This window comes from Kogia breviceps, chromosome 6 (genome assembly GCF_026419965.1).
Source record: "Kogia breviceps isolate mKogBre1 chromosome 6, mKogBre1 haplotype 1, whole genome shotgun sequence".
NCBI classification, from domain to species: Eukaryota; Metazoa; Chordata; class Mammalia; order Artiodactyla; family Physeteridae; genus Kogia; species Kogia breviceps.
The window spans coordinates 60,666,158-60,738,246 of record NC_081315.1 but is presented as its reverse complement, the minus strand read 5'-3'; the positions used below and the strand labels follow the sequence as shown (position 1 = coordinate 60,738,246).

General features: G+C 37.1%; 1 long non-coding RNA gene across 1 annotated transcript; it reads right to left on the bottom strand.

Moving 5' to 3' along the window:
• Positions 1 to 20,698: 20,698 nt before the first annotated feature.
• LOC136794363 (uncharacterized) lies at positions 20,699 to 67,650 on the bottom strand. The gene is made up of 5 exons (XR_010841036.1): positions 67,464 to 67,650; positions 59,829 to 60,024; positions 50,966 to 51,043; positions 47,360 to 47,496; positions 20,699 to 22,609 (listed from the first exon to the last, which is right to left on the bottom strand). It is a non-coding gene; the product is annotated as an uncharacterized lncRNA (long non-coding RNA).
• Positions 67,651 to 72,089: the final 4,439 nt, after the last annotated feature.

The following is a 72,089-nucleotide window of genomic DNA, read 5'->3' as shown; positions in this document are numbered from 1 at the left end:
GCAGAGATGGTTTGCAGGGGAGTCTCTTCATGTAATTTGCTTGTTCTTTCTGAACCTGCTCAAGCCTGAACCCCAATAAAACTTTGTTTCCTTTCATGCACAGGATTGTTGCTGTGTCCACTGGACTTTATGGCTTGGCTGATTTTATAATACCCAGCTCACGATGGGCAGCTCTGGCCCCATAGTCATCTGGTATCTCAGGTAAGGCTTCAGGTCTGAATACTCATATTTTGAACTTATGGGAGACAAGCAAGCTAGATTACCATCTAGAAATTTATCACATTCGTGAAGGAAACATGTAGCTCTGCTTTCAATCTCTGTGGTTTATTGATGACTCTAGCAATTCCATGGAGAATTAGGGTGTTAGAACACTAGGGTACAAATCAAAGCTGAAAGCTAATATATGATGGAACAAAAAAGAACATACATGATATAAGGTAGGAATCCTTACAAGGTATCTTCAGTTTGATCTTTTGGAAAGCAATATCTGAAAGTTACAGTTGAAGTTTCTTTGTTTATAGTGTTTTCTTCTCAGAATATAGTTTCATAGAACCCTTAGATTACTACAGATCTTAGCATCTTAACATCCAGAGATCTTCACATCTTCTAGTTAGTGCCTTTGTCTATAATTAAACGTCTATGTTTAAAAAATCAATCCTCTGGAAGATATACCAATCTTTTAATAATCTGTTTTAATACTTGATACCTGTAGGTGAATACTTCTAATATCTATATCTGACCAATAGATGTAGGTATTAGGAGAATTTAGGTATAAATTATATATAAAGATATATAATAAGTAAAGTATATAAATACATACATATATACCTCCAATATATTATATACTCCTGGTACATAAATAGGAAAACTTGAGAGAAAATTAACCTAAATTTCATGGCCTATGCATATGTCAAATCTGCAGGATTATATGGTGATTTTAAGAGCAATTGTTTGAACTTTGCCCCATCAAGATTTGGAGTCTAAAGTTCCCTCCCTTTGAGCCTGGACCAGCTTTAGTGACTCTCTTATAATTAACAGAGTTTAGTAGATGTGAGCTCTCTAACTTCAAGGCCAATCAGAAAAGACCATGAAGCTGGCTACCTGTCTCTCTTGGAAAGGTCACTCTGAGAGAAGTCAGAAACCATGTAGTAAGTCTGATTATACTGATACCACAATGCTGGAGAAGACAGAAGTAGACACTCCGATCAACAGCTAAGCCTCCAGCCTATAATCAACTCCAAGTGTCAGAATTTGAGAGCCGTCTTTGACAGTCTACCCATTCAGACTTTCGTCTGACTGTGTCCCAACCAACATCTGAGTGCAGCCGTATCAGAGACCCTTAGGGCGAATGGACCAGCCAAGCATTCCTCAAATTCAAATCTGTAACATGAGAAGCAAAGTGAAATGTTTGTTTCTATAGTTTTGGGGTTACTTGTTAGACAGCAATAATAACCGATCAGTATGTGCCAAGTGCTCTGCTCTGCGCTCAATCAACTCCTTTAAATCTTGACACTAATGCAGAGTTAAGTGTTATTTCATTTTAGAGATGAGGTGTTGAAAGTGGTCATCGAGAAGACGTGACTGCCGGTTGACCCCGGAGCTGCACCTGGGCAATCAGAGGTTCCCCACCCCTGCCCCTGTCCTCAGAATGTATGTTCTACCCATCATTCCCACAGTGGGAACCAATTTCAAGGATGGACCCTTGAGAGAGCAATGTGTTGTTAAGACCATCTGGACAGTATATGTGACTGAACCCTATTAATACCTCTATATGTTTTTAAGATTCTGGCAGGCGGGTGTGGAAATTCATTCTTCTTGTGGCCGTGCAGGACAAGTCTTCATGTAAGTTCCCTTGCTTCTTAAACCTACCACCTACCAATATAGAGTGGTCTGCCTCTTTCTTCAGTCTCTCCTTGCCCTCCATGCATGGGAGCCAGTTTCAAATTTCATCTGGGAAACTCCAGAGATCACAAACCAAGATAATGAAAGTGAGTTTCAAAGAGGTTAACACTCTCCTAATGGCATGCAGCTAAGAAGAGGCAGAGTTGAAACTCAAACCCAAGCCTTGTTGACTAACTGTAAGCTGAAAAATAGGATCTAAAGAATCTTACATTTGTGGAGTAAGGTCCACTCCTTAAGCAGGCAACATATCTGATATTGATTGAATTAGAAGTACCCATATTTAAATAAAATAATTAAAACACTTTCTAGAGTTCAGCATGTGCAGGCTGGAAATGAAAACTTTGGATGAGAGGGCCCTAGTGAAAAACAAATTTAACTATTACCATATGAACACTGTTGCCTGAATAGTGATGATGCCAAATGGCTGAGCAAAAGGTATTGGAAATAATCTGTAACAATTTTTGTAAAGATATTTTGGCATAAAAATGAAGAGCAATTTTATTTTGAAATACTGAGAAGCGTGAGTGAAAATATAATTAGTACCTGTAAAAAGTGAATAATTCCAGCGCTTTCCTTTAAATGACCTTTGATTAAATTCTAGTTCTTCCATATGCCATTACCCACTTAACCTAACATAAAAAAGGAGAAATCAGTTGTTGTGGGGTTTGTTTTGCCTTTTATCTCCTTTATACATCTACTGTCAAAACAGAAATATCAAACTTAAACTACCGTATCATATGCCAAGACTGATTGAGGGACTATAATTATTCTTGTTCACACACTAAATGTATTTTTTATTTGTTCCGATTATGTATGTGGTTTGTAGTGTATTTATACCAAATAAAAGCTCTTTTCCATTTCTATATTCTACTTCACTTATGTAGTTTTTTTACATATTAACTCTGAATACTGGCAAAGAAACTTTTTATCAGTAATTACTCCTTTACCTCTCTGATTGCTCTTTTATATCCTTCCGAGGCTTTTTACGTTATCCCTGTATGATAGTTAACATTTGGGGAATAGGTTGGATGTTTAGGGTACATTTATTAGGATTTGGTTTGTTTGCTCCATGGTTCTTGAGTATGCATACGTGTAAGAATCACCTGGGGAGTGCATGATTAAAACTGTAGATTCCTGGGCCATATTGCCAGAGATTCTGATCTGAAGGGTGCAGGGTGGGGCTTAGAGATGTATATTTGTAAGGAGGATTCTAGGACTTTCTCTTGCAGATGGTCTGAGTATCATATTTGGATAAACGCTGTCCTAACTATAATGCCAGTAATTTCAGTAACTGCTATCTGATTGCAGGATGCCATTTACTATAAGTTGCAGCATGTAGACCTCATCCATATAAAGGTATAAATTTCTTAAAAATAAAAATCTTTAAAAAAAACCTTTCATACTTTAACAACATTCCTCAAAATAAATAAACGCTGAAAGTGAAACCAAATATATTTATTATAGCTATTTGAATTATTAATTAAAATACAATTTTAGCAAAATTTACAGTATGCAATAACCTTAGCACAGAATGTATGCTTTATAATACTGATCATAATTATATATTATTTTATATTTTATTACATAAAATAGATTATAGATAATATATATATTCTGTCATAATTATCTAGAAAACATGCTATAATTATACATTAATTAAAATAATCATTGTTTAATGATTATTGTTTTATTGTTTAATTCATGACAGTTTGCAAATAATAAAAGGTAGTCAAGGTTTAAGCAGTTACATAGTGCTCACAAGCTGATTGCTTATTTATTCACGAGTTTGTTATTGTCTTGAAATATCAGAGGTTGCTATAAAACCTATGAATGCTCTTAATGACTTATTTGCTCTTAGACTTGCTTTTTTACCTGTATACTCTTGTCTTTCAGTTTATTTACCTCCAGTGTTTCTACATAAAATTTCTCCTCATAATCTACAAAATTTGTCATATCTTATCTTAAAATGATCATCTAGTGAAATTAAAAATAGAAAGGGCAAAGCCAGTAAAATTTCCCTCACCGCAATTCATTTTTGCATTAATTCGGCAACAAACCTATTAAGTAATCTCTATTACCAGATAGTCCTTCAGTACTCAGAATATAAAATAACACAAAGCAACTGCTCACTGAGATGTTTAATATAAAAGGTCTCTGTAGTTCAAAATCTGTTCTCCTGAAGTAATCATTTCTATTCTATATCTCTTGTTTGCTATTAGTTAGTGTAATATATTAAGAGAAGGAGCTTTGAAGTCTGCATTTGTAAGGACTCAATTCAAATCTTCTCTCATCAATGAACTGTGATGTGGAATAAGAATAATTTCTTTATCTATAAAATAAGGACAATAATATTTAATTCACAGAGGTTTTATTTTCAAAGTTTTCAAAAATAAAATAAGGCAATGTGGAAGGATCTACCTCCAGTATGACAGTGTGGAGAGCTCCGTGAACCTGCTTCCCAGCAAAACCAATAAAAAATGTTAAAAAACAACAACAACAACAACAAAAAAAAAACCCAGCCATTTAAAGCCTCTGGAAATGGACCTAAGGGCATACAGTAAATGAAAAAGTATTCATTCAAGAAAATCTACTAAAACTTGGCAAGAGCAGCAAGAGTCAATGATATTTGAACCAAGATCCACTCCCTTCTTTTCTCTCAAATCTTAGCGAGATAGAAACTCCACTCCAGACTTATGTAACCAAGAACGCAAGACTCCCTCTCATTCTAGCTCCACGTCAGAGGACTATTTTCCTAGGAGGGGCAGGACAACAGCATTTCCCATCCTGCTCCTGGTTGTCTCTTGCTGAACCTAAGTTCTGAGCAAGTGTGACTGACAGGTGGCAGCTCCTTTCTTCTACTCAGCCTACTCATGGGACAGAGACTCTACCTCAGGTACAGCACCACTGAGAATACAGAAGCCTGTCCTTTTCCTTGCATGTAAGGTGGAGGTTCCATGCTGAGAGAGGCAAGCTGAGAAAACCTGAGGCTACAGTTTGCACTCAGCACTCAGCTCCAAAGCTGTATGTCTTACCATTGTCCTCACACCTAGCACCAGAACCCTGGCTAATATATTTTACCTGAAAGGAGAATCAGGCTGTATGTTAGAAAGCTCTGAATCTTTTCCCAAAAGAACTGACTTCATATGCAACAGAGTGTGGAAAAATTTGAACCTTGGGGAGTTCTCAAAATGAGCAAGGGTTGTGGGAACAAACATTTGATAAGAGATTGGTAGTTTCATTGGGAATATAGGCAAAAGTGTTGGCTAGCTGTTTTCCAGGGAGAGCCAGGGAAAGAGACAGTTGGGAAGAGCACTCCTTGGATCAGAGCAAATCTCAAACACTGATCTTAGGAGCTGCCCCTTCAAAGAAGCCTAAATTTCACTGGATTAGTCTGTTAAACAATCCATGCCCAGGACATTGTTGAAAACAATAAAGCAATTAGCTGGAAATTATTGCAGTTTGACAGATAGGTGTAGGCAGGGAAAGAGACAGTCAAAGAATGTCCTGCCAGGTGACTGTCATCTGAGGGTGATGTGGGCTATCCAAGGCTGTGTGTTTTGATGAACAGCATCAGAGGCTTCACGGAGTTGTGGGTGGTGGTAAGATGGGTGATATACTTCATAAAAATAGTACAGTCAATAACAATAACAAGCCCTGGAGGGGAGGGAACAGTACTAGAGTTGCTTCAATGTATTATCTATAATGTCATTTCCAACAAAAAAAAATTATGCAAAGCATCAAGAACATAGGATCCTTACATTGGGAAAAAAGCAGACGGTGAGTGACCAGATGTCAGATTTAATAGATAAATACTTCAAAGTACCATTATAAATATGTTTAAGAAACTAAAAGGAAACTATGATTAAAGACATAGTGAAAGGTATAATGACAATGTTGCAACAAGTGGAGAGTATCAATAAGGAGCTATAAATGATAAAAGGAACTAAGTGGAAATTCTGGAGTTGAAAGTTTCAATAACTGAAAGGAAAAATTCATTGGAGGGGCTCAACAGTAGACTTGAACAAGCAGAAAAAATAATTAGCAAACTTTAAAATAGATTTGATAGAGATTGTGCAATCTGAAGAGCAGAGAGAAAAAAAGAATGAAGAAAAATAAACAGACACTCAGAGAAATATGAGACAGTATAAGTACACCAACACACACACACAATGTGAATACCAGGAAAGGAGACAGAGACAAGAGCAAAAAAATGTGTTTGAAGAAATAATAGTTGAAAACTTGCCAAATACATTGGAAGACATTACACATCAAGGAAGCTCAACAAACTCATAGGATAAATGCAAAGAAATCCACAAATAGACAAGTCATAGTAAAAATGGTGAAAGCCAAAGGCATGGAGAAAATCTTGAAAGCAGGAAGAGGAAAATGACTCATTGCTTATAGGGAATCCCAAGAAAATAAACAGTAAATTCTCATCAGAAATAATGGAGGTCAGACAGCAGTGGGATAACATTTCCAATGTGCTCAAAGTCAAAACTGTCAACCAAGAATCCTACATGCAGCAAAGCTATTGTCCAAAAATGAAAGTAGAAAAAAGACATTAAAAGATAAACCAAAAGTGAAAGAATGTATTATTCACAGACCCATCTTTGAGAAATATTTCAGGAAGTTTTTCAGGCTAAAAGCAAATTATCTCATTTTTTCAAATCCACACAAGAAAACAAAGAACACTATAAAGGAAATTATGTAATTGTGAAAGAGAAGATAAATGTATATTTCTTATCTTTTCTTCTCTTAACTAATTTTAAAACAATTATATGAAACAAAACAATATGCATATAATGGATTGCTGAGCCTATGACTCATAGAAAAGTAATATATTTGCCATTAACAACACAAAGGAGGTGGGTGGGAACACAGCTTAGCTGGGCTAAGGAACTGAACCCAGATGCTAACTTGAATCCACAGAAACAATCAATACATCCAGAAATGGTAAATGATGAATATTCTTGGCCTTTCCCATAATCCCTCTTTGCTGAATGTGATACTTTACATGCTCTGTTTCTTACACTCTCCTGAAATCTCAGGTAGTTCCTGCACTGGTGTGCTTTTGTGATGCAAGAGGGAAAGAAAAGAGAGAAAAGGTCAAGAGGCAGGAGCCAAGGACCAACAAGGGAACCCTCTGCTGCATTTCTCAGAGGAGCTGAAAGCGGGGAGTTAAGAGAAGTTGTTTGTGAGCAAAGAGGACTTAAAGAAGGATAGTTGTGGAATCCCATCAGGATATTCAATCAATTTGCATAAAAAAAAGAAAACCTATTTTGAAATTAACTTTTATTTGCTCATCTGCTCTTTTGACAGAAAGCTCTCAGAACTACACTAGGTCTTAGGAAAATAGTACCCACTACATTCTCTACTAGTTTCTGCTTCAAGTGTTTCATTAGTGATTATTTTCATCTTATATCTTAGACATTTTGCCACTTGGCTTGAGTTATAGTTTGTATTTTTTACATCAATAATGTTAATTAATAATAATTTCATTATTTTATAAATAATATTAATTATTAAAATTTCCTAGACAAATAAGAGGCAGTTTGGGTAGTATAGTCATTTTCACAATGTTGATTCTTCCAATCCAAGAACATACTATATCTCTCCATCTGTTTGTATCATCTTTAATTTCTTTCATCAGTGTCTTATAGTTTTCTGGAAACAGGTTTTTTGTCTTCTTAGGTAGGTTTATAACTAGGTATTTTACTCTTTTTGTTGCAACAGTAAATGGGAGTGTTTCCTTAATTTCTCTTTCAGGTTTTTCATCATTAGTGTATAGAAATGCAAGAGATTTCTGTGCATTAATTTTGTATCTTGCTACCTTACCAAATTCATTGATTAGCTCTAGTAGTTTTCTGGTAGCATCTTTAGGATTCTCTGCGTATAGTATCATGTCATCTGCAAACAGTGACAGTTTTCCTTCTTTTCCAATTTGGATTCCTTTTATTTCTTTTTTGTTTCTGATTGCTGTGGCTAAAACTTCCAAAACTACATTGAATAATAGTGGTGAGAGTGCTATACTACCCAAAGCAATCTACAGATTCAATGCAATCCCTATCAAACTGCCAATGGCATTTTTCACACAACTAGAACAAAAAATTTCATAATTTGTATGGAAACACAACAGACCCCAAATAGCCAAAGCAACCTTGAGAAAGAAAAATGGAGCTGGAGGAATCAGGCTCCCTGACTTCAGACTATCCTACAAAGCTACAGCCATCAAGACAGTATGGTACTGGCACAAAAAAAGACATATAGATCAATGGAACAGGATAGAAAGCCCAGAGATAAACCCATGCACATATGGTCACCTTATCTTTGACAAAGGAAGCAAGAATATACAATGGAGAAAAGACAGCCTCTTCAATAAGTGGTGCTGGGAAAACTGGACAGCTATATGTAAAAGAATGAAATTGGAACACTTCCTAATACCATACACAAAAATAAACTCAAAATGGATTAAAGACCTAAATGTAAGGCCAGACACTATAACTCTTAGAGGAAAACATAGGAAGAACACTCTTTGACATAAATCACTGCAAGACCCTTTTTGACCCACCTCCTAGAGAAATGGAAATAAAAGCAAAAATAAACAAATGGGTCCTAAGGAAACTTAAAACCTTTTGCACAGCAAAGGAAAACATAAACAAGATGAAAAGACAACTTTCAGAATGGGAGAAAATATTTGCAAACAAAGCAACGGACAAAGGATTAATCTCCAAAATATACAAGCAGCTCATGCAGCTCAATATCAAAAAAACAAACAACCCAATCCAAAAATAGACAGAAGATCTAAATAGACATTTCTCCAAAGCAGACATATAGATTGCCAACAAACACATGAGAGCATGCTCAACATCACTAATCATTAGAGAAATGCAAATCAAAACTACAATGAGGTATCACCTCACACCAGTCAGAATAGCCATCTTCAAAAATTTTACCAACAACAAATGCTGCAGAGGGTGTGGAGAAAAGGGAAACTTCTTGCACTCTTGGTGGGAATGTAAGTTGATACAGCCACTATGGAGAACAGTATGAAGATTCCTTAAAAAATTAAAAATAGAACTACCATACGACCCAGCAATCCCACTACTGGGCATATACCCTGAAAAAACCATAATTCAAAAAGAGACATGTACCACAATGTTCATTGCAGCACTATTTCCAATAGCCAGGACATGGAAGCAACCTAAGAGTCTATCGACAGATGAATGGAAAGAAGATGTGGCACATATATGCAATGGAAAATTTCTCAGCCATAAAAAGAAACAAAATTGAGTTATTTGTAGTGAGTTGGATGGACCTAGAGTCTGTCATATAGAGTGAAGTAAGTCAGAAAGAGAAAAACAAATACTGTATGCTAACACATATGTATGGAATCTAAAAAAGAAAATGGTTCTTATGAACCTAAGGGCAGGACAGGAATTAAGACACAGACTTAGAGAATGGACTCGAGGACACAGGGTGGGGGAAGTGTAAGCTGGAACGAAGTGAGAGAGTAGCATTGACATATATACACTACCCAGTGTAAAATAGATAGCTAGTGGGAAGCAGCTGCATGGCAAGGGGAGATCAGCTCGGTGCTTTGTGACTACTTAGAGGGGTGGGATAGGGAGGGTGGGCAGGAGATGCAAGAGGGAGGGGATATGGGGATACATGTATACATATAGCTGATTCACTTTGTTATACAGCAGAAACTAACACAACATTGTAAAGCAATTATACACCAATAAAGATGTTTAAAAAAGAGACAATGACAAACTTGATTCAGGATTTAAGAAAAAGTCAAAGTTGATAAATTTAACTTGGAGGCCAGAATAATAGTGATGTCATTAATAAAGAAGGAGATATTGGGAAAAGAAGCATATTTACAGAGGGAAACTATCAGTTTTGATCACATAATCTTAAAGATGATGTCCATTATAAAAGTGATGCAGTTAATTCTTCTGATGTGAGAGAATCATTTATAAATAATTAATAAAGAGAATTGCAGTGTGGGGATGGTCAGGGTATGTTCATAGAAATTTGGAGTTTTGTAGTATCATGCTTTGAAGGCAATGACAGTATAAAATGGAATTGTTCTGATCCAACATGATAATTCATAGACATTTAAAAAATTTTATAGCCACTGAAGTCTGAGAACTGTGTTATATATCTTATATTCTCAGAGATTGTTCGTGGAACAGAGTAGGCACTCATACTGTCTGATGATGATTAGATTATTAGAATTATGCAGATCTCTGAAGAGGCAAAGGTACATTTCAGGGTCATTTGAACGCTGAATCTGCTTTCTTCCTCTGGGTGCTACGTAGCCTTGCAGATGCTGGATTTGATACAAAAACAAGGAAAAGTCTAATTTATGTCAGCATTCACTTAATTGGAAATGTATTGATTTTTAGAAAAAACCCTCTATAGCTGCCACTGCTAGCACTCTACCCACATCTCCTCGGCTCTCTACCATTTCACATACACAAGGTTGCAGTCACCTTTTATTTCTAACAGCCAGCACCTGTGTCTCTTGGTAGATGGATGCTCTCAGACCTTCAGATTCCCCTTTCTTAACTGCACAGAGATCTCCAATGCCTGGGCGCAACTCCTCTTGCCTCACCACCATGGGCAATGTGTAACCAATGTCTGGTCAGAGAAGAACTAATAACTCAGTCCTGTTGCCATCTGATCTAGGATCATGTTGAGAAATGACCCACACTGTCTCCAGAGCTCCCTTGTGGAGCTGAGCCAAAGTCTTTCCTGGGACTTAGCTTGCTATGGTTTCCTTGCGTGGCCTCCTTTCCTTCCTGATTCCTCTTTCCTACTCCCCGAAACAATTTTTCCTGGGAACACTTCCTAATAAAACACTTTACATAAGTCCTCATTTCGGAGTCTAAAACCAACTTAACTGAGGTGTATTCGTTTTCTATTTGCCACTGTAATAAATGACCACAAATTTGGTGGCTTATGATAACACGAATTTATTATCCTATAGTTCTATAGGTTAGAGGTCCAACAGGAGTTAAAGCCAAGTCACTGTTAAAACTAATGACTGTACTAAAACCAAAGTGTTGCAGGGCTGCATTCGTTTTTCAAGGTTTAAGGGGGGAATGTGCTTCCTTGCCTTTTCCAGGTTCGAAAGGCCACCTATATTCTTTGGCTGATGACCCCCTCTCTCCATCTTTAAAGGCAGCAAAGGCTAATCAATTTCTTCTCACATCACTCCAACTTCCTCTTCTGCTTTAAAGGACACTTGGGATTATGCTGAGCTCACTTGGATGTTCTACAATAATCTCATGTTAACTTCAGCTGATTAGCTAACTTAATTACATTTGTGATCTTAATTCCCATTTTTCCAGGAAACTTAGCACAGTCTCAGGTTCTGGATGTGGGGGGCTTCATTATTCCACCTATAGCAGTTGTTAAACCCCGAGTATAAAAAAGGCTTGTGGTGAGAAAAATCAGACTGTTTTCTCAGATCAGGAATTATTCTACTCTGTTCAAAGTGTTATCAGTTTCTGCCTTTTTTGGGGAACTGGAGGCCCAGGCAGGAAAAGTCACATCAAGATAAATTACATCTGTTTCTAACTTGTCTGGTCCATCTTGCTTCTGTTAATTATTTGTGTCCTTGGAAAATTAAGTTTGGAGTTTAATCTGTGTGTATCTGGGGAGGATAGGGGAGTCTATTCTTGCTAATCTGCAACTAACACAAAAGACTGTAAATTCAGCAATGATGATTGTAATGTAGTGTTTTTTTTCAGCTTGGACATAAAGAATAAAAAGTGTGAGCAATACTTCTTTGCAAGCAAATTCTCTTTCTATCTCAGTGTTCTAAAATAGATTGAGTAGCAACTGCTGGAGGATATTGTAATAAGAATTCAAAGTTTGACACTTCAAACTAATATAATATTGTATGTTAATTATAACAATGAAAAAGAATTCAAAGTATGATGGGGGTTACATGAGATTGTGTCTAAGATATCTTCTATCGTATGTTTTATTATTGTAATGATAGCAACACAATGAGGTTAATAATGATTTGGGAGCTGTCTTTACATTAGAGTATAACTCAAGCTGCCATCAGCAAAGCAGAAAGGAGACCATATCTGTAGCCAAAATTGCCCACATTCTGACCAATGAAGTAATGGAAAACAAACTGGGAAAGGACAGAATTCTGAATCATGTTACCAAGGAAGTTTTTAGGTTTCCAGGGAAGTTTGGAAAACTCTCCTTGGGATACTCTTTTAAGGGACACCGAGCCATGAATTAGGTGCTCATGTGAAAGAGGACTTTGAAGCCTAAAGAAGATGTTTAAATATGCTTATGCTATTTTATTTGAAGCCAAGAAAGGAGACACTAGGATCGTTTGTCATGTATTAACTGTTGCTGAGAAACTAAGAAAGGTATTTCCAAAGTAAGATGCCAGCTAACTCTGGAAACCCTTGGGGCTGCTTGCCAAGACTGCAAACCCCATTTGTCACAGAGCCTGTGTAGAACAGAGCTTCTTCTAAATTTATTGTTTCCATTCTTTTTTGTCATAGAATTATAAACAATGTGAGGTTAGACACATGAAATTGCTATGTATGTTGCTTCTTTTAGCTCTGTCAGAAGCAGCTTTGTTTAATATCAACTGCACTGCTAAAATCTATGAGGACTCAAATCCACTGGATCCTAAAGTTTTAAAAGAGTTAGGTATGGTTATCTTGTTCCTTTCTCTATACTCTAAATTGCCCCAATGAATGAATGAAAGAAGAGAATGAATGAATTGTTGACTAAAAATCAATGTAGAGGTGCTTCTTCAATGTTTTGTGAAATGTGATGTTGAGCAGATATGGTAAATAGAACCATATGAAATTGTCTATATATTATTTTTACTGATCTACACAAGTGGTGATTTCTTATGCTATCTGAGTAGATGACTAGTTAGCAGTTCAATTGTCTTTCCTCTCCCCCAAAGTATCATATTCAGAATAAATCAGTTTATTAGGCTCCTATTAACATCCAGATATTCAGATAAATGTTTTTCCATGTTATCTTATTTAACCCTTAAAACAACCCAAGTAGGCAGAATTCTAAAATGGCCTCTGAGATTCCTACCCCCAGTGTACATTTTTGTACATTATCCCTGGGACTGTGAATCTTATAGATTTTACTTACATAATTAGATTATGTTAAGTAGCACCACTGACTTTAAGAAAGAGAGATTATCTGGGTGAGCCAGACCTAATCACATGAACCCCTTAAATAGCATGAGTCTAGAGATCAGACACAGAGGATTTGAAGCAAGAGAGGGATTTGATGTGAGGGAGATTCTTCTGTTGCTGGCTTTGCAGATGAAGGGAACATGTGGCAGGGAATGTGGCAGTTTCTAGGCATTAAGTGTGGTCCTACACCTACAGTAATAGGAAAACAAAAGACTCAGATCAACAACAGCAAGGACATAAATTCTGCCAACAGCCCATGTGCTTTGAAGAGGAGCCTGAACTACAGATGAACCATAGATATAGCTGAACCATAGATATAGGTGACACCTGGGTTTTACCGGGTGAGACCCTGAACAGAGAACCCAGTCATGTGTGAGCTATAGAAAGGAAGAGATTTTAACTTTATGTTGTATTTAAGTTCCTATGTTTGCAGTAAGTAACTGGTTACACAACAGTAGAAAATGCATACAAATTCTTTAAGCCCTTTCATTTCATTTTATAAGAGGAATGGAGACTTAGTAGTAATGCCTAATTTTCTCAGGAACAAACAGAAAATATTTTAACACAAAGATTTTTGACTATGTGGTTAATATTTGTTTTTCTAATGTGCCCTTTGTAAAGAAAAGAGGTTTGGAAGAAGTAGTGAGAAGTAAAGTTCTGTCAAGTCAATTGTAAATTCTCTGTAGATGAGAGGTCACAAAAAAGTCATAGGGGGGCTTCCCTGGTGGCTCAGTGGTTAAGAATCCACCTGCCAATGCAGGTGACACAGGTTCAAGCCCTGGTCCGGGAAGATCCCACATGCCACAGAGCAACTAAGTCCATGCGCCACAATTACTGAGCCTGTGCTCTAGAGCCCACGAGCCACAACTACTGAGCCCATGTGCCACAACTTCTGAAGCCCTCACACCTAAAGCCCGTGCACCTCAACAAGAGAAGCCACCACAATGGGAAGCACACGCACCGCAGCGAAGAGTAGCCCCTGCTCTCTGCAAGTAGAGAAAGCCTGCACAAAGACCCAATGCAGCCAAATAAATAAATAAATAAATTTATTTTTTTTTAAAAAGTCATAGGGAAGGTCCCTTACTTGTGACTCCACTAGACCTTTTACATTTCTGTGTGTTTTAATCAGGAACACAAAGAGCCTCTGTGAACTCAATTTGAGTATGATAGTGTTTGGCAAGAATCACATGGTGTCAGATGAGCTTAAATATCTTTCTAAAGTGAGAGATGAATTTGTGGTTTGTGGCAACTTCCCAGAGTTCATGTGATTTCTCCTTATTTTTTTTTTCTTGCTGAGAAAACAGCACACCAAACCCAACATGTGATGAATTATTTTTCTTATAAATCACATTATACTATTTCATCACATGTTGCTGTGATTCCTGTGGATCTCCAGGACTAAGAAAAGCAGCATATAGCAAGATCACCAAGAAAACTCCATATCTTATTACATTAAACATTTTGTGTGTGTGTGTGTGTGTGTGTGTGTGTGTGTGTGAGAGAGAGAGAGAGAGAGAGAGAGAGAGAGAGAGAGAGAGAGAGAGATAGAGGGTGTGGGTGTGTGTGAGTGTGTGATATTCTGACTTCTAAAACTATGGCATGTGATGGTCATATTTTATATAAATCATGTAACTAAGAAAAATCCTAAAAAGATTATTTTTCAAGTTACTCATAATCCAATACATAGAAATTTGCTGGTTTTTAAAAATTAGCTTTATTCTAGACATAGAATATTTACTTGCAGATAAAAGGATAGATAGAACAAAAATTAATATACTATAATAACATTTTGAAATAAATTAAATAGAATTTTACTTGGAAGAAAAGAAATTAAAGCTATGCTGAACTTCAGATAATTAACTTCCTTACCCCATGACATGTTAGTACTAGAAGAACCCTCTGAAGCAGAAGTGGGAAAACTTTTTCTGTAGAGAGCCAGATAGTAAGTATTTTAGTCTGTGGGCCACACATGTTCTCTCTCACGTATCCTTGTGTGTGTTTAGGGGAAGGGATGTGTATTTTAAAACACTTTACAAATTTAAAAACCATTCTTAGATCTAGGGCTGAACAAAAACAGGCCATAAGCCAGAACTGTCCCAAGTAAGAATAAAATATTATGAAAAATATTAAAAGATTAACTTTTAGGCAAATTCTTTTATTAAAGCATAATATGCTAAGAAAATACACAAATCATGAGCACATAGTTCAAAACATTTTCATGAGGTGAACTCACTTGAGGAATAAAATGAACTGGAGTAAAGAAAGGGTACAATTTTAGCAGCTCTGAAGCTGCCCTTCTGCCTGTGGCAGCCATGGAGGTGTTGCAGCCATCTATCTTCAAGAAAAGACTTGCTTCAGCTGCCTGGAGTGCAAAGAGTTGACTGCCCTGAGCTGCAGCTTTTTCAGCATCTGTGGCCCCTGAGGCTCAGTTCTTCTGGGGCAACCCCAGCCAATAGCTGAACGTAGTGGGGTTATTAGAGCCTGACCATTCCTGGCCAATGTAGAACTCTTCTTTTTGGCAGTCTTTTTGTGGAGCTTCCCAATGGGTTGGCTGAGACTTTCTCAAATCTGCGTTATGCTCTGACGCTTATCTCAATCCTGTGTTCTCGCACAGGTGTCAGAGCCGCACAGGGTATAGAGACTTTCACTTCTCAACCACGCTTCCACCTACTTATATTTTTCAAGTGTTACCTCTCAGAAACCTATTGACATCCTAATCCGTCTCAGCATCTGCTTCCTGGAGGGCTCAGACTGACACCTGTCCCCTTCCATCCTCTCCTCCATCATATCAAGCATAACCACTACCCTCTCTTCTAACTCCCTAGGTAGTTTCTTGGATTAAACTGAGTGTCAATTGAATCATACACTATGTAGTAGTTTGTAACTGGCTTATTTTGTTCAATATTTTGTTTGTGAGATTCATCTTTCTTATTCTTATAGTTGTAGATTGTTCATTCTTTTTCTGTAGTTTTCTATTGTATGAATATACCAATACTTAGTTATCCATCCTATGATAGATGGACATCAGGTTGTTTCGAGTTTGAGGTTATTATATAGAGTTGCCATAAACGTTCTTATGTGTCTTTTGGTGAACATTTGATTCATACCTTTTGCTTGGGTTTATACCTGGGGGTGCAATTGCTAGGTATAACCGTATGCATGTGCTCAATTTTAGTCAATTTTGTCAAACACATTTCCAAAGTTCTATTATGAATTTACACTCCCATCAGCAATGTATGATAGCTCCAGTTGTTCCATTAAATTTTTTTTTTTTTATTTTTGGCCATTCTGGTGGGTGTAAAGATATATTACATTATAGTTATAATTTGAGCGTTACTGAAAAATGAATGCAGTTATATGTTTAGCCGCCATTTGGATGTTCTCTTTTGTAAAGTGTCTACAGGCATTTTGTACACGTTTCCTTCTATTGTATTCTTTGTATGCATTTTTCATATTGATTTTTTGATGTTCTGGAGAAGAACAAAGCTGTTCTTTATATATATTCTGGATAGTAATCATTTGTTGAATATATATAGTTCAAATATATTCTACTCTTTTTTACTCTTCTAATGGTGTCTTTTCATGAAAAGAAGTTCTTAATTATAATGTAGTCTAATTTATTATTTTTTCTTTATGGTTAATGTTTTTTGTGTTTATTTGCCTACGGTAGGAGATAATGTCATGAAGATATTTTCCAAAGTCATGAAGATATTCTCCTATGATTTCTTCTAAAAAGCTTTATTAATGTTTACCTTTTGACTATATTTTTTGTGTATTAGGAGAGGTAGTGATCATGATCCAATTTTTAATATGAACAATTCAATTTCCCTAGCACCATTTATTGAAAAAGCATCTTTTTAGTGATGCATTAAATAGACATCTAGGGCTTCCCTGGTGGCGCAGTGGTTGAGAGTCCGCCTGCCGATGCAGGATACACGGGTTCGTGCCCTGGTCCGGGAGGATCCCGCGTGCCGCGGAGCAGCTGGGCCCGTGAGCCATGGCCGCTGGGCCTGCGCGTCCGGAGCCTGTGCTCCGCAGCGGGAGAGGCCACGGCAGTGAGAGGCCCGCATACCGCAAAAAAAAAAAAAAAAAAAAAAAAAAAAAAAAAAAAAAATAGACATCTAGATCATTAAAGAAATGATGCTTTCTTTACCCTCAATTTTGTTTTATTGGTCTATTTCTACTTCCTTGCCTTATTACCATATTTTCCCAATTATTACAGATTTATAATATATCTTGATATCTAACATTGTAACTTCCAGCTTTGTTCTTCTCCAAGAATGCCTTGGCTATTCTTGGGCCTTTACATTTCCATATAAATTTTATCATCAACTTGTCAATTTTCACTCAGTTCTATAAATTAAATCTATGGATCAACTGAATGACAATTGATATTTTTACACTACTAAATTTTCCAAACTGTGAACATGGTATAGACTTGTGTATATTAAATCTTCTTTAATTATTTTTACTATTATTGTGATTTCTTTTTTGGTGTGGAGGTCTTGTACATATTTTACTATATCTATTTCTAGATAATTATTAGTTAAAATAATTTTTCTGTAGATTTTTTCAGACTTTCTATATAGCCAAGCAAATTGACTCTGAATAATTACAGTTTTATTTCTTCCATTCCAATATTTGTAACTTGTATTTTTTTTTTTGTCCTTTTTATCAACACTTAGGTCTACCAGTGCAATGTCTAGCAGTACTAAAGTGATGATAACAGGCATCCATATCTCCTTCTCAACCTTAGGAGAAAATCTTTCAGTAATTTATTATTAGGTAGATTTTTTGTAGATAATCTTTCAAAGATTAAGAGAATTTTTTATTATTATATAAATGTTGAATTTTTGCATCTATTGAGATTTACCATAATTTTCTCCTTTTGTTCATTTATTTTCTAATATTAAACCAAATTTATATTCTGGAGTAAGCTCCTTTTCCTATATTGTTGTATTGAGTTTTCTAATAACGTTTAGAATTTCTGCATCTATTATTATGAAAAAGAATGGTCTGTGATTTTTTTATTTTGGTATCCTTGACAATTTTTGTATAAAGATGATCTTGGACTCATACATGAGTTCCTTTTCTATAATTTCTGAAATAATTTTGGTAAATTATTTTCCTTAAAATTGTGGGAAAATTCACTGGAGAAACCATCTGGATCTGGTGCTTTCTTTGTGATTTCAATTTCTTTGATAGATTTAGGATCATTAAACATTGGTGTCAACATTGGTAATTTGTTTTTCTAAGGAATTTATTTTAACTACAAAGTCAATTTTTTTTGGTGTAAAGTTGTTTCATTATAGTTTATCCCTAATTTTTTTTTTTATATCTAGAATCTGACTCTTGTTTATTCTTTCATCACTATTATTGGTAATTTGTGTTCTTTCCCTTTTGGGGGAGGACATCTTTCTAGGAGTTTATCAATTTAATTAATTTTTTCTAAGAACTGACTCATGGTTTTGTTGATATTTCTCTACTGTAGTTATTTTCTCTATTTCATTGATTTCTGCCTTTCTGATTTTATTTTATTTTTCCTTACTTCTACCTCATTTGGGTTTGATTTGCTACTCTTCTTCTAGCTTCTTAAGGTGAAATAGTAGGTCATTGACGTAGACTTTTCTTCTTTCCTAATACAAGCATTTAGAGTTATAAATTTTCATGACTTTAGCCATTTCCTAGAAATTCTGATATTTTCTAATTTGAATCTTTTCTAATTATCTATATTCTTATTTCTTTTTTGACATGTGAGTTATTTAGGAGTATGTTGTTTATAGGTATTTGCAGCTTTTCTAGGAATATTAGTTTTAGCCATTTCTAATTTAATTCTGTGGTGTTAAGAAAACTTACTCTGAAATATTTGTTTTCTTGATATTTATTGAGAATTTTTTTCTTGGCTCAGCATATGTTTTATTCTGATGAACATCCTTTGTATACTGGAAAAGACCATATTTGTGCCACTTGTTAGGTTAAATATTTATTAACATCAAGTAAAGTAAGATGGTTGATAGTATTATTCAAATATTCTCTAACTTGCTTGATTTTTTTGACTACTTGGTCTATCAATTACAGACAGAATGGTATTAGAGCTTCCAGCTATGAAGCTGTGTTTTTCTATTTCTCCCTTTAGTTCTGTTTTTCCTCCATGTAGTTTGAAGTTTTGTTATTAGGTGCATGTACATTGTGATTTTTATGTCTTCTCAATGGTTTGTTTCTTCTACTATGACATGTTCCCTTTATCTCTGGTAATACTCTTCAAAATCTATTTTTTAATGTTACATTATTTTTTAATGTTAGTATAGTCTAGACAATAGCATGTGATATAGCATAATTTTCTTGTGCTTATGGTTTTCATGGTATATGTTTTCATATTTATTCCAGTTTCTCTCTTAAAATGCATCATTTATAGAAAGCATATACTAGTTGAATCTTACTTTTTTATAGTGTGACAATCTCTGATTTTTTTCTTTTTTTATTAAATGAAAGATTCTTTAAATTCTATATGCTTTACAAATTTCAAAAATTTTTACACATATGATTTCATATAATCTCATAATAACACTTTACCCCCTACCCCTATATTCCCCCTCCCCCTGACAATCTCTGATTTTAAATGGAATCTTTGATCATTTTATATAGAGTTCAATTACTTCATTTCATTGGATTTATATCTACCATTTTGCTATATGATTACTCTGAATGTCATTTTATGTGATTTACTCTATTCTAACTGAAAAGTTTTTAATCACATAGGTTGTGATTTTTGTTGTTGTTCCTTTCAATGTGGCTTTCTTCTCTAAATGTATCTGTTTTTCTTTTACAATTTGTTTTTTTTAAAGCTTGCTGGTCTAATCTCATCTCTTGATTTTGTGTAAATTCATCTTTGAAAGTTTTGTAGTATTTGTTGGGTTTTTTTTCATATACAATGATGTCTATGAATAACTATTTTTATGATTTTCTTTTCTGTTTCCTTAGATAATTACTTTTGTGGTATGTGTCTTTCATTTGCATTCACCCAATGTTCCAGTCCTTTATTTATCCCCTTCCCCACCTAAGAGTTTCATGCTGATTTCATTCGTTATCATTATTATTATTTTTTATTGAAGTATAGTTAATTTACAATATTATATTAGTTTCAGGTGTACAGTACAGTGATTCAATATTTTTATAGATTATACTCCATTTAAAGTTATTATAAAATACTGGCTATAGTCCCTGTGCTGTCAAATATATCTTTGTAGCCATTTATTTTATGCATAGTATTTCCCACTTTTTAATCCCCTATGTTTATGGTTCCCTTCCCTCCTTCCCTTTCCCCACTTGTAATCACTAGTTTGTTCTCTATTTGGTGAGTCTGTTTCTGTTTTGTTATATTCATTCATTTGTTTTATTTTTTAGATTGCACATATAAGTAATAATATAGAGTATTTGTCTTTCTCTGACTTATTTCACTAAGCATAATACCCTACAGGTCCATCCATGTTGCTGCAAATGGCAAAATTTCATTATTTTTAATGGCTGAGCAGTATTTCATTGTATATATATATTGGGTTGGCCAAAAAGTTTGAGTAAAAATAAAAGACACATTTTTCATTTTCACCAAGAACTTTATTGAACAACATATTCACCCTTTTGTTCCACTACCTTATGCCATTTTTCAGGCAACTTCATAATTCCATCTTCCCCAAATTTTTTATCTTTTTGAGCAAAGAACTGTTCCAGGTGCCTTTTACAGTCTTCCAGGGAATTGAAATTTTTTCCACGAAAAGAATTTTGTAAAGACAGAAATAAATGGAAATCTGAAGCTGTGATGTCTGGTGAATACAGAAGATGAATCAGAACTTCCCAGCCAAGCTCTGACAGTTTTTGCCTGGTCATCAAAGAAACATAGTGTCTTGCATTATCCTGATGGAAGATTATGCGTTTTCTGTCAACTAATTCTGGATGCCTTTTGTCAAGTGCTGCTTTCAGTCAGTCTAATTGGGAGCAGTACTTGTTGGAATTAATTGTTTGGTTTTCTGGAAGGAGCTCACAATAGAGGACTCCCTTCCAATCCCACCATATATACATCACCTTCTTTGGATGAAGACCAGGCTTTGGTGTGGTTGGTAGTGGTTCATTTTGCTTGCCCCATGATCTCTTCCATTCCATGTTATTGTACAGAATCCACTTTTCATAACCCATCACAACTTTTTAAAAAACTGAACATTTTCATTATGTTTAACTAGAGAATCGAATGAGGAAATATGGTCAAGAAGGTTTTTTTCGCTTAACTTATGTGGAACCCAAACATCAAAGCGATTCACATAACCAAGCTGGTGCAAATGATTTTCAACACTTGATTTGGATATTTTGAGTATGTTGGCTATCTCCCACAAGGTGTAATGTTTATTGTTCTCAATTAATGTCTCGATTTGTTCACTATCAACTTCAACTGGTCTACCTGACCATGGAGCATCGTCCAGTGAGAAATCTCCAGCATGAAACTGCAAATTACTTTTGATGAGTTTGATCAGTCACAGCACCTTCTCCATATACTGCACAAATCTTGTTTCATGTTTCAGTTGCATTTTTACCTTTCTTAAAATAATAAAGCATAATATGCTAAAAATGTTACTTTTTTTCTTCCACCTTCAACATTAAAATGGCTACACAAAAATTCACCTATTTTAATGTCTTTTCTTAAAGGCACACTGATATGACAGCTGTCACAATCTAACAAAATTGTTTTGAATGAAGTTAAAGACAACTAAGTGCTGCTAGAGCCATCTTATGGAAAAAAATGAACCTTTTGTTCAACCTAATATATTCACCATGTATTCTTTACCCATTCATCTGTTGGTGGACTCAGGTTGCTTCCATATCTAGGCTGTTGTAAATAATGTTGCTATGAACATCAGGGTGCAGTTTTCTTTTTGAATTATTGTTTTCATTTTCTTCAGGAGTGGAATTGCTGGATCACATAGTAGTTCCAATTATAGTTTTATGAGGACCCTCCATACTGTTTTCCATAGTGTCTGCACCAATTTACATTCTTACCAATGGTGTACTAGAGTTCCCTTTTTTCCACATTCTTGTCAACATTTGTTATTTGTAGACTTTTTGATGATAGGCATTCTGACTGGTGTGAGGTGATATCTCACTGTGGATTTGATTTGCATTTCTCTGATGATTATCAATGATGAGCAACTTTTCTTGTGCCTGTTGGTCATCTGTATGTCTTCTTTGGAAGAATGTTCAGTCTGTGCATTTTAAAAACCAGGTTGTTTGTTTTTTTGATATTGAGCTGTATGAGACATTTATATATTTTGAATATTAACCCCTATCACTCATATCATTTGCAAATATTTGCAAATATCATTTGCAAATATTTGCAAATATCCTTTGCAAATATTTTTTCCCCTTCAGTAGGTTGTCTTTTCATTTTGATGATGGTTTCCTTTGCTGTGCAGAATACTCTGATATAAATCATAGCAATATTTTCTTGGATCTGTCTCCTAGGCAAAGGAAACATAAGCAAAAATGAACAAATGGGACTTAATTAAACTTAACTTTTAGCTTTTGTTATTATTATTTTGAATGAAGCTAATTATCTGTTAAAGAATCATGTGGGGAGGAATGGAGGGAGTGAAATAAGCCAGTCAGCTTCTTCATAGGATTATGGTTGCAAATATACTCAATAGATTTGTCATTTCCTTGCTCTAGGGACAACTTTCTTGTTGCTGTTATTGTTGTTATTGTTTAAGAGGCTTATTGAGGAAGTCTTTGGGTCACAGCTCTCTGTGTTGCTACCAGACAACCACTTTATACTTTTTCTCCTTGATCCTATTTTACCCTCTAGTGGCTCCCTGGGCTACCATGATGTTCTTACAAATACCTGATCAACACATTTTCTCCTCTTGCTACAACTCCCTTCACATTCCCTGGTCACACACAACGTCTCTAACAGGGTCTTATCCATTTTCTCATGTGATACACACATGCCCCTAGTTCTTGTCTCTCTCAACAAGAGATATTTGTATAGGTCACTTGAGATAATGCTTCTTAATTTAGGAAAAGTATTTTAAAAATTGGTCAAATTCATCTTTCTTCTGCATTTTGGTCCAGATTCTGAAGGATTTTGCAAGTGTGCTTTGAGTTTCAGATTTTCTGTATTTTAACTATTTATTATTTTTCATGAATTTTAAGAAAAAAAAAAAGAAATTAAAAAAAAAGCTTTATTCTGCTATATTTAACTAAGAGTCCAGCCAGTACTTTTTGAAGTTTTCAGTTTATATTGCACCTTTCAGATAAAAGTAGTAAAGATAAAGTGATGTCAAAGATTTGTGATGCTTCCTTTGAGCATCACAGGTGTTTTAGGATTTCTTGAATCCTGCAGTACAAATTTTACTGCATCTTGAATAAAACCCTCAGCTCAAGCGGTATTTACTAAGGGAGATAGTGTAGTACAGAGGTTAATATTGTTTTGAAGTTACACAGGCCTGGGTCAAAGTGTTAGATCTAACACAGACCTGTTGTACAGTTATGAGAAAATGCTTAATTTCCCTTACTCCTAATTTCTCTTTCTGTATGTTGGTGATGAAAATACCCACCTCACAGAGATGTGGTAGGAATTAAATGAGATAACTCAGAAAGAACAATTGCTACATAATTGTTGCTAAATAAACAGTGGAATTATGATTATTATTCTACATAAAGATGTCTGATTGAATCAAATTGTGAAATTGTTATAAAGTTTTATTGCAGAATTCCAACTTTCATAATCCTTGGGTAGAGAGATATATGTAACTCTCCACATACAAGTAAAATCATTTTGCTGGAGAAACAGAAAACTGGTAAACAATGATTCCTATGTCCTAGGACATTCGTATATGAGGGTGGAGCTTACTGGAAGAAAAGTTTTTCTCCTGGAAGTGTATGCCAGCTGGTGGTATGTTATCTTTGTCTTGTCTACACCCTGACCTTTCAGCTTTATAACTTCCAAATGTTTATATAATGAGAACTGCCCTTTTAAAATTGACCCAGTGATTAAAACTGAAAATGAGAGCCGAAACTGTTCTCTAATAAATAGGCTGGATCTGAGCATACATCTGTCCAGCAAAAATCTTCTAAGCAAGCAGGCACACATTTCTTGGCTTGTATCTAAAAAGTGAAGGTGACATTTATACCGTTCAATAATTTTTCTCTCCGTTTATTCAATGGTGAGATCTAAGTTGGCAAATGCTACAGTCCCATTTATTCTACTCCTAGGCTATCTTTCAAGTATTCAGCTTTTAGATGGATGCATCCAAAGTGTTGTTGGCACATACATTTCTTACAAATTTTAACTTATAAGAAAACACTCCTTCAGGAAGAGAACTGTAGTCAAAGCAGAACCCACTCTACTCTCTTGGCAGTTCATCTTGCCAATAGATCTCTCAGTTCCATCAAAATTTCCCAGATCCTATAACAGTTTTTTTAATGACTTTCCAATCATACATATAGCTTTCTTCATACCTGAATGGAGAAGTGTTGCAATTATTCAAAACCATCTTTCTCAGTGACTAACAGGTAAAAAAAATTCCCCAAAGCATAATAGAATACCCATAGTAACTTCAGCTTTATACTTTTCAAAGAGCATAAAGACTCATAGGAAAGATTAAATAACAATACAATATTTTTATTCAAATCTAATTGAAATCGTCACAGATGTGAACTGGACACAGGGATTTTAATTTCTTCTCTTTCTTACCTTGCTTTCCTCTACCTAAATTCTAGTTACAGTGGCCTTCTTATTTTTTTGAGCACACTAAGTTAGATCCTTTTGACTAGTTTTTAGGACCTTTATCACTAGCTGATTCCTATCCTTGGAATACTCATTCTCTGTATTTTAATATGACTCTCAATTCAAAAGTCACCCCTTCAAGAGGCCTTTCCTGACCATCACTGTTTAACCCAATGCCCTGTTTTATTTTCTTTAGAGCACTTAACATTATATAAAGTTATTTTATTTGTTTTTTTCCCTACAAAAACATTCTCCCTCCACTAGAATGTAAACTACATGACAGCAGGTACTTGTGTTTTTCACTATTTCCCTGTGTGTAGAAAAGGCTTGTAATACAGTAGGTGCTCAATAAGTAGTTATTGAATAGATGAATGAATGAATACTATTTGCCAAGCAGATTTCAGCTTTCTTCTAAGCTTCACTGAAATTTGATTCCAACACCTTTTGTTTTAAGCTAGGACCTCAAGCTAATCACATTAAGCCGTCATGACCACTCTTATTTCATCTGCTCTCTGCTTTTCAGGGAAATAGAAGGTGGTTTCTTTCATTTCTAAAGCCTGAATCTCCTACTTGTCCTTCCACTAAGTCCTGTATCTGAACTTGAGGGATGCATCTAAATTTTACTCATTTGTTAGGAAAAGACAATTGAAATCACTGGGTCAAATAAATGTGACTCGCTGTTCACTTTCAAGTTGTTCTGTCTCCCTCCTGTGGGAAACAAAATGTTCGTGACATCTGAATATCCCTATTTAGAATATTTAATCATTTAAATATTCAAGTAATAATAATAAGTTTTTCTATCGTTCAGTAATCTATAACCATCCTGAGAGGATAGGGAAGTCTCATCACTTTGTAAATGTACTTTACTATTGGAGCACGGCACCATTCTGTGTGCTTTAAGAAATATTAATTGAGGGCTTCCCTAGTGGCGCATTGGTTGAGAGTCCGCCTGCCGATGCAGGGGACACGGGTTCGTGCCGCGGAGCGGCTGGGCCCGTGAGCCATGGCCACTGAGCCTGCGCGTCTGGAGCCTGTGCTCCGCAACGGGAGAGGCCACAGCAGTGAGAGGCACGCGTACAGGAAAAAAAAAAAAAAAAAAAAAGAAATATTAATTGATAAAAGTTGAGGCATGTAAGGAATCTCAAAATTATCCAGTCCAACTACTCTTCCAGTTTCTGGATTCTCTGCATAAGATTTCTTCCAAGTGATTGTCTTGTGAGTCTGTTTCTAAACACCTCTCTTATCAGGATTGACATAATGACTTGAGACAGTAAATCCTATCTTTGGACAATTTTGATGGTTTAAAGAAAATTGTCCCCTTATGCTAAATATTTTTCTGAGGTGTCCTTCAATTGGTTCCATTTATACTCCATGGTACACACTGAACAACTTTATTTCCAGTTATGAAAATAATTTTTCATTTGATATTCCTATTGTGAAATAGCAAGGACTTACTCAAATAATATAAAAGTATATAAAATTAAAAGTATCTCTTCCTCACTCCATCTCCTAGCCCTAGTCTCCAGAAGTAGCCACTATCAAAATTTTCTTGGGGAGTCTTTGAGAAAATTCTCATCTAAAAAAATATATACCTACTTATACAGATATAAATTATATGTATTTTTAAGTACAGATTGGAATGTAACATACACACTATGCTGCCTTATTTTTTATTATACAGTGGATTCATATTTCCCTATGAAAATGTACAGACCCACTTCCTTCCTTTTATTAGGTTCAGAGTATTCCATTGGAAAAATCCTGATTGATATAAGTTTACATGCATTTATGAGACTACGTGTAGGATAAATTTTCCAAAAATGGTTTGTTAGGTTAATTTTTCTTCTATTTCTGAGCAAGAATTTTGCTCTTTTTAAAGATAATTAATTACTACTTTGTTCTAAAGTGACATAACACGATTACTTTTTTTCAAGTTTCATAGCAAGTCTTCTCTTTGATAGGAAAAAGCATGAAATAAGTATATTGTGCCTGAGATTCAACCTTCTTTAATTTTTAGAAAAATGAGATGGAATTTTTAACATTGCTTTTGGTTAGTACCTTTAAACCTCATATATATATATATATATACACATTGGAAATAATAGCATGTTTTTACAGTAAAATTGTGAGAGATTAGTTGTTAAGGAAGTGACTGTTTTCTTTATTGGACTTCAAAGGTAAATGTCTAGAAATGTATCCACTTATTCATCTATAATAAAACCATTTTATTTTGAAATGACTTTAAACTTACAGAAAAGTTGCAAATATATAGAACAGAGAGTTCACACATACCCTTCACTCAGATTCCCATAAAGTTCATAATTCTCAAAACCATAATACAATGGTCAAACCAGGAAATTAACATTAGTAAGCTCCTATTAGCTGAACTAAAGACTTATTCAAATTTCAGTTTCCCCCCTATATCCCTTTTCAGTTCCACAATCCAGTTAGGATCCCACATTACATATAGTTGCTGTGTCCTTCATCATCTCCAAGCTGTGACAGTTCCCGAGTCTTTCCACATCTTTTGATATTTGATAATTTTCATACTCATGGTCAGTTATTTTGTAACATCTGATGTTTTCTCATGATTAGAATGAAGTTATGCATTTTGGCAAGAAAACTACAGAGGTAATGTGTCCTTTTCACTGCATTATATCAAGGGGAAAATGATTTTTATATGCATTATAGCTAGTAGTGTAAACCTCAATCACAAAGCTAACATGGTGTCTGTTAGGTTTTTCCAGTGTAAATTTACTATTTTCCTTTGGCAATTGATAAATATCTTGGGAGAGTTATTTGAGGCTCTGCAAATATTCTGTTTCTCCTCAAACTTTCATCCACTGGTGGATCTTGCTGGTAACCATTGTAACTAGGGTGTTTACCTAATGATAATTCTATATTTCCCTCAGTCTTTCTACATTTATTAATTGGAACTCTTCTGTAAGAAAGAGCTGCTACTTCCTTTATTTATTTACTCAATTACTTATTTATACTGATATAGACTCACATACATTTATTTTATTCTATAGGTTATAGTTAAATACTATCTATCTTTTGCTCATATTGCTCCAAATTTGGCTATTGGGAGTGTAACAAAATACCACAGAGTGGGTGGTGGTACATATCTCACAATTCTGGAGGCTGGAAATCCATCAAAGTGTAGGCAGGTTTGATTTCTCCAAGACCTCTCTCCTAGGCTGGCAGATGTTTGTCTTCTCACTATGTGTCTTTGTCTGTGAGGCACATCCTTTGTGTCTCTCTTTTTATAAGGACACCAGTCCTAGGGCCCCACTCTTATAATCTCACTTAATTTTAATTACCTCCTTAAAGATCCTATCTCCACATGTAGTCGATTGGGAATTAGAACTTCAAGGTGTGAATTCAATAGTAACTGCATTTATTTATCTTCAAGCGTTTAGCAGTCAAAGCTGGCTGCTGCCCCTTAGCCTCTCCTACTCTGGCAATCTGCTTCTGTTCAGGCTGCCTTGTTTCCTTGATTCCTCATTCTACCTTTTCTGTCCAATTCTCTAGGATGAAAATGGCTATGATGAAGCTCTCACACTTTTTCACTCTTTGCATTCTTATTGCAGAGTCATTGTTTGAGCACTTCAGGCCTAGCTGATTGATTATAAGGAGACTGCATAATGAAAAGATTGGTAGGTGTTGATGTCCTCTCAGAAACCTTTGTTAGTTTGCTACAAATTCCACCGGATTTGGTAGCTTTCCATCATAGTACAAGGCTTCTCTGTGCTTTCCTAGTTTTACTGCAGATGGAGTTTTCCCCTCTGTTTTTCATTCTCTTTATTGTTTTTAGTTGGCTTTGAGAAGAGTGGGGTGAAATGCCTTTATTTGGCCATTATCATTACTTATGGATAAACTAAGTTAGTCATTGATATTATTAATATTATGGAAATTCTAAAGAGAGAACTGTGAATATTAATGGAGATTACATACTGATAAATTTTAAAGCTTTCCTCAAAATATTTGTTTGTGATAAACATAATAATAATTAAAATAAGAGCCACCAACATTTATTGAACTCTTACACTATGCCCAGTATTGTGCTAAGTATTCATAATGAAAATCTAATTAATTCTTAGGACCACTCTAAGACAGAGATAACAGTGTTACATTTTACAAATGGGAATACTTGTTCAAGGTCACAAGTGTGATAAATATTAGAGCTGGATATCAAATACTTGTCTATCAAACTAAATAACATATTTTCAACCATGATCTTGTAGAGATTATCTTAAAAGAAACAAAAACAAAGAAATAAATACAAAAGAAACAACAACAAAACACCCCTCAATATCTTATAATACCATTTTCTTTACTGAGTATTCTATTTCCAATAACTTCCCTTCAATATATGTTAACTCATAAATGTACTCATAGAATAAAACAAACACATACATGTCATGGTCACTATTATGTGTAATTTTTCACTTACAAAAGCAACATATTGTCTCTACTCTGAGTAGCCTATCTGTTTCATAGTTATTTACTTCCTTATACACAAAATCTACAGAGGAAATGAACCCTGGCTGTGGTTACTTTGTACTAAAATAGCCAACACAGATTGATGCAGTTTTTTCTCCATGCCGAAATATCTATTAACATGGAGAAAATCTGGATTATCTGGTACTGAATGTGCAAAAATGAGTTTAGTGCTCTGTGCTGGGTGATTGATTGCATTCTTGGATCAGCCTATCAAAGTTTAATTGAACTACAAATCCAATGATAATTGGAATAGAACTCTGGTCCAAAACAGGACACCAATAATCTAAGCTTTAGTTAATGAATAGAGGCAAATGGAGATTTCTGCTATATTCATGGCATCCTTTGATTGTATCAGTCATTCAAAAACTATGGCATTGTAATATTTACAATGAAGAGTTATATAACAACAATTATGCAGTAGTCACTTTGTGCTCAGTAAATGAGATTAGAAAAATAAGATATAACAATGGAATATTTAAAAATACCTTCATCTGTGTTTTAGCTTCCTCAAGGCTCTATGTTTCTTCATACAGTATTAATGCAGCACTAGGTGCATAGTAGTTGCTAAACACATGTTTTATTTGTTGGTATGAATGGTTAGTCTTTAGAGGAAATAGATGAGTAGATGAGGTATAATAGAATCCATTCATGACAAAAGTTTTATCAGTTGATAAAATTGTTTGCATACTGAATAAGATGTACATCTAGTTAATACTGTAGTTGCCACTGTCAGCATTTTCATCTGATATTTTGAGTGAGCTCATTGGTTTAGAATTACCAAAATTAGTTAAACTGCATGCAAATTAATCTAACATTGTCACTTTGTCAAGGTTTGAGAGCTGTGATGCTTATTTCTGAAATATTTTGGAAAGTGTTATTACTTAAAAAATTCACATTTACAAATGTTCAAGAAACTGAAGATAAAAGTGATTGAGTAAATCAAAATGACAAAGTTGTAGAGATGGAGAAAAGATTAGAGGTTATGAGGGGTTAGACATGAGTGAGAAGAGGGAGAGGGTGTGACTACAGAGGGTAGCCTGAAGGAGATTGTTGTGGAGATGGAATAGTTCTGTATCATGAACGGGGTGGTAGTTGTAAGAATCTATACACATAATCCACATGCTTTAAATGGCATGTGTAATAAAATGGCACAGATACATTGTATCAATATCAATCTTCTGGTCTTGATATTTTTCTGTTGTTACATAAGATGTAATCATTGGGAGGAACTCGGTAAATGATACACAGGACCTCTCCACTATTTTCCCTACTTCTTGTGAATCTATAATTATTTCAAAGTAAAAGTATAAAAATGATTGGTCAGAGTTAATCTTGGCTTAGTATAATAGTTGTATGTTTTTCTTCCTTACCGTTTACAGGCAAAAGTTTTCTACAATTCTAGTTTGAGTGATGCTATTTACAAGCTGTACATACTTGGACTTTGGACAAGAAGTTGCAGGTAGCATATCAACTCATCAGCTGCCTCATGGACTCTTGTTGCTAAGTGATAAATGCATGGCATTCAATCTGATACTTTTCTTTAGAGGGCAGAATATCTCAAGTGTTTGGGTCCAAACACTGTTGTGACACTTGCTGGTTTCTACCATTATTGCAAATATGGTTTTATATATTTCACCAGTATAATAAATGTGAAATACTGTAGTTGTACTGATTTTATAAGTTTCTCTGTGATGTCAAGTATACTTTGAAACAATATATCAATATTCTGTAATTCACTGATTTTTTCTTGTGTTCATATACATATTACACTTACATGAATGGTGTAGATCTTCCTCATAATACATATATAATGCTGCAAGACACATCTCTAGGATCTTAGTATATATGCATAAAAGTGGATGAGAAAAATATTAGAATTCTCTTGCCTTGCCTATCTCTGTCAATGCTAGGAACCCCAAAGGCAAATATACTATCTCACTGTTTCAATTTGCAGTTCCTTAAAAACTAGTGAAACTGAGCAATAATATTGATTTCCATTTGTGTTTCCCAGTTTATGAATTGCCTCTTTGTAGTGATTTGCCTTTTCTTTTCTACTTAGATAATATTCTTTTCCCAAGTGATTTAAGGAGCTGCTCTGGCTAATTATATGGAGTTTTTGTTATATATGTTGAAAATATTCCTCTGTGTATCTTCGATGGGAGGAAGGTAAACATGGGTGTATTCAAGAAATTGATGAAAAAAGCAAGCAAACAATCAAGCAAGCAAGCCTGCTGTGGCCGATGCACAGAGAATGAAAGCAAGCAGGAGTGGAAAACTGTGACAAGTATAGAAACATGTAGGCTGTGTAAAGGATTTTAGTTTTTATCCTAAAGCAATGAGAAGCCACTGAAATGTTTTAAGTTCGGTGTGGGTAGGATGAAGTATAGAGATGATGGTGGTGTTGTAAATGAGATTTATTATAAAAATTCTTTAAAGATAGTTTATCTAAAACTCTTAGCAAAGAATGGAACACAGGGGACTTCCCTGGTGATCCAGTAGTTAAGACACCGTGCTTCCACTGCAGGGGGCACAGGTTCAATCCCTGGTTGGGGAACTAAGATCCCACATGCTACACAGTGTGGCCAAAATTTAGGAAAAATAAAAAAGAATGGAACATAGTAAATATTTAACAAATATCTGCTGTTTGTTGTTAATATGAATGTAATGATTACTATTAACATTTCTGTCAGAAGGAGACTGAAGTCTGGTGAGGCGAAATAATTATTCCAATGACACAGCTATAAAAAATCACAGATAGATGTTTCTAGGCTAGATCTCATTCTCATTCTGATATCAGAGTGTAAGAATGTCTACAGCGAGAAATTCATGAGCTCACAACCCAAATCTAGCCTGGGGAGTGATCCTGTTACAGACTAAACATTAGGAGCATTAACAACAAAAATTCAACGATGCATTAGGTCACTCTCACAGGCATCATACCAAGTGCATGTGATTAATGTACTGGAGGCCAAAAGACTCGGTTACAACAGCGTTTACACAGATTAGGTCTTGGGAAACAGTATTATCCTCATTGTAGAGTTAGTCGGCCAGGATTTACAAGTGCCATTTTTCAAAATTAAATAATCTACAAGCTTCATATTCACAAACACTCACATACTCTACGGGTCCTCAATAAATGTTAGCTGACTGACTGACAGATAAACACCCCCATAAACAGATAAACACTTCTAAGTGAAGTGTAGCCATATATTTAAAGAGGCAGTACCAGATCTACGTGTATAAACTAGAGATTAAATATATGAGAAACATAGCAAAAATGCAATAGTGAGCTGCTTAAATAGCAAATGAAGATAAATTCCAGCAATTATTAAAGTATCCTAAGTGAAAGTTTTATAAAGCAACTCTACTCCACAAAATACATGCTCTTCAAAGATCATAAACAAATCCATTTTTGTAACTTTAAATCTTTACCCTGCCTATCAATTAACTTGCAAATAATGGAGACAGTGACCTTGTTAATATGTGTGGTATTTCGTGAGAAGGAGGTATAGCATAAGGAAACAGCAGAGACAGAACTAAAGTCAAAAAGTGGACATTTGATTACACCCTCTCCTCTCAGTTTACAGTATGCTAAAGTCTTATTAAATACCCTTACCTGAATTAATGAGTAGATTCCTAATAATTGAAATGCCGCAATACAAACTAACACTCTTGAGTTTAATACTTAACTAGTTTAATGAACGTAGGCCAGATTTAACCTTTCTTAACATTTTTTGCTCTCAATGGGAATAATTTAGTAAACTATTTCTATAAATGTTTCATTAAATATGTGTAGTCTCTCTCTCCTCACAATCCCTCTCTCTCCTCATAATCTCTCTCCTCATAATCTCTCTCTCTCTCCTCATGATCTCTCTCTCCTCATAATCTCTCTCTCTCCTCACAATCTCTCTCCTCAAATCTCTCTCACTCTCCTCACAATCTCTCTCTCTCCTCATAATCTCTCTCTCTCTCCTCATAAACTCTCCCTCTCCTCACAATCTCTCTCTCCTCACAATCTCTCTCTCTCCTCATAATCTCTCTCTCCTCATAATCTCTCTCTCTCTGCTCATAATCCCTCTCACTCTCCTCATAATCTCTCTCTCTCCTCACAATCTCTCTCTCTCTCGTCACAATCTCTCTCTCTCTCCTCATAATCTCTCTCTCTCCTCATAAACTCTGTCTTTCCTCACAATCTCTCTCTCCTCACAATCTCACTCTCTCCTCATAATCTCTCTCTCCTCATAATCGCTCTGTCCTCATAATCTCTCTCTCTCTCCTCATAATCCCTCTCACTCTCCTCATAATCTCTCTCTCTCCTCACAATCTCTCTCTCTCTCCTCACAATCTCTCTCCTCACAATCTCTCTCTCTCTCCTCATAATCTCTCTCTTTATCCTCATAATCTCTGTCTCTCCTCATAACCTCTCTCTCCTCATAATCTCTCTCTCTCCTCATAATCTCTCTCTCCTCATGATCTCTCTCTCTCCTCACAATCTCTCTCTCTCCTCATAATCTCTCTCACTCTCCTCAAAATCTCACTCTCTCTCCTCATAATCTCTCTCTCTCCTCATAATCTCTCTCTCTCCTCATGATCTCTCTCTCCTCATAATCTCTCTCTCTCCTCATAATCTCTCTCTCTCCTCATAATCTCTCTTTCCTCACAATCTCTCTCTCCTCACAATCTCTCTCTCTCCTCATAATCTCTCTCTCCTCATAATCCCTCTCCTCATAATTCCTCTCTCTCTCTCCTCACAATCTCTCTCTCTTCTCATAATCTCTCTCACTCTCCTCACAATCTCACTCTCTCCTCATAATCTCTCTCTCCTCATGATCTCTCTCTCCTCATAATCTCTCTCTCTCCTCATAATCTCTCTCTCTCTCCTCATAATCTCTCTCTCCTCACAATCTCTCTCTTTCCTCACAATCTCTCTCTCTCCTCACAATCTCTCTCTCTCCTCATAATCTCTCTCTCCTCACAATCTCTCTCTCTCTCCTCATAATCTCTCTCTCTCCTCACAATCTCTCTCTCTCCTCATAATCTCTCTCTCCTCACAATCTCTCTCTCTCTCCTCACAATCTCTCTCTCCTCATAATCTCTCTCCTCATAATCTCTCTCTCTCTCCTCATGATCTCTCTCTCTCCTCATAATCTCTCTCTCTCCTCATAATCTCTCTCACTCTCCTCACAATCTCACTCTCTCTCCTCACAATCTCTCGCTCTCTCCTCATAATCTCTCTCTCTCCTCATAATTCCTCTCTCTCTCTCCTCATGATCTCTCTCTCTCCTCATAATCTCTCTCACTCTCCTCACAATCTCACTCTCTCTCCTCACAATCTCTCTCTCTCTCATCACAATCTCTCTCTCTCCTCATAATTCCTCTCTCTCTCCTCATAATCTCTCTCTCCTCATAATCTCTCTCTCTCCTCACAATCTCTCTCTCTCCTCACAATCTTTCTCTCTCCTCACAATCTCTCTCTCCTCACAATCTCTCTCTCTCTCCTCATAATCTCTCTCTCTCCTCACAATCTCTCTCTCTCCTCATAATCTCTCTCCTCATAATCTTTCTCTCTCCTCATAATTCCTCTCTCTCTCTCCTCATAATCTCTCTCTCTCCTCATAATCTCTCTCACTCTCCTCACAATCTCACTCTCTCTCCTCACAATCTCTCTCTCTCTCATCACAATCTCTCTCTCTCCTCATAATTCCTCTCTCTCTCTCCTCATAACCTCCCTCTCCTCATAATCTTTCTCCTCATAATCTCTCTCTCTCCTCACAATCTCTCTCTCTCCTCATAATCTCTCTCTCCTCATAATCCCTCTCCTCATAATTCCTCTCTCTCTCTCCTCACAATCTCTCTCTCTCCTCACAATCTCTCTCTCTCCTCATAATCTCTCTCTCCTCACAATCTCTCTCTCTCTCCTCATAATCTCTCTCTCTCCTCACAATCTCTCTCTCTCCTCATAATCTCTCTCCTCATAATCTTTCTCTCTCCTCATAATTCCTCTCTCTCTCTCCTCATAATCTCTCTCTCTCCTCATAATCTCTCTCACTCTCCTCACAATCTCACTCTCTCTCTTCACAATCTCTCTCACTCTCCTCACAATCTCACTCTCTCTCCTCACAATCTCTCTCTCTCTTCATAATTCCTCTCTGTCTCTCCTCATGATCTCTCTCTCTCCTCATAATCTCTCTCACTCTCCTCACAATCTCACTCTCTCTCCTCACAATCTCTCTCTCTCTCCTCACAATCTCTCTCTCTCCTCATAATTCCTCTCTCTCTCTCCTCATGATCTCTCTCTCCTCATAATCTCTCTCTCTCCTCATAATCTTTCTCCTCATAATCTCTCTCTCTCCTCACAATCTCTCTCTCTCCTCATAATCTCTCTCTCCTCATAATCTCTCTCTCTCCTCACAATCTCTCTCTCTCCTCAAAATCTCTCTCTCCTCATAATCTCTCTCTCCTCATAATCTCTCTCTCCTCATATTCTCTCTCTCTCCTCATAATCTCTCTCTCCCCTCATAATCTCTCTCACTCTCCTCACAATCTCACTCTCTCCTCATAACCTCTCTCTCTCCTCATAATCTCTCTCCTCACAATCTCTCTCTCTCTCCTCATAATCTCTCTCTCTCCTCATAATCTCTCTCCTCACAATCTCTCTCTCTCTCCTCATAATCTCTCTCTCTCCTCATAATCTCTCTCCTCATAAACCCCCTCTCTCTCTCCTCATCATCTCTCTCTCCTCATAATCTCTCTCTCCTCATAATCTCTCTCTCCTCACAATCTCTCTCTCTCCTCAAAATCTCTCTCTCCTCATAATCTCTCTCTCCTCATAATCTCTCTCTCCTCATAATCCCTCTCTCTCCTCATAATCTCTCTCCTCATAAACCCCCTCCCTCTCTCCTCATAATCTCTCTCTCCTCATAATCCCTCTCACTCTCTCTCCTCATAATCTCTCTCTCCTCATAATCTCTCTCTCTTTCCTCACAATCTCTCTCTCTCCTCACAATCTCTCTCTCTCCTCACAATCTCTCTCTCTCCTCACAATCTCTCTCTCCTCACAATCTCTCTCTCTCCTCACAATCTCTCTCTCCTCATAATCGCTCTCTCCTCATAATCTCTCTCCTCACAATCTCTCTCTCTCCTCACAATCTCTCTCTCTCCTCATAATCTCTCTCTCTCCTCACAATCTCTCTCTCTCCTCATAATCTCTCTCTCCTCATAATCCCTCTCTCTCCTCATAATCTCTCTCCTCATAATTCCTCTCTCTCTCTCCTCACAATCTCTCTCTCTCCTCATAATCTCTCTCTTTCTCCTCATAATCTCTGTCTCTCCTCATAACCCCTCCCTCCTCATAATCTCTCTCTCTCTCCTCATAATCCCTCTCTCTCTCTCCTCATAATCTCTCTCTCTCCTCATGATCTCTCTCTCTCCTCATGATCTCTCTCTCTCCTCATAATCTCTATCACTCTCCTCACAATATCACTCTCTCTCCTCATAATCTCTATCTCTCCTCATAATCTCTCTGTCCTCATAACCTCTCTCTCCTCATAATATCTCTCCTCATAATCCCTCTCTCTCTCCTCATAATCCCTCTCCTCATAATTCCTCTCTCTCTCCTCATGATCTCTCTCTCTCCTCATAATCTCTCTCTCCTCATAACCTCCCTCTCCTCATAATCTTTCTCCTCATAATCTCTCTCTCTCCTCACAATCTCTCTCTCTCCTCATAATCTCTCTCTCTCCTCATAATCTCTCTCACTCTCCTCACAATCTCACTCTCTCTCCTCACAATCTCTCTCTCTCTCCTCACAATCTCTCTCTCTCTCATCACAATCTCTCTCTCTCCTCATAATTCCTCTCTCTCTCTCCTCATAACCTCCCTCTCCTCATAATCTTTCTCCTCATAATCTTTCTCTCTCCTCATAATTCCTCTCTCTCTCTCCTCATAATCTCTCTCTCTCCTCATAATCTCTCTCACTCTCCTCACAATCTCACTCTCTCTCCTCACAATCTCTCTCTCTCTCATCACAATCTCTCTCTCTCCTCATAATTCCTCTCTCTCTCTCCTCATAACCTCCCTCTCCTCATAATCTTTCTCCTCATAATCTCTCTCTCTCCTCACAATCTCTCTCTCTCCTCATAATCTCTCTCTCCTCATAATCCCTCTCCTCATAATTCCTCTCTCTCTCTCCTCACAATCTCTCTCTCTCCTCACAATCTCTCTCTCTCCTCATAATCTCTCTCTCCTCACAATCTCTCTCTCTCTCCTCATAATCTCTCTCTCTCCTCACAATCTCTCTCTCTCCTCATAATCTCTCTCCTCATAATCTTTCTCTCTCCTCATAATTCCTCTCTCTCTCTCCTCATAATCTCTCTCTCTCCTCATAATCTCTCTCACTCTCCTCAAAATCTCACTTTCTCTCCTCATAATCTCTCTCACTCTCCTCACAATCTCACTCTCTCTCCTCATAATCTCTCTCTCTCCTCACAATCTCTCTCTCTCCTCATAATCTCTCTCTCCTCATAATCCCTCTCTCTCCTCATAATCTCTCTCCTCATAATTCCTCTCTCTCTCTCCTCACAATCTCTCTCTCTCCTCATAATCTCTCTCTTTCTCCTCATAATCTCTGTCTCTCCTCATAACCCCTCTCTCCTCATAATCTCTCTCTCTCTCCTCATAATCCCTCTCTCTCTCTCCTCATAATCTCTCTCTCTCCTCATGATCTCTCTCTCTCCTCATGATCTCTCTCTCTCCTCATAATCTCTATCACTCTCCTCACAATATCACTCTCTCTCCTCATAATCTCTACCTCTCCTCATAATCTCTATCTCTCCTCATAATCTCTCTGTCCTCATAACCTCTCTCTCCTCATAATATCTCTCCTCATAATCCCTCTCTCTCTCCTCATAATCCCTCTCCTCATAATTCCTCTCTCTCTCCTCATGATCTCTCTCTCTCCTCATAATCTCTCTCTCCTCATAACCTCCCTCTCCTCATAATCTTTCTCCTCATAATCTCTCTCTCTCCTCACAATCTCTCTCTCTCCTCATAATCTCTCTCTCCTCACAATCTCTCTCTCTCTCCTCACAATCTCTCTCTCCTCATAATCTCTCTCCTCATAATCTCTCTCTCTCTCCTCATGATCTCTCTCTCTCCTCATAATCTCTCTCTCTCCTCATAATCTCTCTCACTCTCCTCACAATCTCACTCTCTCTCCTCACAATCTCTCGCTCTCTCCTCATAATCTCTCTCTCTCCTCATAATTCCTCTCTCTCTCTCCTCATGATCTCTCTCTCTCCTCATAATCTCTCTCACTCTCCTCACAATCTCACTCTCTCTCCTCACAATCTCTCTCTCTCTCATCACAATCTCTCTCTCTCCTCATAATTCCTCTCTCTCTCCTCATAATCTCTCTCTCCTCATAATCTCTCTCTCTCCTCACAATCTCTCTCTCTCCTCACAATCTTTCTCTCTCCTCACAATCTCTCTCTCCTCACAATCTCTCTCTCTCTCCTCATAATCTCTCTCTCTCCTCACAATCTCTCTCTCTCCTCATAATCTCTCTCCTCATAATCTTTCTCTCTCCTCATAATTCCTCTCTCTCTCTCCTTATAATCTCTCTCTCTCCTCATAATCTCTCTCACTCTCCTCACAATCTCACTCTCTCTCCTCACAATCTCTCTCTCTCTCATCACAATCTCTCTCTCTCCTCATAATTCCTCTCTCTCTCTCCTCATAACCTCCCTCTCCTCATAATCTTTCTCCTCATAATCTCTCTCTCTCCTCACAATCTCTCTCTCTCCTCATAATCTCTCTCTCCTCATAATCCCTCTCCTCATAATTCCTCTCTCTCTCTCCTCACAATCTCTCTCTCTCCTCACAATCTCTCTCTCTCCTCATAATCTCTCTCTCCTCACAATCTCTCTCTCTCTCCTCATAATCTCTCTCTCTCCTCACAATCTCTCTCTCTCCTCATAATCTCTCTCCTCATAATCTTTCTCTCTCCTCATAATTCCTCTCTCTCTCTCCTCATAATCTCTCTCTCTCCTCATAATCTCTCTCACTCTCCTCACAATCTCACTCTCTCTCTTCACAATCTCTCTCACTCTCCTCACAATCTCACTCTCTCTCCTCACAATCTCTCTCTCTCTTCATAATTCCTCTCTGTCTCTCCTCATGATCTCTCTCTCTCCTCATAATCTCTCTCACTCTCCTCACAATCTCACTCTCTCTCCTCACAATCTCTCTCTCTCTCCTCACAATCTCTCTCTCTCCTCATAATTCCTCTCTCTCTCTCCTCATGATCTCTCTCTCCTCATAATCTCTCTCTCTCCTCATAATCTTTCTCCTCATAATCTCTCTCTCTCCTCACAATCTCTCTCTCTCCTCATAATCTCTCTCTCCTCATAATCTCTCTCTCTCCTCACAATCTCTCTCTCTCCTCAAAATCTCTCTCTCCTCATAATCTCTCTCTCCTCATAATCTCTCTCTCCTCATATTCTCTCTCTCTCCTCATAATCTCTCTCTCCCCTCATAATCTCTCTCACTCTCCTCACAATCTCACTCTCTCCTCATAACCTCTCTCTCTCCTCATAATCTCTCTCCTCACAATCTCTCTCTCTCTCCTCATAATCTCTCTCTCTCCTCATAATCTCTCTCCTCACAATCTCTCTCTCTCTCCTCATAATCTCTCTCTCTCCTCATAATCTCTCTCCTCATAAACCCCCTCTCTCTCTCCTCATAATCTCTCTCTCCTCATAATCTCTCTCTCCTCATAATCTCTCTCTCCTCACAATCTCTCTCTCTCCTCAAAATCTCTCTCTCCTCATAATCTCTCTCTCCTCATAATCTCTCTCTCCTCATAATCCCTCTCTCTCCTCATAATCTCTCTCCTCATAAACCCCCTCCCTCTCTCCTCATAATCTCTCTCTCCTCATAATCCCTCTCACTCTCTCTCCTCATAATCTCTCTCTCCTCATAATCTCTCTCTCTTTCCTCACAATCTCTCTCTCTCCTCACAATCTCTCTCTCTCCTCACAATCTCTCTCTCTCCTCACAATCTCTCTCTCCTCACAATCTCTCTCTCTCCTCACAATCTCTCTCTCCTCATAATCGCTCTCTCCTCATAATCTCTCTCCTCACAATCTCTCTCTCTCCTCACAATCTCTCTCTCTCCTCATAATCTCTCTCTCTCCTCACAATCTCTCTCTCTCCTCATAATCTCTCTCTCCTCATAATCCCTCTCTCTCCTCATAATCTCTCTCCTCATAATTCCTCTCTCTCTCTCCTCACAATCTCTCTCTCTCCTCATAATCTCTCTCTTTCTCCTCATAATCTCTGTCTCTCCTCATAACCCCTCCCTCCTCATAATCTCTCTCTCTCTCCTCATAATCCCTCTCTCTCTCTCCTCATAATCTCTCTCTCTCCTCATGATCTCTCTCTCTCCTCATGATCTCTCTCTCTCCTCATAATCTCTATCACTCTCCTCACAATATCACTCTCTCTCCTCATAATCTCTATCTCTCCTCATAATCTCTCTGTCCTCATAACCTCTCTCTCCTCATAATATCTCTCCTCATAATCCCTCTCTCTCTCCTCATAATCCCTCTCCTCATAATTCCTCTCTCTCTCCTCATGATCTCTCTCTCTCCTCATAATCTCTCTCTCCTCATAACCTCCCTCTCCTCATAATCTTTCTCCTCATAATCTCTCTCTCTCCTCACAATCTCTCTCTCTCCTCATAATCTCTCTCTCTCCTCATAATCTCTCTCACTCTCCTCACAATCTCACTCTCTCTCCTCACAATCTCTCTCTCTCTCCTCACAATCTCTCTCTCTCTCATCACAATCTCTCTCTCTCCTCATAATTCCTCTCTCTCTCTCCTCATAACCTACCTCTCCTCATAATCTTTCTCCTCATAATCTTTCTCTCTCCTCATAATTCCTCTCTCTCTCTCCTCATAATCTCTCTCTCTCCTCATAATCTCTCTCACTCTCCTCACAATCTCACTCTCTCTCCTCACAATCTCTCTCTCTCTCATCACAATCTCTCTCTCTCCTCATAATTCCTCTCTCTCTCTCCTCATAACCTCCCTCTCCTCATAATCTTTCTCCTCATAATCTCTCTCTCTCCTCACAATCTCTCTCTCTCCTCATAATCTCTCTCTCCTCATAATCCCTCTCCTCATAATTCCTCTCTCTCTCTCCTCACAATCTCTCTCTCTCCTCACAATCTCTCTCTCTCCTCATAATCTCTCTCTCCTCACAATCTCTCTCTCTCTCCTCATAATCTCTCTCTCTCCTCACAATCTCTCTCTCTCCTCATAATCTCTCTCCTCATAATCTTTCTCTCTCCTCATAATTCCTCTCTCTCTCTCCTCATAATCTCTCTCTCTCCTCATAATCTCTCTCACTCTCCTCACAATCTCACTTTCTCTCCTCATAATCTCTCTCACTCTCCTCACAATCTCACTCTCTCTCCTCATAATCTCTCTCTCTCCTCACAATCTCTCTCTCTCCTCATAATCTCTCTCTCCTCATAATCCCTCTCTCTCCTCATAATCTCTCTCCTCATAATTCCTCTCTCTCTCTCCTCACAATCTCTCTCTCTCCTCATAATCTCTCTCTTTCTCCTCATAATCTCTGTCTCTCCTCATAACCCCTCCCTCCTCATAATCTCTCTCTCTCTCCTCATAATCCCTCTCTCTCTCTCCTCATAATCTCTCTCTCTCCTCATGATCTCTCTCTCTCCTCATGATCTCTCTCTCTCCTCATAATCTCTATCACTCTCCTCACAATATCACTCTCTCTCCTCATAATCTCTATCTCTCCTCATAATCTCTCTGTCCTCATAACCTCTCTCTCCTCATAATATCTCTCCTCATAATCCCTCTCTCTCTCCTCATAATCCCTCTCCTCATAATTCCTCTCTCTCTCCTCATGATCTCTCTCTCTCCTCATAATCTCTCTCTCCTCATAACCTCCCTCTCCTCATAATCTTTCTCCTCATAATCTCTCTCTCTCCTCACAATCTCTCTCTCTCCTCATAATCTCTCTCTCTCCTCATAATCTCTCTCACTCTCCTCACAATCTCACTCTCTCTCCTCACAATCTCTCTCTCTCTCCTCACAATCTCTCTCTCTCTCATCACAATCTCTCTCTCTCCTCATAATTCCTCTCTCTCTCTCCTCATAACCTCCCTCTCCTCATAATCTTTCTCCTCATAATCTTTCTCTCTCCTCATAATTCCTCTCTCTCTCTCCTCATAATCTCTCTCTCTCCTCATAATCTCTCTCACTCTCCTCACAATCTCACTCTCTCTCCTCACAATCTCTCTCTCTCTCATCACAATCTCTCTCTCTCCTCATAATTCCTCTCTCTCTCTCCTCATAACCTCCCTCTCCTCATAATCTTTCTCCTCATAATCTCTCTCTCTCCTCACAATCTCTCTCTCTCCTCATAATCTCTCTCTCCTCATAATCCCTCTCCTCATAATTCCTCTCTCTCTCTCCTCACAATCTCTCTCTCTCCTCACAATCTCTCTCTCTCCTCATAATCTCTCTCTCCTCACAATCTCTCTCTCTCTCCTCATAATCTCTCTCTCCTCACAATCTCTCTCTCTCCTCATAATCTCTCTCCTCATAATCTTTCTCTCTCCTCATAATTCCTCTCTCTCTCTCCTCATAATCTCTCTCTCTCCTCATAATCTCTCTCACTCTCCTCACAATCTCACTCTCTCTCTTCACAATCTCTCTCACTCTCCTCACAATCTCACTCTCTCTCCTCACAATCTCTCTCTCTCTTCATAATTCCTCTCTGTCTCTCCTCATGATCTCTCTCTCTCCTCATAATCTCTCTCACTCTCCTCACAATCTCACTCTCTCTCCTCACAATCTCTCTCTCTCTCCTCACAATCTCTCTCTCTCCTCATAATTCCTCTCTCTCTCTCCTCATGATCTCTCTCTCCTCATAATCTCTCTCTCTCCTCATAATCTTTCTCCTCATAATCTCTCTCTCTCCTCACAATCTCTCTCTCTCCTCATAATCTCTCTCTCCTCATAATCTCTCTCTCTCCTCACAATCTCTCTCTCTCCTCAAAATCTCTCTCTCCTCATAATCTCTCTCTCCTCATAATCTCTCTCTCCTCATATTCTCTCTCTCTCCTCATAATCTCTCTCTCCCCTCATAATCTCTCTCACTCTCCTCACAATCTCACTCTCTCCTCATAACCTCTCTCTCTCCTCATAATCTCTCTCCTCACAATCTCTCTCTCTCTCCTCATAATCTCTCTCTCTCCTCATAATCTCTCTCCTCACAATCTCTCTCTCTCTCCTCATAATCTCTCTCTCTCCTCATAATCTCTCTCCTCATAAACCCCCTCTCTCTCTCCTCATAATCTCTCTCTCCTCATAATCTCTCTCTCCTCATAATCTCTCTCTCCTCACAATCTCTCTCTCTCCTCAAAATCTCTCTCTCCTCATAATCTCTCTCTCCTCATAATCTCTCTCTCCTCATAATCCCTCTCTCTCCTCATAATCTCTCTCCTCATAAACCCCCTCCCTCTCTCCTCATAATCTCTCTCTCCTCATAATCCCTCTCACTCTCTCTCCTCATAATCTCTCTCTCCTCATAATCTCTCTCTCTCTCCTCACAATCTCTCTCTCTCCTCACAATCTCTCTCTCTCCTCACAATCTCTCTCTCTCCTCACAATCTCTCTCTCCTCACAATCTCTCTCTCTCCTCACAATCTCTCTCTCCTCATAATCGCTCTCTCCTCATAATCTCTCTCCTCACAATCTCTCTCTCTCCTCACAATCTCTCTCTCTCCTCATAATCTCTCTCTCTCCTCACAATCTCTCTCTCTCCTCATAATCTCTCTCTCCTCATAATCCCTCTCTCTCCTCATAATCTCTCTCCTCATAATTCCTCTCTCTCTCTCCTCACAATCTCTCTCTCTCCTCATAATCTCTCTCTTTCTCCTCATAATCTCTGTCTCTCCTCATAACCCCTCTCTCCTCATAATCTCTCTCTCTCTCCTCATAATCCCTCTCTCTCTCTCCTCATAATCTCTCTCTCTCCTCATGATCTCTCTCTCTCCTCACGATCTCTCTCTCTCCTCATAATCTCTATCACTCTCCTCACAATATCACTCTCTCTCCTCATAATCTCTATCTCTCCTCATAATCTCTCTGTCCTCATAACCTCTCTCTCCTCATAATATCTCTCCTCATAATCCCTCTCTCTCTCCTCATAATCCCTCTCCTCATAATTCCTCTCTCTCTCCTCATGATCTCTCTCTCTCCTCATAATCTCTCTCTCCTCATAATCTCTCTCACTCTCCTCACAATCTCACTCTCTCTCCTCATAATCTCTCTCTCTCTCCTCATAATCTCTCTCTCTCTCCTCACAATCTCTCTCTCTCCTCATAATCTCTCTCTCCTCACAATCTCTCTCTCCTCACAATCTCTCTCTCTCCTCATAATCTCTCTCTCCTCATAATCTCTCTCACTCTCCTCACAATCTCACTCTCTCTCCTCATAATCTCTCTCTCTCTCCTCATAATCTCTCTCTCTCTCCTCACAATCTCTCTCTCTCCTCATAATCTCTCTCTCCTCACAATCTCTCTCTCCTCACAATCTCTCTCTCTCCTCACAATCTCTCTCTCTCCTCATAATCTCTCTCCTCATAATCTCTCTCTCCTCATAATTCCTCTCTCTCTCTTCTCATGATCTCTCTCTCTCCTCATAATCTCTCTCTCTCCTCATAATCTCTCTCACTCTCCTCACAATCTCACTCTCTCTCTTCACAATCTCTCTCACTCTCCTCACAATCTCACTCTCTCTCCTCAAAATCTCTCTCTCTCTCTCCTCACAATCTCTCTCTCTCCTCCTAATTCCTCTCTCTCTCTCCTCATGATCTCTCTCTCTCCTCATAATCTCACTCTCCTCACAATCTCACTCTCTCTCCTCACAATCTCTCTCTCTCTCTCCTCACAATCTCTCTCTCTCCTCATAATTCCTCTCTCTCTCTCCTCATGATCTCTCTCTCTCCTCATAATCTCTCTCTCTCCTCATAATCTTTCTCCTCATAATCTCTCTCTCTCCTCACAATCTCTCTCTCCTCATAATCTCTCTCCTCATAATCTCTCTCTCTCCTCATAATCTCTCTCTCCTCACAATCTCTCTCTCTCCTCATAATCTCTCTCTCCTCACAATCTCTCTCTCTCCTCATAATCTCTCTCTCATCATAATCTCTCTCTCCCCTCATAATCTCTCTCTCCTCATAATCTCTCTCTCCTCACAATCTCTCTCTCTCTCCTCATAATCTCTCTCTCTCCTCACAATCTCTCTCTCTCCTCATAATCTTTCTCTCCTCACAATCTCTCTCTCTCTCCTCACAATCTCTCTCTCTCCTCATAATCTCTCTCATGATCTCTCTCTCTCCTCATAATCTCTCTCTCCCCTCATAATCTCTCTCTCCTCATAATCTCTCTCTCTCCTCAAAATCTCTCTCTCCTCATAATCTCTCTCTCCTCATATTCTCTCTCTCTCTCCTCATAATCTCTCTCTCCCCTCATAATCTCTCTCTCTCTCCTCATGATCTCTCTCTCTCCTCACAATCTCTCTCTCTCCTCATAATCTCACTCTCTCCTCATAACCTCTCTCTCCTCATAATCTCTAAAAAAAAAAAATAAATGTGTAATATCTGGTACAGTGCTGGACATTTAATGAGCATGAAATAAGTCTTCTTTGCTGATATTATTTACTAACTCATAGTGATGATGACAATTTCCGCCATAACAAAGTTCCATTTAGCTTTAATCTCTCCTGACAATGGGACTGTAGTGAAGAGTTCGGGTTGAGGGAGTTTAGCTCACAGGATGAGACAGTAGATTAGTCTCTGGAGGACAGGACAAGTCTGGTTAAAAGGTGGGTCCTGCTCTCCAGGTTGGCATAGGCTGGAGGCTTGAAGTGTGTAAGTTACTGTGGCCAGACCCAAAGGAGAAACTGAAGACTACAAGCTTACCTTAAGGGGGAGGAAAAAGGAAGTAAAGAACTTTTAAGTATGAGTTAAGAGGAAATCCAAACTCTGGAACGAAGACATGATCCAGTCTATTGCATTAAAGGGCCAAGAAGAGTGTTTTGTTGCTGAGGTCATTTGTGTGTTTTAAGAACTCAGAGGCCCCATTCCTTCAAGTTATATTGTATATTGATTTCAGTTATGTGGAGACTAACTGAACATTTTTCAACATCACAGTCACTGCTTCATTTTCTACAGAGGTTAGAGGTTCTTTGTAAGAAGCAGTGAAAAACTATAGTGCCATATTTTAAAGGTTGATCCAAGTAGTAAAATTTGTGAATACCATATTAATAGGGTATTAATGAATACTATTATTGGGGTATAAAGTGGCTCATAAATATCTAAAATTATGCTCTTTCTATATCCATTCCTTCACTTTCCTCCTTTTACTAGAAGTGGAGCTAAGGTTGAATGGAATGTACAGGCCTGTTGTGCTAAGCATTAAGTTTATCTTCTAAAATGAAATCAGATGTTTTCTTTGTAGAGTTTTAATAATCCTGTAAGAAGTTATTTTTAGGCCAAATTTATCTGAGAAAATTGATGTTAAGAGAAAAAACGAACAAGCCTAATATTAAACAAGTAAGAGATGGAATTTAAAACTAAGAATGTTTAAAATTCAGAAAGATGTACCATGTTTCTGGTTGGAAAGACAATATTACAAGGATGTAAAACAATCCCAATCTATATACACACAATAAAACTGCAATCAGAATTCCAAAGCAGCTCATTTTAGCTGATCAAAATAATTTCAAGTCTGTTCTCTATGTCTGCATCTTTATTCCTGCCCTAGGTTCATCAGTAGCTTTTTTTAGATTCCATATATGTGTGTTAGCATATGGTATTTGTTTTTCTCTTTCTGACTTATTTCACTCTGTATGACAAACTCTAGGTCCACTCACCTCATTACAGATAACTCATTTTTCCCTTTTTATGGCTGAATAATATTCCTTTGTATGTATGTGCCACATCTTCTTTATCCATTCATCTGTTGATGGACATGTAGGTTGCTTCCATGTCCTGGCTATTGTAAATAGTGCTGCAAAATAAAAACAAAGTGAGAGAGTAGCATTGACATATATACACTACCAAATGTAAAATGGATGGCTAGTGGGAAGCTACTGCATAGCACAGGGAGATCAGCTCAATGCTTTGTGACCACCTAGAGGGGTGGGATAGGGAGGGAGGGAGGAAGGCTCAAGAGGGAGGGGATATGGAGATATATGTATACATATAGCTGATTTGCTTTGCTGTACTAATGCAACTTTGCAGAAACTAATGTAACATTGTAAAGCAGTTATACTCCAATAAAGATTTAAAAAAGAATGAAATTTAAAAACATTATTAAAAATATATATATGGGACAATAAGAGTGTAAGAATTGCCAATAAATTTTGTAAAAGAATATAAGGGAAGAACTTCCCCTATCAGTTAATAAGACATTATAAAGCTGCAAACAGAGCAATATGACAGTGGCACAGGAAGAAGTGGATAAATGAATGGTTCTGGCCATAAACTCCTAACTAAAATTACATGAAGAATAAATTTCCTAAGGACTACTTACTTCTACCTATCTCTATCTCTATATCTACTCCTAACCCTAACCCTATCACTACTCCTATTCCTACCCCACTCATATCTCTATCTCTTTATTCTATCAGTACCAGAACTCTCCCTCTCTCTTCTTACCTATCTATCCATGTCTATCTCTATCCATCTATCTATCTATCATCTATCAATCTATCTACTTATCTAATATATTTATATCTATGCATAGATATAGAGCAGGGAAGAACCCAAGATAACACAGATGTATTGGAAAGGACTGAGAGGTTTGATTACAGAGAATATTTTCAATGTTTTAAGAGAAAATACATCAGCAGCAGAATCAAAAGATAAATAATATAATTTAAAACATCTCCAACACATACGATAATGGGCTGCTCCTAGTACACAAAGAGATTTTACTAATTAATAAGAAATAAATCAAGCAGCTCAACTGTAAAATGTATAAAGGAAAGAAATAGGCACATCAAAATCTATATGGAATGTTATATCTGCAACAATGTCTCTTATTCATTAAGACACAATTAGAACCTCTGTCAAAAATTAGTCAGAATTCTGCCACCTCTATTCCTCACAATTTTCCTTTAGGTTCTCTTCTTACCCCATGACCAGAGAATTCAGTACTCTATAAAATTGGCTTTTCCCTAAAATTCTTTCTTCTCCAAAATTTCTAGACCTTCCGATTAAAATCCCCAGTGGATTAGAGCTACTAATATCAGCTAGATATTGATTTTTTAAAATACACACTAAGGTAAAAAATGGCTTATGCCTTGTAAGGGATCTACATTTGCACAAGTAAAAGACACAACTGTTTGATCCTGTTTTATAGGTTGAGGAGACAGAAGGCTTCTACTGATTGGTTTTACAAGATTCTGGAAAAGGCTACTTTTAATATTAGAATTAAAATTAGGGGATAATTATCTTCTAAAGAGGTTAATCCTTATCTTCAGAGATATAAATACTCAACATAAAGTACTCAAGCTTATCTTTTAAAAACATGCAGCAATTATCAGAGAAGACCCAAACCCAGAGAGATTTGTGCTATATATATTGGATTGACTTTATACTGTGGCCCAAAGGAAAAATGTCACAGCAGTGATACCTGATATTGCAATAAAGTCAGAAGAACAGTAAAAAAGAACTATGCAGTCAGAAGCAGAAGTTGGATCACTTACGTACCTGGGCTAAAAGACGGCAAATGCCAGCAATCAATGCAGGTAAACGTAGAATAGTGAATCTTGATAAGAAGCAGTGTGAATGTTCAAAAAAGTAAAACAAATAAAACAACAACAACAAAAACATTGCCCGAAGAACAGATTTGAGAGTTTTGGAAAAATTCTCTAAAGTGGGCAATACCTTGTATAGCTCTCCAAAGATGAAGGCAAAAAGATGACGACCCAGTTCCCCTTGAAATACAATATAAACCACAGGGAAAAGGGAAGGTTTTCAGATTCTCTCTAATGAAGTAACTAAACCTCTGGGAGCACATGGCTGTTATTAGGCAGATCTATGGATGGAAAAGCCTGAGTGGTGAACACGCATCATAGACAATTTTAATGGCACCAAAAATTAGAATTTAACTTTCTTCCATATTTTTTGTCAAAATATTTCTATGAATTCCCCATAGGCAGTAAACCACATATCATTTTAAGAGTTTGAATATGTCAATGACCTTGTTGTTAAAAAGAATAAACATTTTTACATGACACTAACCTTCTAACCCAATTATCCCTCTCAAAATATTGAATTTAAAGATGTACACATTTTTTCTACTTTAGAAACTCATTGTTTTGAAAATAATTCCTGTTGATAAATGCTTATTTCTTCTCTCCCTAACTCCTTCATTTCTCCCCTCCTTAATTTTATCCTTTCTTCTCAATAGCAGTTGATAGAAATTTGTTTTCTTTTCCCTAATTTTCTACTGCTGCTATCTTTTGCTGTCCTTAGGAAGATCCTAAAAACATACTTACTTTAGTTTTTATTTCCTACTATATTACATTCTTTGGTATCTTTGCCATAACAGATATGTAATTAACATTATTGGTGATGAGAGAATAAATTTTTTTTTTTTTTTTTTTTTTTTTTTTGCGGTATGCGGGCCTCTCACTGTTGTGGCCTCTCCCGTTGTGGAGCACAGGCTCCGGACGCACAGGCCCAGCGGCCATGGCTCACGGGCCTAGCCGCTCCGCGGCATGTGGGATCCTCCCGGACCAGGGCACGAACCCGTGTCTCCTGCATCGGCAGGCGGATTCTCAACCACTGCGCCACCAGGGAAGCCCGAGAGAATAAATTTTATAAGATCAATAACCAGTGATAATCTTATAGAAATTATTGCTATGCTCACTGTGTTTCAGGCATTGAGGGCTTTATTTTTTATTTTTATCACAGTTTATGAGCTAAATCTTGAAATTACCCTATTTGCAAAGGAGAAAACTAAGGCTTGGAGAGATTAAGATTACAGGGCTAGTCACAGCTAGAGATGTGGTTCGTAAAGGCAGAGATGTCTGAGTCTAGAGTAGTACTTACACCCCACTGTACCACCGTGACATAAGTCCTGGAAACAAGACTTCTAACTCTTGTGGGGACACCATATTCATTAATAGTTTCAAACAATTCAAGGCATTGAGAAATAACATTCCACTGTGCAGTCCAATGATAAGTGAGGAACTGTGCCAAGTCCTGGGAGAGAGAGGTTTTTCCATCACTCTGCCTCCTGATTCTCATTTCCTTATACTTGTTCGTAAGATCAAATGAAAATGGATGAAATATTGAGTGAACAACTTGGCTTTATAAAGAAGACGTGCAGCCTGCTGGTTTCATAGATTTTCCAGACAATCATTCTTCAGATGTATTTACTTTTTTGCTGTTTCAGTGGATAAAAGGGACCAAATTGAAACTCAGCCCTCATCTTCATCTCCTGGTTGGGACAAAGGTAAATATACCTTCAGGTTTGATTCGGTAGGAAAGGCACATCCATCTCATTTCAATAAGCATCTGAGCAACTATCAAAGATCCATTACCTTTAGAAGGAGAGGGAAAAAATGAATGTCAGATTATTAAAGACATGACATCCTAATTAAAAGAGTCTGTGTAGAACGCCAGAGCAGGTATAGACAGAGCCAAAGTGACTGTGAAATCTTGTCTCTGCAGATGTCAATAGCCTAAGAGTAGATCCTTTCATTAGAATCTTCTTTTATTTTGTCTACGCTCTAGACATGAAAACTCATTGCAGTCACCCTGCCTAGAAGCTGAGTTGCTTAGAACAAAAAGGCCTGTCCTGGAAAAAGAAAATCACGGTCTTAACAGTCCAAGTAGATAAATATGTATATAGACTAACATTTTCTTGTAGCAAATGGTAACAAGATATGTGGGTGACAGTGAGAGAGTCATGCGGAGGGCCTGCTTTATCACCTACCTCTGACTATGTTTCCCAAGAAGTACTCCTCACCTATCCCAGGCCCCAGGCCATCATTAGTCCTTGCACATGGAAGCAATGAAGATGTCTCTTCAAGTAAATCATTTGAGGATTTTTATAATCTCAAATAAAATGTTCTAATATTTTTTTCTAAATTTTCCAGGTTTAAGGTTTTAATCTTTTATTATTTATTGAGCAGCAGTTTGGTAGAGCATGGTGAGAAACCCTGGGTAAATAGTTGGATGCAAAATCTGTGCCGTCCAATGCTCTATTAAAAACTAATGAGATGGGGCATCCCTGGTGGTGCAGTGGTTGAGAGTCCGCCTCCCGATGCAGGGAACACGGGTTCGTGCCCCGGTACAGGAAGATCCCACATGCCGCGGAGCGGCTGGGCCCCGTGAGCCATGGCCGCTGAGCCTGCGCGTCCGGAGCCTGTGCTCCGCAACGGGAGAGGCCGCGACAGTGAGAGGCCCACATACCGCAAAAAAAGAAAAGTGTTCTGGTGGTTAGAAATTTATGAAACCTGAAAGGGTCTGACCCTTATCTAATGAGGAAAAAATATAAAGCAGGCACACTGAGAATCAGTACAAAATGTGAAGTCATAATGACTTTGACTATTGAATTATTATTCTTGTACGATCTATGCATTTGTAAGTCAAACATACATAGGAATAAGGGCAGGAAGAAAGAAAGAAAGGAAAGAAAAAGATGGAAAAAATGACGAAGAGAAGGAGGAATGTGAATGATGAGTGGTGTGTGATGAGAACCGGATCGAATATAAAAGGGCTTTAAGTCCTATGCTGCTTATTTAACACAATCCTAGCTGTATTTTTTCTCAGTTTTATAATGAAATATCACATCTATTCTTTCAAGATAAATATCATTCTTCCTTCTCTTAGACTATGATTTTGAAAAAAACTTTAATTTTGGATTATGTATGCCATTTGGACCTTCAATTTATTTGTGGCAGCAAGCACTCTGATGAATGTACTATTTGTCCTATAATTGCTGTCTTCCAGTGAGCATTTTGTTCCATTATGATCTCCTAGAACATTTTATTCTCAAAAAGATGTGGCACAGACTGATTCTTCATTTTAAGGATGCTTCTTTAACTTCTCCAGGTTTTAAACTATTTAAAATTATATTTTGAATAATAAAAAAGTGGGGGAAAAAAGAATGATCAGGACTGGGACACATTTTAAAATTCATATTGAATATTTCTTTTTATTTTGGAAATGCAAATGTATCATGGAATGTAGCCTAACACTATAGACAACTCATTCATGACATGCATTATTAATATAAATATGTGGGTGGAAACAAATTTTGTTGTAGAAATATAGAGTGGCTTTTAGCAAACTATGTTTTTTAAACCTTTCCTTATGCAAGCTTTTCATGAATGCAGTAATACTGATTTTAAAATAAAGGCTATCAGTGAAAGTACTGCTGGCTTTTTTGATAAGAATAATGACTTTATGTGTTTTATGAATGTTACATTGTTTCTTACAAGCCATCTCTGTGATTTTTGAAAATGAGGAAAGAGTGATCAGGAGAATGTGCATTTTATTTCAAGTATATTAAGTAATTTAATTCTCAGCAACATTGTATCAAGGCCCAAGTGAGACTATCTTGTAAGAATTTACTATAGAAATAAGTATTTTCAATGTATATATACTTGTAAAAAAATGATCTGTGGTGACACACAGCACAGCAGGATGGTTGGAAATAAAGTTAGAGAGGTCAAAAAACATATTCTTCAACAAAATTTCATTGACGAAAAAAATTATAACAGGCCCAATGATTTATATTTAAATATAGCTCTGGGCTTGCAGATTGCCAAGTCAAATAAGAGTATATTTCTCAATGTATGACAAAAGAAAACATACCAAATCTTCTGACAAGAAAAAGTATCACTATGCAAACAACGTGGTAAATAATTCTGCAAGGAAGAAGCCAATTCTCAAGGCACAGGGTATAGATGGACTTACACAAGTATTTAGATAGAAATTTCCTCGATGTTTCAGGAGAAGGAGGGAATATTATTGCTTCCCATGACTGTTAATTTTTTACATCCATTTACAAATGTATTATATAACAGTGTTCTATACATTGGGGTGAGCAGTACCTTTCTCATTTGTAGTTAGTTCTCTGCCTGAAATGCTCTCCTTTCCTGCTACATTCCAGTAACTTCTCACTCTTTAAGGCTCATCACAAACTTCATCTCTTAAAGGAAGGTTTCTCTAGACATCCTGAAGCTTTCTCATAGCACCCCAGTATGGTACTTTTCATTCTGTATGGTTATAGTTGATTTACTTCTCCTCACTAAACCATAAACTTCCTGAAGGTATGGAATATCTTGGTTAATATTTTATTCCTAGTACTTAACATGGTCTTTGACACCTTGTAGATGCTCAGTAAATCTTTGGTGGATGGATGAATGAGTGAATTTAGGGTTGCACTGAGGAGTCTTGTCATCAAGAAAAATCCTTGTCATCAAGGGTTTGGGGGCAGGCAGTTGGGTGGGGAGAAGGAAAAGAGAGGGAAAGACAGCACTATGTATGGAGAAGGGTGGGCTTATCTCAGCTTAGAGCTCAGATTTCACCTACTCTCTTGAGTAGCTTCCCATTCATTAAAAGCCAGCATGGATATTGATTCTTGTGAGTGCAATTAGGTGAGGGATGAGAAAAGGTTTTACTTAATCACAGTTCCAAAGTTTAAGTTGCTGTATACTTGGAGGCTGAAGGAGAGAATCAGAAAATCTTGATAAAATTCTATTCTAGAAAATAGATTTTTCGTGCATTTGTTTTTAAGTGTCTTTATCATAGTTGCCTTTGAGGAAGGCAATTTATATTTAGCAAGAACTGCTATTAATTAGTATTCATGTGCATGGCCTTTCTTTCTGTTTGTTCTGATGTTCCAAAATTGCAAAGAAAAAGTGCCTGCCATTTAATTATATTAAATCAGATATGTGAACAACAGAATTCTGGTGTCAAGGACTGTATTAGCAAATTGTGCCAATTAGAAACACACAGTAAGTACCATGCACTTTCCTTTTGCATCAGTGGCTTTTAAATCATATAGTGGCACAGTAACAAATACAGCTAGCATCATATGACTGTCACATTTTCCACACATTCATTTTTAGCTACTTTGCCTTTTAAAGAAATCATACAGTATGCTGTAGGCCTACACATAAAATGCTTCCCAAAATATGAGATAATTATATGCTTAAGGAGTAATATGCAAACACTCTTCTTCAGATAATTATGAACACTTATTTTTCCACATGGGAAGCTAGCCAAGAAGTAAAGACATACTGCACTTTGGGAAGTCATCCATTTTTAATACACGAGGCAGTGCCCTATCAAGTACCACAAAAAGAAAGTTAACAAATTTCTTGTAATCAAATGAAAAACCAAAAGTAAAATAAATTCTAAAATGATAATTAATATCCATCACACAATGCCCCATTAAAAAACAATGCTATTAAGGGACAAAATCTGCTATAAGAATAAATTTTGTCAGTCATAAATGAACATTTGATTTTTTAATAGATTCTGAAGATATATATATCTTCCTCCAAGAATATTCTTTAAAAATTAATAGAAATTGAAAAGTGAGTTTGTGTAAGCCATACTTTTGGGTATCTTTTATTTACACTTAAGTAAATCTTGATTAATTATGGTAAAAGATGATAATTATAACATTGAATGAAGAAGATGGATAATTGAAATATACAAGATGCTAACTTATATTTTTGTCCATTGCTTAAACATTCTAAAATCTAAACTTTTACCAGGTCTCCATTATGATTTTAAACTAATTTGAGTATTAAGAAAATTTAAGTTCTATTGCCTTGGAAATTTTATTTATTTAAGGGTAAAATAAACTGATGATTAATTTTAGTTTCTTTTAAGGTATTTTTGTACATATTATTAATAATTTATTGTCTCTTGTTTTTAAAATTTGACTAATACTGTAATAATATCTGCTAAAGAAATTTTAAACATTATTTTATTATTTTAGGTAAAGTTTACATAGAGTTAGATTCACAGCCAGTACTTTAATGAGTTTGACAAATTCACACAAATATATAACTAACACCGCAATCAAAGAACACTGCTATAACCCAGAAAGTTTCCTCATCCTCCATTGCATCAATCTCTCTCACCCACAGACAAACACTCTTTTGTTTCTATCACTAAGAATTTAGTACGTTCTTGAACTTCAAATAAATGGAACTACCCAGTATGTGTTTACTTATGCTAGTTTTTTTGAGAGATTTTGAGATTTATCTCTCTAGTTGCATGTATCAGTAGGTCATTCTTTTTTTATTACTTAATAGTACTACATTGCATTATATGCAGAAATTTATTTATCTTCCTTCCTTCTGGTACACTTTTGGACTGTTTCCAGTTTGGAACAATTATTAATGAAGCTGCAATAAAAATACTTTTACAAGTTTTATGTGGACCTATGTTTTGATTTCCTTTAGGTAAATACTAGGAGTTGAAAGGCCACGTCATATGAAAAGCATGTTTAGGAAACTGCCAAACAGTTTTCCAAGTTTGGGTCAGTTTATAAGCTCACCATCATTATATAAAAGGGATTCATTTGCTCCACACTCTTGTCAATATTTTGTGTTCTCAGTCTTTTCAGAAGTGTGTTGCTTACTTTTCAAACATTGGAGAATTTTCTAGATATCTTCCTGTTACTGACTTCTAGTTTAAATCCATTATGGTCTTAGAACATGTTTTGTGTGAATTATTTTCTTTTACATATGGTAAAGTTTGTTTAATAGCACAGAGTACTGCCTATCTTGATGAAGACTGAGTTTATGTTCAAACAATATTATACTCCCTCACATGTAGTAAGGACCTTTTAACAGTGTATTCCTAATTCCTTTCCCTCATCCTTTGTTGTACTGTGTCATATATTTTAGCTTTTACATGTGCTATGAACAGCACTGTTATCTTTTGCTCCAAACAGTTATCTCTAGAGCAGTAAAAGTTAAGAAAAACATAAATTTAATTTACTTAATTTATTCCTGTTTCAATGCTCTTCATATTTTGTGTAAATCTAAATTTCTTATATTCTTTCTGCCTGAATAACTTTCTTGAGTATTTCTGTTCAAGATGGCCTGTTGGCAATAAATTCACTAATTTTTAAAATTCACTAATTTTTTAAAATTCACGAATTTTTTGCTTGTTTGAGAAAATATTTATTTCTCCTTAATTTTTGGATTATATTTTACTGGTATGGAATTCTAAATTGATAGTCTTTCTGTTTCTTCCAGTACTTGAAAGATATCACTCTATTGTATCTTTTCCTGCATGATTTCTGATGAGAAGTCTACTGTAATTCTTATCATTGTTTCTCTGTAGGTAATGTGTCTTCTTTCTCTGCAAGATTTTTTTTTGTCTTTGGTTTTTAGCAATTTGAATATGATGTTTATAGATGTTCCCTTCCCCCTCCTAAACCAAATGCTTTTCTGAGATTCTTAAATCTGTGGTTTAGTGTCTTGTCACTAACTTTGGAAATTCTCAGCCATTATATTTTCAAGTAATACTTTGACACTGTTTGCTCTCTTCTTCTAGAATTCTAATTATACATGTATGTTAAACTCTTTGATATAGTCCCACAACTCATGGACACTCCCTCTGTTTTCACTTTTTTCTCTTTGTATTTCAGACTGGATAATTTGTATTGACTTATCTGTGAGTTCACTGATCTTTTCCTTGTTTGCATAAAGTGTACTGATGAGTCCATTGAAGGCAGTCTTAATCTCTGTTTTTGTTTTATATTTCTAGCATTTCCATTTGATTTTTGTAGTTTTTATTTCTCTCATGAAAATATCTATCTGATCTTCCATGTGGTATACCTTTTCATTAAGGGCCATTAACATGTTAAATATAGTTATTTTAAATTCTTTGTCTGATATTTCCAACATTAATGTCATATTTGACCCTGGTTCTGATGAAAAAAGTCTTTTCAAACTCTTTTTTTTTTTTTTGCATTTTCACATGCTTTGTAATTTTTTGTTAAAAGCTGGACATATTGTATACAACAGTAGATACTGAGATAAATACTCTTTTATACTTGGATATGTGTGTGCCTAGTCTTATGCTAGGCTTTTAGTGTGGAGGATTGTGTTAATATACTCAGGATTTGGACTGGGTTTGCAGTTTATTGCACAGGCTTCAAATCTCCCAGTTATAGGGTGTGGATGAGTTTTCCAGAACGTTATTACTCAATACATTCTCCCCAGAGAGAAAACAGCTCTCTAGCTACATCCCATTGTTAAAATTACCAGTGCCTGCTGGCAAGGTGATGGAAGGTGGAGGAGGGGGAAATGCTCTCTGCTGTTCTAATTAAGCCTCATTCTTAGGCAGGGTGAACCTGCATCTCAGTGTGGGGTGGCTTTCACAAGTGTTTTCTGCCCTTGCTCCAGTTAGAGTACATATAACTTTGCTTAGCACACATTCCTGCCCCTTCCACAGAGGTAGAACTTAACTTTTTTTTCTGTTTCTTTTCTCTAGCTTTAATGGGTTTCCAACAGTGCCCTAAGCAAGAGTTTTGTGACTATTTTCCCTGCCGACCAACTCCCTCTAAGGGACGTAGGGGAGATGGGTTTGGGTGGAGTTTTTGACAGTGACTGCAATTCCACCCCCCTGACAAGTGTCATGAGGTAACTATTCTCAGGAATCTATACAATTTTCTCTGAGCATCTGGTGTGGTTCATGGAGAAAAAATTACATTAGAGGGCACAGACTCTCCTATAGTTGCAGCCACAAATGACTTTATACCTTCCTATCAATAGATATTTGGCCTTTAGTAATTCATTTAAACATATTAACTGACTCTTTTTACAGCCTTATATGGCATCTGGTGGCATTTGACTCAGCTATACAAATGCTTGGCTCCTTTTTATCCATGAAATTTCTGCCCTGAAGTTAAAGTTTTCTGACAGATTCAAGAACAAGTCATTAATTTGAAGTTTGAGATTTTTTTTTTTTTTTTTTGGTAATGGTGAGATTAATGTTCTTTACTGCTCTCTATATCTCTGAGATGAAACGAAGTTTATCTATGTTTTTAGTATATCTATTTCAATGGGGGTGAAGTGGTATCTCATTGTGTATTTTAGTTGAATTTTTGATGGCTAATGATATTGAGCAGCTTTTTATATGGTTATCAGCCATCTGCATATCTGTAGTGTAGTTGAAAGAACTTTATGTGCAAGTTTTTTTACTTGGTTTAAAACTTAATTGGTTAATTGGTTTTTTGGTCTATTATTGATTTACAAGTGCTCATTACATATTTTGGATACAAGCCTTTGTCATATAGATGCATTGCAAATATTTTCTCCTTGGCTATGGCTTGCTTTTTTATTTTTTAATTATTGATGAAGAGAAGATTTTCATTTATATGAAATTCAATTTATCAATTTTTATGGTTCTTGTTTCTTGTGTCCTTTTGAAAAAAATATAGCTTATTCCAATAAAAAAAATTCTCTTATTATTTTCTTGTAGGAGCTTCATGATCTTAGATGTTTAAGTCTATGATCCATTTCAAATTAATTTTTGTGTGTGGTACAATGTAGGAGTGAAGGTTCAATTTTTTTTCCCTAAATATTTATGTACTTGTTTCTAGAAGCATTGGTTGAAAAGTGTTCCTTTTCTCGTTGAATTATGTTGATACCTTTGTCGAGAAACAGTTGGCCACATATATGTGTGCCTATTGCTGTATTCCATATTCTTTCCATTAATATACTTGTCTATCTTTAAGTCAATACCACACAAGTGTGATTACTCTAGCTTTATTGTTCTTCTTTGAGGGTGTACTGAAGTTGGATGGTGTTTTATGTTGTGGTGAGAGGGAACTGGAGTTAGATTCATAAGACTCAGAGTCTTGTGTCTGTTTCAATTTCATTAGCTGTGCAACGAAACCAAGACTTCTAAACCTTCTGAGCTCTTCTACCTTCTCTCCCACCCTCTTTTCTTTATTTACTTTCTTTTTTTCTTTTTATTTTATATACTAAAATATAATATCTACCTTGCCTACACATCATGTAAAAATGCTTTGAAACAGAATTGCTCCATATAGAGTTACAAAGGATTTTGTATTTGCCTTATGTGAAAGGTCATGTGTACCTCTTTAGAAGCTTCAGATTTGTTATTTCTGATTTTGACTTAAAGACAAGGAGAAACAGGGACACAAAGCCATAGTAGAATGACTGTTGTATTTCAATTAAAATGGGACCTCTTTTCTTCTTATCACCCAATACTTCTAGCAATAGTCAGGTAAAAACCCAATTAATTATTAATTGATGTGCATTAAAATTCATTAACTCTTCATGTGAGGCCTGGGCTATAATTAACTGTCTTTCTTACCTTTTGTTCTGAAATCTCTAGGTAGAAGATCCCATCGCTAATAAGAAGGAGGGAAACAGTATTGCCGCCTGTAGTTAGTCAGAAGCAAGGTCTTCAGACGGCTGGGTGACTGAGTCCCCAATGTCTGATCATAACCAAGCAGCATTGTGAAAGCTCCCAAAACTATTTTCCTATGTGAAGTTTATCTCTGACATAACTGAAAAGGAAAAAAAAGTAATAATAGTTACAATGTTCTGTTCTCATGATATTTGCACATTAAATTACACTTTGTGTATGTCTTCAACCTAATAAAAATTTATATTCAAACTTAAGATAAAAAAAAAAAAATACTCCCTGAATGTGAAGTTTCAAATAGATAGTTTTAAACTTATCAATTTTAAACTAAATGTATTGAAATCACTATATATTTTCTTAAAAGACACCTTACAAATGAGTGATAGACAAAATAAATTACCTCAGACTCAACATAAGTAAGAATTTTCCTAAATAGCTTGCATTTGCTTCTCAGCATGACATTTGGACAGATTTACAGTCACAGTTATGTTGGAGCTTTGGTATCTGTAATCTACAAAAATAACAACGAAAAAACCACAAAAAACCCCACTGTTATTCCCTATGATCTCAAGCTCCTTAAAAACTAATTATGCACAGACTTTAAAGGAAGATTTTAACCCATTTTACAGTGGATTCCATCCATGTGTATACTCAAAAGAAGGAAAATCATGTGAAATGAGAAAGAAATCTTAAAATTTATAAAATTTAGAGAAAACCATTAAGAATTTTCAGTCCTTCCATTTCTGCACTCTCTAAATTGGACAACTGGGGCCCCATGATTTAAATGACTTTTCCCAAACTATAATTCTGGTAAGTGCCAGAATTGTAGGACAAACCTGTTTTCTACCTGGCTCACAACTAGTTCTCTCCAGGACATAAAAAAAATTAACTCCTAATTCATTCCTGAAGCTAGAAAACTCTCACTCACTTTTATGTTAATCTGGAGATACTATAGACAGCTCAAGCTCCCAGAAGATAACAACTACGTGTGATGCTCATAGCTGATATTTATTTCAGTGCTATTATGCTCTACGCTTTGTTCTAAGTATTTACATCTATTAAATAATTTAACCCTTAGATTAGTCCTGTGAGATAGATCCTATTATTATTATCTCCATTTCACAAGATGCAAACACTGGGGCTCACAGAAGACACCTGCTCAAAAAAAAAAAAAAAGTGAAGGTCTGTGCTAAAAGCCTATGCTCCTAACCTCTGCATACGAACGTTTATATACAATAATGACCTACTGTGGTTAAGTATACATATGAGTCCAATTCCATAATATCAGCATTATGAGAAATTTCTCCAAACTTTTAACAATATTTTCAAATAATTACCTATTGAACTACGAATTAGACAATATCCTCTTAGGTCTTGCTGCTTTAGATTCTCACTAGTGCTGAGGTGAGAAATGATTGAAGAACAAGGTTCTATTTCACTACTCATATATTTAAATATTGAGAAATTATTGAATAAGATGTATTCTGATTCTTCTGGGTCTTTTTGCTGACTCTTCCTCTTCTCAATGTCAATTACCCAGAGCTAGGTCCTGGGTCCCTCTTCTCCTTCTACATTCTCTCACTAGGTGTTTCCATTCAGTCACTGGGTTTTAAATCCACGTATATGCCCATGGCAACTAAATTTCTATATCTAGCCTTGACAACTGAGTTCCAAACTCAAATATTTTTTGATGTGCCTTTTGACAGGTCCACTTGAATTAATAAATATCTCAGATTTAATATAACCTAAATAGAATTCTGTAATCCCTTCTGTTCTTAAACACAGATCAGAGAACAAAAGCAAACCCAAAACTTATTCTTAGTTCAATATTTTCCATGTCAGTTAATATCACCCTTATCCATCTCCCAAATTAGAAGTCATTCTTAATCTCTGTCCCCTCATCTTCCACATTCAGACCTTAGCACATGCTCTCAATTATTCTTCCAAACCATACTTCCTATCTATTGTCTTTATTTCTTCTTTCTGCTATCATTCTAAGCCAAATCACTTACATCTCTCACCTGGATTACTTGGGAGCCTGATATTTGATGTCCTCACTTCCACTCCTTCTCCCTTATAATAAGTTCTCTATATACCAGCTAGAGGTACATCTTTAAAATGTAAATCTCAGTATGTTGCTCATATCACTTCCCTGCTTAAAGACCTCCAATGGTTATCCATTGCACTTAGAATAAAAACCAGTTCTTCACTATCATCTCCCATAATCTATAGGATCTCAGTCTCACTTACATGTCTGATTTCATTGTCTGCCACTTCCTGCTCTACTGATCATGTTCCAACCACAAAATTTTGGTTTCAGTTGCTTGAAAAAGCCAAGCATGCTTTACCTTGGTGCTTTGTCCCAAGACTATGTTACTAAAGATTAAGAGTTAAAAAGAAGAGTCACCAAGGTACTCTTGTAAAGGGGGTTCCTTCCTCAGCCTCCAAGTCAAGTAGTTTCAGAGACCTCCTCCTAGTACTCAGTGTGGGGTGGGAGGGGATGAAGAATACAGAAGCTGCTGCCTGACCTTCATCTGAAGATGTCTGAAGGCTAATAACCTGATAGTGGAGGAGTAGAGAATATTACAGAAAAAGGAAGTTGGGCCTCCACTGATGGAAAGATAGTGTGAATTTCCCAGCAGGGTTAGTCAGCCCTTGAAGAAGGACAGGATTTGAAATTGAACCCTGTCTGGAGGGCCAAGGTATCCTCAACAGACTGTCTTTGTGGAATGGACTGCTGAAAGCCAGGGGTTGAAGGGCTATCATGAGCATTCAGCTGGAAAGAACATTTCCCATACCAGGAAATCCTTAGTGAAAGGTTAACAGCGACAGTAGTGCTATGGACTGAATTGTGTCCCCCTAAAATTCATCTATTGTAGCTCTAACTCTACCTGGAGGTGAGCTTTTGTAGACAAGGTAGGTTTAGATGGGGTCCTGAAGGTGGGGTCCTCATGATGAAATTAGTGCCCTTATAATAGAGACATTATAAGAGAGACACTAGAAAGTGGGCTCTCTCTCTCTCTCTCTCTCTCTCTCTCTCTCTCTCTCTCTCTCTCTCTCTCTCTCTCTCTCTCTGCAATGTGAAGACACAAAAAGAAGGAAGCCACTTACAAGCTAGGAAGCGAGCTCTCACCAGAAACCAACCATGCTGGCACCTTGGTCTTAGAATTCTAGCCTCTGTAAATGTGAGAAAACAAATTTCAGTTCTTTGCCAGCAAACTATGAAATTTTGTTATGGCAGCCAGAGTTAAATGGTTTCCATTTAAAGATAAAAATTTTCTATAAGAGAAAGAACCCATTATTTATCATTTGCCAGACTCAAAGAGATAATACCATCCTAAAACTTGAAAGGCAGCTAAGATTTTACACTTTTCATGTAACCCTACCTCCTTTGCTTGATCTGGCTGGGCTTGAAATGGCACCTAGTGAGTTGGGGAGGAGACAGTACGTGGAAGAGGAAGAATCTGACCAAAATCCCCTGCTACTTCCAGGGGATTCTCTGAGTCTGAGTCATGCCTAAACTAGAGGAAAAGAGAATCTTTAAATTGGATAACAGATTAAAGGTTTTTTTTTTTTTAATTAAATAACTTCAAACTTTTCCACACATGAAAAAAGATGAGAAAAATAATAAGATCCACCTAAGATTTGATCCAGAGTCAAGGAAGAACTATTAAACAAAGTAAGCTTAAAGGGATAGTGATAAAGTTGCTTTCGGTTTTTGTCTTCAAAATACAGATTATTGAATTAACCAGATACACAATTAAAATAATGTAATACCTACCACAGAAAAGCATGGAAATGCCCTATAGGAATACACAGAGTATTGAATTAACCAGATACACAATTAAAATAATGCAATACCTGCTACAGAAAAGCATGGAAATGACCTATAGGAATACACAGAAGTGGTGGGAGGGGAGAGCTTGGAACAATTCATGTTGCCTGTTGGGTCAGTAAGGCTACAGAAAGAACAGTGGCTTTGAGCTGGGCCTTTAAAAATGAATAGAACATTCTAAGATATAAAAGGGGGGAGGAAGATAAAGACATCCCAAGAGGGGTAAATAATGTAGCCAAAGGAAGAGAAATTTGAATGTCTCTCAGGGCTCATGGAATGGTGCTTAGTCAACCAAGGCTAGAGAATGAGGTGTTTGTGGCAGAGAAAGTTGGACTGATTCTGCCAAGGTAGGCTGGGGCCACCTGTGCCTTGTTAAGTAATGTAAACTTGAACGATAGATGTAATGGAGAGTCACTTAAGATTTTTTAACAGAGAAGTGACCTTGAAAATTATGTTCGTGTAGTAGTAAAGGAGTTTACTAATGGAACACATACAGAGAGATTAAAGTGGGAGGACTGAGAATGGAACTTGGGGAACACTCTCCTGTATAAGTTGAGCAGAGGAAGAGGATCCAGTGAAAAGTCAAGGAAGAGTCATAGAGGGAAAGAAAACCCAGAAATACAGGGTCATAGAAACCCAATGAGAAGAGTGTGTTTAAGAGGGAAGTGGACAATGTCAACTCCTGCAAAGAGATCATGGGAAAGATGACTGAGAAGAGACCACAGATTCCAAACTTGTATTTTAATTTCCATATTTAGAAAATAAAGATCACTTTTCAAGTATGGTGTTGCAAAACAAATGAAATGAAACCACAGAAAACTAAACAATAAGTTCTAGGAAATCCAGATTTTTCAAAAGTAACTAATAAAGATTTAAATCATTTTTTGCACCCTTAGAGAATCATAGAGTATGATGAGTATGCTGTGAACCATAAAGTATGCTGTGAAACTCAGAGGGTTTTTTGTTTTGTTTCGTTTACATTGTTTTACGTTTCCTCCAATTTTAAAGAGTCATCCCAAGATTTGGTAACTGAATATATAATAAATTTTTTTAAAGTCATGCAAAATTGTCATTTCACCAAAAGTTATATTAAAATAGTAGAAATAAAGTCCTTTCTTTATATGTAAATGTAACTGGGATTTTACAGCCATGGGGACCTTCGTGTCATTTAGTACATCCTCCCCACCCAGCACCCCCAATTCTGTTTTGCAGATGAGGAAACTGAAGTTCAGAGAGGGCAAAGGACTTTCTCAATGTTACTTGGATAGTTATTGACAGAAATGGGAATAGAAATCAAGTCTCTTGATACCTTTTTAAGGGTATTTTTTTTTCACTATATCACACTGGTGCTTCTTAAAAATTAGTGACTGGAAAGTAGAAAATGATCATTAGCAATGGGATGAAGCCCAAGCAGATGCTCTGGTGAGGTAAAGCTTATGGCACGGAGCAGAGACACAAACAATGTTGGATTTGCCATGGAGGAAGTGAGTTTTATGACTCATAACAAAACCCCACAAAGAGGATTTTGGCAGTCTCAGGTCAACTTTCAGCAGCCCTTGCTTAAGACTCAGCTTGCTTAATGGGCTGAGCTACCCTAAGTCCTCCTGGGGCTCAATAGATAAATGACTATGGTCTTTAGACCTTGAGATTTGGAGCTGAAGCTGCTTGTGCTGGAAGATGCAGATAAACAATGACTGTTAATATTAAAGAGCGGGCTTCCCTGGTGGTGCAGAGGTTGAGAGTCCGCCTGCCGATGCAGGGGACAGGGGTTCGTGCCCCGGTTCGGGAAGATCCCACATGCCGCGGAGCGGCTGGGCCCGTGAGCCATGGCCGCTGAGCCTGCGCGTCCGGAGCCTGTGCTCCGCAACGGGGAGAGGCCACAACAGTGAGAGGCCCGCGTACCGCAAAAAAAAAAAAAAAAAAAAAAAGAATTAAAGAACAATAGATCAGTGGGATTTAAATTAGGGGAAGCAATGTCAGTTCTCTTCTGAGGGCATAGAGAGACATCATACAAGGAATGGGATGAAAGTATGTAAGTATGTTCTCAACTATACTTTAATCACAGAAACTTGAATCAGCAAAGTCATGTATGAGCTATGTCTTCTCATCTTTTTGCCCCTTCATTCTGGGTCACACCAATAAAAGTACTATTTTCTCCCTATGCCAAGAGATAAACGTTGCATTAAAACAAAACATAAAGTAAAAATGGGGGAGTTATTTGTTTCTCTGAGTAGCACAAACAGTGATGAAACTGCAACAAAATCTAACTCACAAATCTACAGGGCAGGTAAATCCTACATAATTAACTCAGGCAGCCCTTCTAATGGTTGTTACCAATTTAACATCCAAACCACAGTGCCTTAAATTTGTGTCTTTCTTCTCAAGACCTCTAGGGTTTCTGGAAAATTAAATAATAAAACTTTTTTTAATGGGAAAAAAGTCTTCTTCAAAACATATGAATACATAAATAAATGAAGGCATCTTTCACCAGCCGCATGGTCTCATAGCCTGGTAACTGGTGTCAATAAGATGTTCTAGTCCTGTGAAGGGGGAGAGGAACTTGGGCTTGCTGTCTGTGTGGATGACCTTTCAGAGTTTAACCAGTTGAAAGTAATTTTGCTGAACTTCCTTCACAGTCAGTGATACCGGAGATTGGATGTGATTGACTGCATTTTCTTTTACCCCTAGAAGGGTTTCTCCTCAAAGGGGGCTGCATTAGCTTATTTAGAAACATTGCAAAAGTGATGCTAATTCAAGTAAGAGTTCGTTTCTTGCAAAGCCCTCTGGGGAACTTAGATGGTCAGGTTTTCAATTTTAGACTGAAGAAGAGAATTCGTGAAATAAGAAGATGGGGCTGAGCCTTGCTAGTCTTATAATAATAACGACTAAGAAGTGTGCGCTAAATCTGCTGACAACTGATGCATTTTAGTTATGAAAATCTCTGAACGAATAATGTACTGTCACAAGTTTGCTGCTTGTATTGAATTCTAACTTCCATTCTGCTGGGGAATTTTCACATTGGACTGGGTTTGGTATTTCACTCTGCTAAGAATAATCGCTAAAGAAAGTGGTACATACAGACCACTGTAATTCATTTAAAAATATTAATCCTACAGTCTCCTTCCACTCAAGATTGTTTTTAAAAACCCTGACAATATTATTTTCTCTTGAGTGATAGATCGATATCAGCAGTCTTGAAGGGGGGAAAAAGCACTATTGGGAGAAGTTTTGAAAATGTAAAGCTCAACAAAATCCTTAAAAGCGTAAATCTATTGTTATTCTTATTTCACTAATCCTAAATTTTCTGGCACTGCCTGTGATGTCTTCTTCCTTTATTAAGCAGGAGGGAGCATGCCAGTTAGAACAGTAATTAGCAAAGTGATGAAGCCAAAGTTTCTCATAAGTTGTTATCAAAATACACCTATTGAGACTTCCCTGGTGGTGCAGTGGTTAAGAATCCATCTGCCAATGCAGGGGACACGGGTTCGAACCCTGGTCCAGGAAGATCCCACATGCTGCAGAGCAACTAAGCCCGTGCACCACAACTACTGAGCCCGTGTGCCACAACTACCGAAGCCCACGCGCCTAGAGCCCGTGTTCCACAACAAGAGAAGCCCCTGCAATGAGAAGCCTGCGCACCACAGTGAAGAGTAGCCCCTGCTCGCCGCAACAAGAGAAAGCCCGCGTGCAGCAACGAAGACCCAACGCAGCCAAAAATAAATAAATAGATAAATAAACACACACACCTATTTTTCTTTGATTGCTTTCCTGCACTCTCCACTGTTTCTGAACCTGGAAGTTTGAGGCCGGCAGAGAGATCAGATGGATTTGGTGGCTTACGTGAAGGCACAGGGCAGCAGCAGACACGCGCTTGCTATGGATGGCCACGACGAGAGCTCTGGACCGGTTGCTTCTACTCTATGCTCTGTGACTGTCCAGTGGGATGACCACACCCTCTATTTCCCAATTACAGCTTGATTGCTGTAAAAATGATGACTAATAATTGACTCATGTTGATTGTTCTTCATTTGTTTTGAGACACATTTTATTAAGTATACTTTCCCAACTTGTAAGTTATATTCTATGAGAGGTAACCCCAGAAAGTCACCTTATTTGGAATGTACCATGGGAAGGAAGGAAAGGGAGGGAGGAAAAGTGGGTAGGGCATTCACTCCATGATTCTTCGAGAAATGAAATTGCTACCAACAGGTGTCACTCTGACAAATTCCTAAGCAGATTTTAGAGCTTCGGAGAGATGTTTGAGGGGCCTGCATTAGCCAGCAGCTGTGAAGATCACCAGCGAGACTGAATGATCCTCTGCATAAACTCGGCAGAAGCCCAATTAACAGAAAGGTGGGAAGTGGGGAAAACAGGCATTTTTATCCACACCTCTATGATTCCTTAGAGGTTACGGAGGTACCCTGTGAAGACTGAGGAGGTGTATAGGGCATATTACTCTAGTCATTACTATCTATAAATGATGAACAGCCCCAAATGAGAGTCTCTGTGTGAAGGAAAAAAAGACACATTTAGAAAATGTCTTTTCAGTCCACTGAAGCAATGTCATCACCCAGCATTTAAAAGAGAAACAACCACAAGTAATAAATAGTGATTATTCCAAATATGCAGAACGTAGAGACCGCACATTACTGCCTTGAAAGCAGAAAAGTTCTCTTCTTTTCTGAAATCAGTGACCCCCAAACTCTGTCATTAGTAAAAATAATTAAAAGGTGCTCTAAGAGGGAATGGATGGATGATTGCCACAAAGAGGCACATTCTCATTAATTTATTAATGATTTTTAACTTTGCTTCATTAGGACATGTCTGTTGAAGGCCATTTAGGCCATTAGTACTAAAAATGTACTTCACATTGCCTCCATATTGGTTCCAGGGAAGGAGCATTATTTCAGTTTTTTGTACTCCATGGACCTATACGTACAGGGAGATGGAGGGAAATCTACTGCCTTGTAAATCTTCCAATCAAGGAAGTGGTCAACTTCTTTAGGATGTTCTTGGGACTGACTGACTGGGCTTTCAGGAGTCAGTTCTGGGAAATAGTCATCAGCTAATCAAATTTGAAGAAGTTCACATGTCATTTATGCTTCTGCCTCAGTGAGAAGCATGAATAAAATTCGACCCTGTCCCAGATAAATTAGGTAGCTGAAAGTGCACTAGGCTTAAGTTCCCTCAGTATCTTTAGCTCTGTTTGTGTGTCCAGCTGTCACATACTTCATGAAGATTGCCTCATGAGAGAGGGCGAGCTCTCTTAGTTGTCTGATCTTAAGGCCATGCAACAGGTGCCTTCACACCTGACAGTAGAGGGTTCATCTCAGAAATAATCTCTAGATGAGTTCACAGAGCAGAGATCCTTTTTCTTTTTAAAATACTCTTGGCCAAGTAAATTATTCTTATCATGTCTCTGCCTTAGGGCTAAACATCTACATCTATGTCTCTTGGTTTCCTTGTGTACATCTCTTGTGATGGGGGTGTAAAGACATAAATTGATCTATCCCAGAGTTGGGCTACCACTAAGGAGACTGGAATTAGGCATTTATTGGCTGTCTATGGCATAATTTTCTAGAGCTTGTCTTTGTCTGCTATAAAATAGCAAATGCCATACCAAATGGCCTTGAACTTTATTTGAAAGGATCAACTATTTAGGAGTCTCTAGAGTGAAATTTTCCCCATTGATATCATTGTTTTCATTTCCACAAAGCCTAACACAAAACCTGGTATAAAGTAGACCCTGAGTAAATGAATAATTGACTAAAGTGTTAGTTCATGTCATGGATGCAGTGGCCTTTTTTATTCTTTTCCACATGGTGTTAGGTATAGAGAATGAATCTAAGACCATCTGAAATAAATTCTTGAATAAAAAGTGGAAATCATATTTGCTTTAGTCATGTAAATAAAGGAAAGTATTGCTTTGTTTAATTTGGTGGAAGGCTTGGAAATCTGGATTATCCTTTTAGGTATTTTTAAAATAAACTTATTTATGACAAGAGAACATCCAAATTGCCATGGTAAAATAAATGCACAAAACGAACCCATTATCCAATACTCATAGAGCACTGTTTGTCAATGATTAACAAATCTACTGATATTAAGAACTTAGCCCCCTCTAACAGAGCAGACCACAGGGAAATATCAAAGAAATGGTAACAGCTGGCTTGTTAATATTCTCAGTCTTTTTTCTTTTACAAGAGAAAACAAATGGGAAAGCACAAAAGTAATTATACAGTAGTCCTCTTTAAGATAAACCATAAAAAGTAAAAGTACCGACTAGACTGAGAGCATTACCATATCCCAGATCAGAAATTCTAACATTGGATATCAGGAATATAAAGTGTTATTAGCTTAAGGAACACTAATACATAAGGAATTGATTTTATTCTTTGGTAAATACTTTACTATCAGAAAGACACAATCACAGATGCTAATGTGGAGGAGCATTTATCTCATTAAGTCACTACTACACGCCATCTGTATCCAAGTCAAGCCCCTATGAAGGAGACTTTCGAATAGCAAAAAAGAGCATAGAGAATGCCAAATCTTACCTTGCCCTCATTTTTTAAATAAATATCTCAGTTTATTTTGAACCATTATGAAAGTAGTAATTTGAAATGGTAAAAATGAAAGATAAATACAGAGCTAATCCTTTCAAGAAAAAGGCGTTCTCCTGTCTTTCTTATTCTCTCTTCCCTTCCTCACTCCTTCCTGAACACACAAATTGGGTCAAAGTTCACTTGGTCAAAGACGTCTTCCCTGACTCTTAGATATAGAAAGATCCCCGCTCATATAGAGTACATGTTGGCTAGATCATCATATTCACCATATGCGAGTTTGTTCCTTTCTTTTTAGTTCCACTCAGTAGAGTGCCTGGCACATGGTAGATATCCAATCCCTATTTGTTAAATGAATGAACAAGTGGATGAATGAAACACTTAAATGGTAAAGGTTCAACTGTCCCAGCATCACCACATAAAGCAGAGGGGGCAGTTAGATCCCTCTATAGCTTCTTGCATTAAGATACTACTTAAATTCCTAAAAGGCCATTTGTGGAAGATAATATTTCTCTGAGTCATTGTAAATGCCAGTTCTCAGTGACTTCTTGGATCACCTGAAATTGTTTTTGTTGTTTTTCAACATCTTTAAAGGAGTATAATTTTCTACAATGGTGTGTTAGCTTCTGCTGTATAACAAAGTGAATGAGCCATACGTATACATATATCCACATATCCCCTCCCTCTTGAGTCTCCCTCCTACCCTGCCCAACCCACCTCTCTAGGTGATCACAAACACCAAGCTGATCTACCTTTGCTATGTGGCTGCTTCACACCAGCCATCCATTCTACATGTGGTAGTGTATATATGTCCATGCCACTCTCTCACCTCCTCCCAGCCCACCCTTCTCACACTACAGGTCCTGTCCCTATTCTTTTGCCTCTTTTTTTTCATTTTTCTTATGCCCTACCCAGGTACGTGGGGAGTTTCTTGCCTTTTGGGAAGTCTGAGGTCTTCTGCCAGCGTTTAGTAGGTGTTCTGTAGGAGTTGTTCCACATGTAGATGTATTTTTGATATATTTGTAGGGAGGAAGGTGATTTCCATGTCTTACTCCTGCATCATCTTGAAGGTCTTCCCAATCCACCTGGAATTTTAGTTTCAGTTTTAAATCAGAAGAGAATCCAAATAGTTATTATTAATTTAGAACTCATTCCTTAGGCCCTCTTCTTCCAGCTCTTTGAAATAATAAACTTCCTAATCATATCAGACTATCTCCCTGCACACAACAACTTACTCTAGGTCTAAGGACCCATGCTGAAAGAATCTAACTGTATGTGGAAACTATTTGAGGATAATTTAGTCCAGCAAATAAAATTTAAGGCAAGAGATTGGTAAAATCCAATTCTGCTAAATGGAGAAGCATTATGATTTATCACCTTATACTTTGTGTGGTAATCAAACTCTTTCAGTTTAAGTATGTCTGAAACAAGTATATAAAAATGAAAATTAATGTTCACACACCTTCATGAATACTAAATGGCTTAGATGGTGAAATAAGACAAGGAAGGAAAGAAAGGTGTAAAATATCATTCACAATTGCTTCTATTTCACTATTTGGTGGAAGAAGAATTCTTGGTGTAGGTTCCAGCTTTTAGTTGTGTTGGCTTTGAAAGATGTTGACAGCACAATGAATTAAGAAGCTGCTGTAAACAACTTGTTTTGAAATGAGCATCCACTCATATTTAATTGTACATTGTTGAACTTGAAAACGGTTTTGGGGTTTTTTTGATGGTTATATTTATAATTGTTATATTAACAAAATGTTTTAGAAAGCTATTATGTGGTAATCTTTTACTAATCATCAGATC